Here is a 72,089-nt window from a genome sequence, read left to right on the forward strand (position 1 = left end):
TTATCGGTCCATTGTCGCTTGATCTTTTGGGTACGCATTCGGCGAGGGAGCCATTTTCAGTGCTACTGTGCTGGGGATCCCCGAATGACTCTGCAACTGAGCGATAGCCAACTATTGTGCCTGCAATATTTCAAAAATGTCATGAAGACTAACTTCCTGTGTTTCCGAGCCGAGGTTTGTTGGGCTTCCTGTTGGTCGATATGCTGAATGCTCCTGTCGGTGCAAGAAGTTTTATCGACATGCTACGCGTCCTATGAGTCCGGGTCCGCTAGAATCAGTCCAGGGGCGTTATCGAGATTTTGTAGTGGTGCTCCGGCGACCGGGACAGCCATTCCATTTTCCCCGTGGTTTTGAGGTTGTCGTTCTCGAGTCTATTTACCGAGCCAGACATTTTGATCTGAAATCAAAGGATTTTAGACAAGAAAAAGGGTGAAAGATAATGTACGTTTGTGCAATGAAACTAGCAAGGAAATAATCACTATTATTTTTAGCCCCACGGTGGGCGCCAAAATGTTTACGTGAAAATGGTAACAACAATTAAATTAGTAAATGGGATTCTAAAAATATGTAATTTATTCCCGAGATAGTTGTTAGAGCAGTTGATGCTAATAATATGGAGTTTAACGATGAAATACAAGCTAAAATGAGATGATAATCAAATCGGGGGGCGTGCTACCCAAATATAGGTCTGGTCTATGGGGGACCTCGGGGTCAAAGTCAGGGTCGAATTCGAGCTATCGACGATAGTCGGGAATGGGATAACAGTTGAATATATAATTAAACAAGGCTCTTTATGGCCGATACTGAGCTTATGTGATGAAGAACAAGTAAGAAAGCGATGGATATTAAGGTAACCTCGGGCCAGTGAGAACGAATAAGTTAGAAAGAAAAGAGAGAGGGAGAGAGAGAGGCATATTATTGCACTTGTGGAGAAATGGAGCAACATCAGTCATTTACAAGGTAGGGTGAGTCCCCTTTATATAGGAGGGTAACTCGGCTACAAGTACGTGGGGATTAATTACAAAGTATGGAGATGGGATGGCTTGACGCAATGCCTCAGCATAGGCTCTGGATAGGCCGGCCCTGTCAGACTTAGTCGTGTGCCTTGGGAGCTTCCCTTCTGTCCTGGCTTCGATCTCCGTCTTCTCTAAGTCGGGCCTTGATGAGCCCCGAGGTCGGGAACTCGGCTGTGGCTTCCCATCCTCGGGGTCTCGAGGCGTTCCTCTGAAATGACTTGACAGCGAGAAATCAAGTCCTCTGATTTTGCCACGTACACTTATAACAATAGTTATCAATCCAGCACAGAGATGGCTCCATTTGAGGCCTAGTATGGTCGATGATGTCATTCCCCCATCGGTTGGCTTGAGCCTGGCAAGTCCATGTTATATGGTACTGATTTGGTAAAGGATACCTTGGATAAGGTAAAGTCAACTCAAGAGAGACTTCGCACCACTCAGTCCAGACAGAAGAGTTACGCAGATTAGAAAGCACATAATTTATCATTTATGGTTGGAGAGAAGGTTCTCTTGAAAGTCTCGCCGATGAAGGATATCATGAGGTTCGGAAAGAAGGGAAAGCTGAATCTAAGGCTCATCGATCTATTTGAGGTGTTGGAGCGTATTAGAGAGGTTTCTTACAAGCTTTCTTTGCCTCCTAGTCTATCAGGAGTTCATCTGATTTTTCATGTGTCTATGCTCCAGATGTACCACGCTGATAGACCACATATGTTAGATTATAGCACAGTTCCGCTAGATGAGAGCTTGGGTTATGAGGAGGAGTCAGTTGCCATTGCGGCCAAGAAGGTCCGCCAGTTGAGGTCTAAGAAGATTTCAGCGGTAAAGGTCCAGTGGAGGAGGTGACTTGGGAGGCCAAGAAGGACATGCAGAGCAGATATCCACACTTATTTACCACTCCAGGTATGATTCTAGACCTGTTCAAGGATGAACATTTATTTAAAAGGTAGATAATGTAACAACCCGACCGATCATTTTGCTTTCTAGATCCCATTTCCCCTATTTAAGATTCCTTGTATATCCTTTTACTATTTTATGGGGATGGGTGGTTTGGTTTCAGAAGGGTTCGGGTTGAAATCAGAACATTTAGTTCCTTAATAGTGGCCTAAGATGGCCAAGTTTGATTTGAGTCAATATTTTGAGTAAACGGCCTCGGAATTAGGATTTGATAGTTCCAATAGATTCTTATGATGAGTTTGGACTTGGGTGTGTCTTCGGATTGAGTTTCTAGTTATCCGAAAGCGTTTTGGCGCTTAATATTGAAAGTTGGCCCCTTGAAGGTTTTAGAGTTTCTTAAATTTGATTTGAAGTAGTCTTTGGTGTTATTGATGTCCGTTTGGAATTCCGAACCTGGGAATAGGCTTGTATGGTGATTTATGACTTGTGCATAAAATTTGGCGTCATTCCGAGTTGTCTAAATATGATTCGCCACGTTCAGAGCTAGTTGAAGAAGTTTGAAGTTCATAAGTTGATTAATTTGATTTTAGGGTGCGATTCTTAGTTTCTATGTTGTTTTATGTGTTTCGAGGCTTCGAGCAAGTCTGCATTGTGTTTATTAACTTGTTGATGCATTTGGACGGGGTCCCAGGTGTCTCAGGTATGTTCTGGACCACCCGGAATTAAGTCAAAATTTCAGAAAAATCTGCTACTGGTTTCCTTCTTCGCAAACGAGGAAGATGTCTCGCGTTCGCGTAGAAGGAATTGAGGACCGTGACATTTTTTGCTTCACGTTCGCGATGGCTTGGGTCCAGTGGCTTTCGCATTCACGAAGACAGTTCCCGTCTGCGTAGAAGAACTGGGTCAGGGAGGTCAGTTGGTCTTCACTCTTCGCATTCGTGAAGGTTAGAACGTGTTCGCAAAGGTAAGTTCAGGTTAGCCTTCGCGATCACGAGTTAGAGGACGCGTTCGCGTAGAGATTTTCTAGCCGTGGGAGACTTTTGCCTTCGCAATCGCGAGGCACCATTCGTGATAGCAAAGAAGGAATATCTGGGCAGTGACTAGTTTTAAAAATGGGGCTTAGGCCATTTTCTTCATTTTCCACTTCTCTTGGCCTATTTTGGAGCTCTTGGAGGGGGGGTTCATCTAGCATTTTAAGGTAAGTGATTCCTACCCAATATGAGTTTAATACATAGATTATGGGTAGATTTCAACATAGAAAATGTGAAAATCATAGATTATGTTGAAAAACTTAGATTTTGGTAAAATAAGATTAGACCACCAATATGATTATGGATATGAGTATAAAATATATATTTGAGTTCGTAAGGTTATGGATAATATTTATCTACAAAAATTTTTTGAATCCGGGCACGTGGGCCCGAGGTAACTTTTAGGAATTATCTAAATTGAGTTGGTAATTACTCTAATAGATGGATTATGAAATTTTGAGCATATATTGATTAGTTTGTACAATTTTTGATTAGTTTCAGGATGCTCGGCTTTATTTTAAGGATATTAGTATGGTTTGAGGATCGGAAAGAGGAGTTGGAAATGAGGTATGTCTCTTGCCTAACCTTGTAGGAAGGAATTTTCCATGTAGGTGTTTAAATGGTTAATTGTGGGTACTATGTACGCACGAAGTGACGTGATAGGACTTTACCATGCCATACTTGTACTATTTAAACCCAACTTTTTTAGTTTAATTACTTGAATTTATAATTAAAATTTAATTTAGAATTATGTGAGATCGAGCTTCATTATCTTGAGTTTTGGTAGAATACTTGATTGTAAGTGGAGATTATTCCTTCTTTGAGTACTATTCTTGTGTTGTAGTCGTTGACCGTAGCTTGCAGAGTTCCTCTATTCATGTGGATCGGGCCGAACTCCTAGGCAATATATATATGAGATGCATCTATGGTTCACGTCAGTCGACCATCGGTAGTGTGCACGATTATTCTGGATCGGGCCATACTACCTCGACATAACTTGTTCGTAATATTGAGGAATCCGGTTACACTTGATATTTCCTTCATGACTTGAGAATTGATAATTACTTGATGGCTCTTATATTTTGAATTTGGCATGTGATAATTTGTTTTAAATTGATATTTCATTAAGGCTCGTTTATTTATTGTTTCCCCATTCCATTGCTACTGTTGTATTTCATGCCTATTTATAATTCTTGCACTTTATTTATTGACCACTAATAAGTGTCGATGTTGACCCCTCGTCAGTACTTTTTTGAGGTAAGACTAGATACTTACTGGGTACACATTGTTTACGTACCCATGCTACACTTCTACATAAATTGTGCAGGTACTGAGGCAGGTACATGTGGTACTCATTCAGGCGTGCATACACATAACCCGGAGGCCTAGTGGTGAGCTGCTCCCTCTTGCTCTGATTTGCCTGGAGTGTCCTTCTTGTTGCATTTATTATTCATGTATATTTTATTCAGACAATAGTTGTAGTGGTTTGTATATTATACTAGATTGCTCGTGCACTTATGACTCCGGATTTTGGGAATTTCTAGCAGATATTTATGGTTTTTGCCCGTTAATATCACCATTTCAATCTTATGTTTATTTTTATGCTTTAAATCACCATGCCTTTTATACCTGTTTTCTTTATTAAATAAAATTCATGACTTAAAAAGTAATAAAAAAAATAATTAGATGGATTTGTTCACTATTTTTCTTATTAAACAGACTTTTCATTTCATCAAAAAACTGTCTTTACAGAACCAGGCAGATGCAGACCTTCCACCTCCAAATTAAGAAAACAAGATTAAACTATACTAATTACACTTCTAACAAATTTTGAGTCGCCATTCTAGCCTATGGATAATGATTCAAGCCTTTTAATGTTGACTGCCATTTATTTTTTGATCTCCCTTGTATGTACATGTGTATTGTAATTTCTCTGCAGATCGTGTCAGCATCATAGTTCCTTTTGTTGCATCTGATTGAATTTCTTTCACGCTAAATACAGTATATTACCATGGCAAATACTGAGGTGGTAATGGATGTTATACCAGTTTTCCTCTTGGCTAATATTCTTACCCATTCTAACTCATTTTGCGAGCTGCCTATTCTTTTGTGATGTCCCAGCAATTTAAGCATTCTTATCCATAGTATGCTAGTGCAGGAGCATTCAAGAAATAGATGACTAAATGTTTCAATGTTCAGTGCGCAGAAAACACAATCCAATGGCACTTGAAACCCAAATTTCTACAGCCTATCCACAGTAGATAACATTTGATGGATAGCTAGCCACAGATGGAATTTGAATCTAGGATGAATCTGTGGATGCATATGAATAGTCTTCCGGGCAACTTTAGGGAGTTGGGGTAGCAGTTGAGTACATGCCTTCTTTATCTGAAATCTGCCCTTAGTCTCTATCATTGTCAGCTTGGCATTAAGGTTGGTCTGCATTGTGTTCATCTGCACCAATGCTTGCTTTGAATCTATGATCTTTCTAACCATCCAAGCAGTTGTCTTAGGTGGAGTCATAATTTCTATGTCTCTCTGCTTTATGTAGTAACAGTGCGCCCATTTGATACAGAGTGCATCCTTTTTCTTTGCCAATGCCCATAAGTGTTTTAAGGTTGTTGCTTTATTCCACAGTCCCATATTGATGATGTTTAAGCCACCAGCAGCCCTTGGTTGGCATGCTTTGTCCCATGCTATTAATGTTTTCCTGGATGTAGCACTTGTACCAGTTCACAAATAGGTTCTACATATAGTTTCAATCAACTTCATAATCCTCTTGGGTAGTAGAAAGATTTGGGCCCAATAAGTCTGCATACCAAAGATCACAGACTTAATTAACTGCGCCTTTCCTAAATAGGATAGCATTTTAGCTGACATCAGTTCACTCTTTCTGTGATTTTCTCCATCAATGGTAGGCACTGTTGTATATTTAACTTCTTGGAAGACAAGGGTACTCCCAGGTATTTGAATGGTAGGGAGCCCTCTGCGTATCCTAGCAAGCTTATCAGTGTATCTTTAAGATTCTTTTGAACCCCAGCAATGTAGATAGAGCTTTTGTCTGCATTTTCCTGTAGACTAGATGCAGCAGAAAATCTTTGAAAGGTTTCTTGAAATATGGTGAGTGAATTAATATCTGCCCTGCTAAACATAAGTAAGTCATTAGCAAAACAGATATGTGTCACTCTTAGCTTCTTGCATCTTGGGTGATACTTGAACTCTTTGATCACGGGCAGCTGGTTCATCTCCCTTTGCAGGTATTCTATTGCAATTACAAAGAGATGGGGTGACATTGGGTCCCCTTTCCTGATCCCTCTCTTAACCTGGAATAGTTTGGTAAGACCACCATTGAATACCAGTGAATAAGAAATTGTGGTTACACATTCCATGCCCCAATTTTTAAACTTTTGAGGAAATCCAAGGTCTGCTAACATGCACCTGAGGAAATGCCAATCCAACGAATCATATGCCTTTCTAATATCCACTTTCAGCACACATCTGAGAGATATACCTTTCCTATTATAGCCTTTAAATAGTTCATGGCTAAATAGGATGTTGTTAATAATACTTCTTCCTTCTATGAATGCTGATTATGATCTCCCAATAATCACCTCTATTACTTTCTTGAGTTTGTTGGTCAGTATCTTAGTAATAATCTTGTACAATATAGTGCAGCATGCTATTGGTCTGTAATCTTTCACCTGAGTTGATGCTGGAACCTTAGGGATCAATGTAATAGCAGTGCAGTTCCATGCTGTCATCATTTTCCCTGTTTGAAAGAAATGCTTCACTGCTCTATAGATGTCCTGCTTCACAATCTCTCATTGCTTAGTGAAAAATTTTATAGGGAACCCATCTACTCCAGGAGCTTTATCATTTGGCATGTCTTTGATGGCTGCATCAACCTCCTCCAGTGCTATGTCCTGTATTAATTCCTGCGTGTGATTTAAGGTGAGGCAATTTCCACTTTTGATGATGCTTAAGTTTGGGTAGGGCATCAATCCATTTGTATCACCCATAAGCTTTGTAAAGAATGTAAGGAATCTTTTTCCACAACCTTTGGATCACTGATCTTTATTCCCACATCATTATATATAGAAGTAATGGCATTCTTATTGGCCCTGATCTTCATCTGTGCATAGAAATATTTTGAGTTGGAGTCCCCGTGTGCAATCAGCATTTGATCAAAGGGAGTAATGGCAAGTGCTTCTTGTATACATTATAGGCTTTGTCTAGCTTGATTTAACTTCTGCGCATAGGCTGCCATGGAATTGTTCAATCCCTTTCATCTTTTAGTCTTTTGAGCTTTTGCCATATATTTTTCATTGGATACCCTCTCCCCTGTATTTGCCATACTCTAGTCATAATGGGTGAAAAATCTTGATGTCTTATTATCACCATGTAAATCTTGAAAGGCTTGGGGTGAGTAACTATTCTTTTCCATAATCGGATCATGACTAGTGAGTGATCAGATACTCCAGGGGCTAGGTAGTCTGCTTCTATATGCCCATACACTTGAGTCCGGCTAAAGTTCCTAAAGGCCCAAACAATTTTACTGTAAACTCTACTACTTTCCTATTGTTTATTACACCAGGTGAAGAAGCATCCCTTTCTTCTGAGTGGTGTTAGCTGCAAAGAGTCAATACATTGCTTGAAATTCTATACTTCACCTAATGTAACTGGTTGTCCTATTCTATCATCAGTGCGCAGTACATTATTGAAGTCTCCACTAATAAGCCATGGTGTTTCCTTTACTCTAGTTTCTAGACATCCAATGATATCTATTTTATTCTTTTTCAGAAAAGGCCCCAGCTCCTTCTGTTTATAGGGCTTGTTCAGCCCTCTAATATTTCAAGTACACACTATCATGGGGGTTTGAATGCAGGATCCTTTCTAGCCTCTTCCAGTCTAGAAGTGCTTGGAAAACATTCTTCTAGGATCATAAATCTATTTGCGTTGATGCCTCCTTCATGTTGAGGTTGTTGTCCTAGTTCAGTATTTTGCCTTTGTTGCATTCTGCATTCACCATTCCTACTGAGTAGTTGCCTTGGAGAATCTGCAACAATTATTTTTTGTTTGCCATTTCCAGCTTCTTCCTGTGGAGCTCCCACCTTTATTGCATCTTCTTCATTTCCATGCTCTACAGGTTCCTTTGGTTTCCATTCCTGCACTATTTTTTTCTTCCTTACCTTTTTCCTTCTTTTTGGTGCCTAGAATTCTGCCTCTTCAGTGTTTTGTTGGTTATTCCTCCAGCCCTCAAACTTATCATGGCCAAAGTGATTGCAATCTATGCAGAACTTTGGTTTCTAGCCATAGGCAATTTGTTGCTGAATAGTTCCTGAAGGTCAATATCTACACTATCCAGTAGTAATTTTTTGATATCAACCTTCACTAGGACTCGAGCATAAGAAATTTTGTTGAGATCAGTTGTATATTTATCATTATACATTGGGGATCCAATAGTCACTTTGCTAAGTGCATCTGCAATCCAGTATCCAACAGGCACCTGGGAAATTTACCCACAGAGGGATGTTGATGCATTTAGGATCAAAATGGAGGTCTATTTCCCAATTTTGTAAGATAAACGGCTTATTGTGGTATGTATATGGGCCTGCTTGCATCACTAGTTCTCTATCCTCAATTGTTAAGAATCGAAACACATAGTAACCATCACTGTGATACAGAATTTGTGGCTTTGAAACAAAATCTCAGACAGACATAATAAAGTTCTCCATAGATTTTTATACGGAATATCTCCTAGTACATACCTAATTAATGCAGTAGCCCAATGATCATTTAGCATTTGGACATCTTCCTCGACAATTTGAACTACAATCTTACCATCTTGATGACTAGGAGGCACATAATCTAGTTGCATTCCCATCTGAGAGTTGTGATTTAGCTTCCTTAGGTATTTTTCATGTTACTTCGTCGAGTTTTCTCTTTGAGCTATTGGTATTTGTTCTTCTAGAGTTGGGGATGGCTGCACGGAAGATCCAACCTCTGAGAACTGTAGTCTCTGAGGTATTGCTGGCACTTGGATTTTACCCTTCTGATTCTCCTCAACCGTAATTTGATATACACTGTTCCATTCGCTTTTACTGTTACATTCCTTTTCAGAGATGCTTTCACTTTCCTATCTAATTGGTTTAAATTGAGTTGGGAGGAAACTTCCAAAAGTTAAAGGAGTGAATGTATGTTGTCCAGTAGCTACCAGAGTAACGGTTGAGCTCGCCGTTGCGGGTTGTTTCCTCCACCTTGCCATCATTGGTGCAAGTTAGCCTTTCTTGGCTAAACGTGTGCCGAGGGAGAAGTCAGCCGGCCAGATTTGATCCTCCTAAGCCGCTCTAATTTATTCACCATTGGCTTGCCTAACGGTGACGTTGGGCACAATCACGGCCTATAGTGGGAAATGGGTCGTGACACAGCATGTTACTAGATCAATCAGAGTCCATCAGTTTCATTGGAGTTTGATATCCCAAAGAGAGTTTGGACCAACAATGAGGTATCCTACTCGCATATGAAGGTAATCGATTGCGGAGCTTTGTACATATACTGAAGGAGCAAAGAACAAAGTTGGATGATAAATTCCTTGCATATTCATTGAATATGGATATGAAGATTTTGGGTATAGATTGTGGGATCTTGTAAAGAAGAAAGTCATCAGAAGTAGAGATGTAGTCTTCTGAGAAAGTGAAGTTGGAACTGCCGATGATATGTCAGAAAAGGCCAAGAATGGTATAATTCCTTACCTTGTTACCATTCCTTATTTTTCTAACTATCCCACAAGTGCAGAAAGTATTATCGACGAAGTTGCCGAGCAGGGGAAACAACTTAATGAGGTTGTTGAGCATGGAGAGCAACTTGATGATGATGTCGAGCAAGTGGAGTACCTTACTCAAGAAGAAGGACAACCTCAACCTCTAAAGAGATCAGAAAGGTCAAGGGTAGTTTCATGCAAATATTCTTCCACAGAATATGTCCCCATCACTGATAAAGGAAAGTCAGAAAGTCTAAAGGAGGTGCTATCTCACCAGAAGTGTATGAAAGCCATACAAGAAGAGATGAAATCGCTATAGAAAAATAGCACGTACAAATACAAATGGGTCTTTAAACTCAAGAAAGATGGAAATAGCAAGTTGGTCAGATAGAAAGATTGATTGGTGGTAAAAGGCTTCGAACAGAAAAAATGTATTGATTTTGATAATCTTTTCTCATTTGTTGTAAAAAGAATTTTTGTTCAAATAATTTTGAGTTTAGCAGCTAGCCTAGATCTTGAAGTGGAGTACTGGAATGTGAAAACTACGTTTCATCACGGAGATTTTGAAGATGAGATATATATATGGAGTAGCTAGAAAGATTTGAAGTAACTGGAAAGAAACAGATAGTGTGCAAATTGAATAAGTTTTTATGGGTTGAAGTAGGCACTAAGGCACTGGTACATGAAGTTTGACTCATTTATGAAAAGTCAAGCATACACAAAGACCTTTTTAGATCTTTGTGTATCTTTAAAGATTTTCTGACAGTAACTTTATTGTTTTGTTATTATACTAATGCCATGTTAATCGTAGGAAAAAATAAGGAGCTGATTGTAAAGTTAAAGGGAGAATTGTCCAAGTCATTTGATATGAAAGACTTGGGCCCAACACAATAAATTCTAGGGATGAATATTGTTCGAGAGTGAACATGCAGAAAGTTGTGGTTATCTCATAAGAAGTACATTGAACGTGCACAGAAACACTTCAACATGAAGAGTGTTAAGCCAGTCAACATACCTCTTGTTGGTCATTTGAAGTTGAACAAGAAGATGTGTCCTACAACAAAGAAGGATAAAGAGAGCATGACCAAAGTTCCTTATTTTTTCTGTCATCGAAGCTTGATATATGTAATAATATGCACCAGATCAAATATTGCTCATGCAGTTGGTGTTGGTAGAAGGTTCCTTGAAAATCTTGGAAAAGAACTCTGGGAAGCAGTCAAGTGGATGCTCAGGTACTTGGAAGGTACCTCCGAAGATTGTTTGTGTTTTGGAGGATCTGATCTAATCTTGAAGGGCTTTTATCCTAGCATAACAGTCTAGAACGTAAAAAAAAAAATATTATTACTGCCTAACATAGGGGGCGGAGGTAAGGTAAACTCGGCCAAAATATGAGACTTGAAGGGCTCATTTACACGGATGCATGATAAGTGATTTTGATAATCAAAAATGTACTACTTGATAACTCTTCATTTTCAGGGGAGCTGTATCATGGCAGTCGAAGCTGCAAAGAATTATCTTGTAAAGAAGTTGATACGGTAATCAATTTTATCTGAGCAGCAAAAAGGGAATAGGATGCTTAAAAATATTATGGATGAACCCTGATCTCTAGGTTACCTACATACCTCTGGTTTTACAAGAATCAGGCCACGTGTAGGTCCGTCCAAGGGCGAATGATATCCTCAAAACAATTTATGAGCGGTTATAACTTCAAAAAAGGTTATATAAATAGAGGCCTTGAATAGAAAGAGTGCTAGGATTGAGAGACGTTACATATATATATATATATATATATATATGAGAACACGAAGCGCTAGGACCACAGATATTTAAATATGGAATGAGGATGGCTAAAGAACAATATTTAAAATGATAAAGGGGTGTAGTGCTAAAGCAAAAACAAAAGCGATGATTGCATCAGTTTGACAGGACGATTGCCTTCATATCTTACCTGCAAAACATAAGCATGTTTGAACACTAATAATAATAAAATAATCAGGTCAGTATCATGATGATAAAAATTGCAAATATTTAAACACGATGCAATTCTCTTTGGACCATGAGAGGTGCCTTCAGACTATGAGGATGATGGGTCATCGGCCATGAGGCGCATAATGGAGAATTCGCATGCCATGAAATGGTGTCTTTAGGCTAAGAAGATGGTGTCTTCAGACGATGACACCTTTGAATAATGATGTGCAAAGTTAGATCCTTAGTCCATGAAATGATGTCTTTAGGCCATGAAAATGGTGCCTTAAGACTGGCACCTTCGGATTATGTAATAATGATGAGTTAGGGAAAGCATATTTGTGTGCTTAGAAGATCATTGTTCGAGTTGTCATCCACTTCAGAAAAGCTAATGCACCCACTTTGATGTTGGTTTCTGAGACTCCCCTCCTTCAGCGACCATTTGCTTTTGGCAGCAGCTTCACCATACGTCGAGTTCACGTCGGGTTTCTGCATCTCCCCAACCATTGTTGGAGCGAGTTCAGGAACTATAACGACTGATCTCCTTTCCCCCTCCTTTCCCCCTGTCCTGCCACTATACTAATGAATCTGCCATAACTATTGTACTTTTGAAAAATAAGTAGTTGTGTAAATGATCTTTAAGTCTCCAGTTGTTATATTTTTTCCTCCATGGCTTCTGATGGCAATAAATGGCATATCCAAAGCAAGGTCTTCTTGCTGATTGTTATCCTGTGAATTAAATTTCTTTTCCCCTCCACCCAGTTATACCACTTTTCTAAGCCGGAAAAATCCTCTGTGATGTCGAAAGATTTATCCTGCGTTGAAATATGTTGTATTAACCATGTTATGTATATAGCGAACCATCTTTTTGATCAATCAAAAAAGATTGAAGAAAAAGTCCCTCAGCCACTGAGCACTTTGCTTAGTAATTTTTGCTATAAAAAATATAGAGAAGTTTGACTGCATAAGCATGAAAATTCATCAACTTGTTCTAATTTACCCCAAATTTGGTAGATTAAAAACTTGGACATCACATCTCATTATATAAGCATCTCAATTATTCCACTTGTTCTTATTTACCCCAAATTTGATAGATTAAAAATTTGTACATCTCATTATATAAGCATCTCAATTATTCCACTTGTGCAAATTTTCCCAAAAATTGATAGATTATTGCGTGAATGCAGAAAGATCATCGTCTTAATGCATTCAAATTGCTTAATCTACTACTCGTCACATCAGGTCAAGCTTGCTACCTTACCACCAGCAGATTTGTGCTCAACTAGCGAGAAAACAAGTCAAGGGCTTTGACTTGGCTCGCCTCATCTTCTGAACCAGCATGATCTAATCATTTAGCATATTTTCATATCAAAATTTGAGAGATGGATTCAGAAAAAATGCCGAAGACCATTCTAGAATCAGCTTGGTAATTCATATCAGACAAAACGGAGTGGTTGCGATGCGAGCTCTTCTGTGGTTGTTATTGTTCTATCAGTATTACTACCTCTGTCTTGGGTATTTCGGGGGCTGGGGGTAGAAGCAATTTGAAGATTTCAACATATCCTTTCAGTCAAAACAAAAACTCCATCCTTATTTACATCGAATAAGGACAAATACTAACACTGTTGCACTATAGCCATTGTATAGCGAGCTTTTCCCTGACTAGCTTTCTGCTTTGTTCGACTTCTTGCTTTTCTTTTGTTTTTGCTTCAGCTGAGTAAGGCCTGCAGATGTGATTTTGACATTACCCTTAACTGCAGCAACAAGCTCAGGATCTGTGCATGCCTTCATCAATTCCTTCTCTCTGCTCGTAGCCTCGGGCATGTGACTGAACAAATTCATGGCTGTCTTCGCCGCTGCCAAAGGAAAAAGATTGTCTAACTAAATTTTTCCTGACATATCAACCCAATAGAATAGAAAAATGGCTCTAGCGAGAGACAGGATACAAATGTGAATATAAGCCAAAATCCATGCACAACTAGGCAAAAATATTTCACTTCTCTGTATAAAACCTTTGACAGCTGCCACAAGTTAAAAAAACAGTGACAGCATGAAATATTACCTTTTCCTTTCTTAACAGTGCCTGGAACCAATTTCACACGATATTTGTAGGATTGTAGAGCATTATAAGGACCACATACGGGCACAGCATATAGTAGAATATCATTTGGCAATGGATTTCCAGTCAAGTAGTCCACATCATTTAATTTTTCTTTCTCTTCTTCACCAATCTCATGAATATCCTCCTCCTCCATGACTATCCTGTCCCTGTCATTAGCAGCATTACCTGCACTGGTTAAAGAATGACCATCCCCTCCATTTGCTGTACTTTGCGGACTCTCATCTGAATTTTCCTGACAATCCCGAGAGAGATGACCCACCTTCTTACACTTGTAACATATTTTTGAAGCATCTTCAGGCCCTAAAACCATGAAAACAAAATGAAGTCACAGATTCAGAGTCAATAAAACACTTTGTACGCATATTGGATTGCTACATTTATATTTCAAACCATCCAAGCATCCCTACTATCACCCTGTTTTCCCTCCCACCAATAACCAAAAGCATACAAATCTATAAGAGGCTTCCAAATAGGGACCCGGAAAAGATTCAGAAATTGAACCATTCCCATTTCTGTAAGTTCTTTTGGCATTTAACTGACCTAATATACAACGAAGCAGTGTTGTCAACGAAGCTTAGAAAAGCTCAGGGACGGTGTTTCCCGTTGCTTAAGCTACGCTTCAGTGTAGGAAATGCGCTAAGGTGTGAGCACTCATTGCCCATGAGTTCTGTCTTGAATGGAGCGGTACTAAACAAATATAATCGACAAAGAAGTGTATTGGAAAATGAATTTGTTACTATTTTTTTAAATTAGATATATATTTTTATTTTGGTCCTTCATTGAGCCTTTTTTACTAAAGCCCACACTTAAATTTCGCTTTCCGCTTGAGGCCCCAATAGACCTGGATGGCTTTTTAGAGCTTTTCGCTTTTGACAACACTGCAACGAATGCCACGACAGATGTGAATAACAACGCAAGTTACATGCATTTAATCTACAACACTGTCACTTTTTTCCTTTTTTATGGAAATCAGATTTCTAATTCTAATGCGTCACTGCATAATTTCCATCAATTGCCAAAAAGTGTCTCACCACAGACAGACATATAATACTTAGGCAAATCAAAAAATTGGCTGCAGTACAACACAAAACATAAGTCAATATTTCACACTGCAGTCAAATGTAGAAAAAGATAGTGTAAGATACCACTTGGCAGAAAAATTATCTATTGCAGAAACCCAATGTAACTCAAAACTGCTTCATTTTTGCTATATAAACAGACATCGAACTTACCAGTAGTAGCTTTTGCTCCCTTATCTGGCTCTGCATCAACCTTTTCACTCTGGATTGTTTGATCAACCTTTTCTACTTTTCCAGCAGACTGCAAATTCAGTGGAATCATAACTAATGCATGCATTGATGGATAATGAACATGAAAAACTAACAGCAATTGAAGATCTTCGAGAAGAAGTTCATACATTCATTTGTCAATTCATACACTTTGCTGGGAACCCAAGTGTGAATAAGCATCAAATCATGAAGAGAAAGATGGTAAATGATAAAAGGAAATCCCATAAAAGAAAAACAATATATCAACTGCATGATCTGCGCATCAAGTACGATAATAGGACATAGCAACTGCTAAGTAGGTTAAATGTGTAATGGGAATGAAAGCTTCCGATCATGGATTGGAAATGCTCATTGGTGAACTTGAATAGATAGTCATGTTCAAGAACTTCTAGCGGAAGGAGATTCTAGTTATGTTGTGTACAGGGAAGATAAAATGGAGAGATTCCACAATCCCCACCCCCCACCCCACCCCACCCAAAAAAAGTGACAAACTTCTTAAAAGAAGATTTCATAGAAACTTTGGACAATGGTAACAGGAAAGACCTTAAAGCTCTTTAGGAGAAGAAGGGCATTGCCAGTGGATTACATCTGTAAGTAATTAGAGAACGGATTGACCACTCTTCAATGAGAGAAAGGCATATTAATCAAACTAGATCAATAAATTTCAACTGGCATCAAAAGTAACCTTTTTAAGGGACTACAACAATTGCACTTGCTTGACTGGGTTTGATCCACATTCACCTCCCTATGGTTGTATAAAAGAAATCTGAGGTAAGAAAGAAAGAAAGGCGTATTGACCAAACCACATCAAATAAACTCCAAAAGCCATGCAAGTACTTTTTGATGCAGGGTGTCCACATCTCCCCCCTGGCCACCCCCACATTGTACAAAAGAAACATTTTTAATTACCTGATTCATATTGTTCAGTTCACAAGACCTAATAGAACTATATGGAGTGGATCCAGAGAGCAGATCAGAATGAGCATCTTTACTTTAGAAGCCTGACCTTTACTTTGGCTATTAGTGCACTCCAAACCCTAGAAGCACCCATCCCACCCAAAAAATGACTGGTTTTAGCAACAGATTTATGACCAATCCAACCTATTATCTGCATCAAATGCATGATATCCACATGGCTTTAGGTTACATAGGTAAAACAAGATACTCTTTATTTTATAAGTACCAAGATAATCTGAGTAAAAGCCTTTTAAGACCCAAAGCAGGAGGCCACATACTAAGATCATTATACCTGCAAAATGTGGAGTAGAAAAAAAAGGAGCAAACCAAACCATTGAAAATGGAACAGTTATAGAAACACAAACTGATCACAATACTCACCGCCAGCAGAGCCATCCGAATACGTCGCTCCTCCTCATCCTGATCTGCATATTTCTCCTTTATCTTCTTAAGCTTACCCTTTTGCCCGCGAGTGACTTTTCCGCCACCAGACTTAGCATTGTTTACATCGTCCTCACACTGCTTCTGAGTCTTCTGGTATTTCTCTGACTGCTTCTCTTGCCTAGTGGGTGCACCCTCAGTGCTATCACTGCCTTTCTTAAGCTTTCTTCTTTCAGCTTTTGTAATATAAGGCTTTTCTCTCTGTGTTAATTTTTTTTCTTCATTATCATGCTGCCCTGCAGATCCTAATAGAGGAGGGACCCCATGGTTTTTAGTAGATGCAGTAGAAGATCCAATTTCGAGAGCTCTATCCATAAGATCCTCCAGCTGCGACGTCCCAGAAGTAGCCATTATCCCCAAAGAATCAGATATACCATCATTGTTTAGGCTATTAACTTTAAAAGAAGAGTTGTGTGAATTAGTAGCTTTATCATCAGAGATGCTCAATATGCTATTAGATTGAACTTCATTAGAAATGCCCGCAACACTTGACATATCATTTGGCACATCTGTGATATCTTTATCTACAGCGGGTGTTTCCATTGACAACTCCTCCTCTGAGTTGGAATCAGGAATTGCTAAGGACGGGTCACTTTGTTCAGCATCATTTAATCCTTCATCTTCACCTCTAAGCCTCCTTTCATTCAAGTGAAACCCCAAAGAACTTTCATCCAGGCGAAATAATATTCCAAAGCCCATAATAAGAGGGTGTGGCGGAAGAAAATTCTTTTTACCACGGATCATGAAACTTCCAACTGTAAGATATTCACCTGTAGGAGCAGTTTTACTGACCTGGTGAGGGTAAACCCACCAAGCACTAGTCAATATCTTTGAGTCCCATGCCTGGCTTTGGCAAACCTAAATCACAATTTAGTAAATATTGTGAGGTTGTTGCATCTACAGCAGATACGATTAATATGAAATCTGCACAACTTACAGTGCAGCACCCAGCTTGGTTCAATGTGAGAGGAGGTATTGGCATCTCAGGTTTGTGATTCTTGATCACAGTGCTGGAAGCTCCATGGAGCTCTGCATGTACATACCTATTTCAAGGAGATTTTTGCTCATTCCATCACAGAAACAAGGGAGAAACCCCCAACAAAACTTAACCAAATACACAAGAGTTTAGATACCCGATTTCATAAAAGAACTAGACATATATTAAACAGGAAGTCATCAATTAGGAAACAATGTAAAGTTATTATTATATTAAAAAAATACTCAGAATAAACGAATAGGCATGGACTAAAGGTAATGTAGCACAAAAAGTTCAGATCAGATAAGAGCAGAAATTCCACCTTTCCTCTCTTTCTTCTGTCAAACAAGCTATATTCTTACAAGGAGTGCAAAGTTGTCACGTTCTATTCCTCTGACTTGCTTATGATTGATAAAGTGCTAATTCGGTTGCTTCATTCTAGCGAGTGTAAACATTTCCTTTTTTGGGTGGTCATCATAAACTAATGTCTCTTTTCCTATAACTGAAAGTTTGAGAATAATGCAACACTGGGAGTTAACATTTCTAAACTCCATATGCTCAATCTATAATATGTCACTGATTGATGGGGCATAGAGTTCAAATATTGATCTGCAAATATTGATTTGACTTGTTTAGTATAAGTGGAAGAAGATATAACAAAGAAATGATTAAAAAGATACTCCCTCCGTTTCAATTTAGATGACACACTTACCTTATTAGTCTGTTTCTAAAAAAATGACACATTTCTATATTTAGAAACAATTAAACTTTAAGCTTTCCATTCTACCCACTTTATTACCCTTAATGAGAAGCTTCTATAGCCACACAAGTATCACAGTCCCACAAAGTTTTTACCCCTTAAGCTTTTAGGATCACATGTTTCAAAAGTCTTCTTTTCTTTCTTAAACTTTGTGTCAAGTCAAACTACCTCATCTAATTTGAAACGGAGTAGTTTGATAGAGAATACATCACATCATAGGTTAAGAATTGATTAGTATACTCCCTCCGGTCCACAATAAGCGACCAATTTGCTTTGGGCGCACCCATTAAGGAAATATAAATTCTAGACGAAAATAGTTAGTGTGACTAAACTACCCTTCATTAAATATTGCACCATAGTTATAGTAGTACTTACTTCTCTTCTCAAATGTGAGGAGTAAATGACATTTTAAGGATACGTACATAAGGGTAATTTTGGAAAAACAAATTGAATTTTTTCTTGATTATATAAATGGACACTTATTTTGGACCAAAACAAAAGAGCAAATTGGTCACTTATTGTGGACCGGAGGGAGTAATAAATTTGAATTCTTAAAAATTGTGAAAGTTATATAAAATAAAATTATCAGAAAATGGTGCTAAACATTTTGGAATGGGTTAAAATGAAAGAGTATCATGTAAACTGAAATGGAAGGAGTACAACTTTTCATGGGATTTAATATCTAAAAGAAAAAAGTGCTAGTTGCCCAACACGTTTTCCCAATAAATGTTCATTAAAAACACATTGTTGATTGCCTTCTCAATAACAAAATCAAGTATTTTTCTTTTATGTGGACCTTAGGTGGGCACCCCGCCAAAGTGCAATGGAGGTCACTAACCTAGGCCACGGGCCTTCTTGATTGCCCATTGACCCCAATTAATGTTGATTAAAACACATTCTTTATTGCCTTCTCAACCACTAAATCAAGCATCTTTTTTTTCCTTTATTATAGACCTTAGGCGGGCGCCCCTCCAACTTGCAATGAAGGTCACCAACCAAGGGCATTGGGCCTTCTCAATAACCAAGTCCAGCATCTTAAGTGGTGTTAATCTGGAAACAAAATCTTGACAACCAAACAGGCTTAATTTACTTACAGATCTCCTTTGGACATGTATCGTTTGACTATCATCTCATTCTGTTGTGCATCACGTCCACTTATGACTAGATAATTCTCACTGCTGATGAACCAATTAAATTTCTCAAACCAGTGAACTTTGCGCATATGCGAAATCACAGCAACCGTCTTTTCCTGCGTATTTATAGTACAGAAGGAAGTGTTGTGTCAGTCAACAGTACAAAGATAAACAGCCTCTCAGATGGGTATATTTAATCACCAAAGAAACTTCAAGTGTAACAATAGGCGTCTCTTGCCTTAGTTTAACATTTTATCCTCCTTAGTTGCCTGTAACATATTCATCAACAGACTATAAAGAAACTAAATATATATAAAAAAAAATGAAGATATTCACCTACAGCATACGTAACCAAAAGATGCATTTAGATAATTGTGGGGCCAATCACTAAGCTAACAGATCAATTGTGCTGATTCTCATAATCAACTTAAATGGACGATACCCAGGGAACATACTATGAAACAATGACATCCAAACGTCGTTTTCACACAAGATATAAAAGCTAACAGTTCTATGGAGAAGATTTTTAGGAAATCACATCAATAAAAACTTCTATAGATTCCAATGGGAACTCAAACATCAATGCCCAAAAAGGCCCCAGTAGATGGATTATCAAAAAGTTCCTCAGGGTTACAACCACTAAGAAGACAAAGATTTACTGAAAGTCTAATCTATGTTGCTCGGACTCTCCGAAAATGTCGCCGGGTGCGTGTCGGATACTCCAAAAGTAGTGTATTTTTGGAGTATCCAACACGGGTGCAGCAACATTTTGGAGAGTCCGCGCAACATAGTCTAATAATTTTACAACACAAAATGTGAGAGGCCACTGATCAAACTTTTAGCTACCTGAGATAGCTGAAGACGTGTCTTTCTCTCAGCAGCCTTGAAAGCTTTTTCATGTGCAGTTACAGTCTTCTCTTGCTTGTTTTCTTGTCTTTTCTTCATTTCATACCACCGTCGCGCATTTGCATGGGCTGATAGTGCCAGATCAACTTCAACCTATGAAAAGAGAGCATGAAAACTCACGCACAATTACTACCATTCATGCTCAAACCGCTGCATTTCTTTCAAATCAATCACAAGCATAAGTAAAGGACTTGAACCAACATTAATACTACACAGGCAGTATATATTAGGTGGGTACAAAAAGTTTTGCCACATGTGGGTTCTTAACAGAAAAATTAAAGAGAAAATCCAATCAGCAAAAGATTTTCAGGTCACCATACCTTGTCGACTGGTTGTGTTTTTTCATCATCATCCATTTCATCAAGATTGTTGCTTAAGAGCAAAGTCATGCAGTTTCTTTCAAGACGGAGCTTGTCAATAAGTCCCGCTACAGGATTTCCAGATCTCTTCTCCTCTTTCACCATTCGAGCCAAATCTTCCCAACTCATTCCATTGGCAAGAGCTACACGTACAGCTAAGATAGCAGCGTCAACATCTTCCAAATTGTATTCTATCAATTCTGCCATCTTAATACAATGTTCAACTTCTTGCTTTAATGTCACTACACGGTTTTCCTGCATCATCTCGGAAAAGCTTTTGAACTCAGAAAACATAGTAGTACAAGGTCCACTGAGATGGTGATGGGACAACAAATGAAGAGCCAATCAAACAAAGCTACAGCAATGTATCACTTCGGAAATATTTTCTATTAGATATTTGCAGATTTGAAGTAACGGAACATTTTTTTAGATGAAGTAATTGGTTTCACTGATGGCATCAAGAAGATGCAGAATAGTTACAAAAGTAGTGAAAATTGCTAGCTCCAATACAAAAAGGCTCCAACTGAAGCAACCGAACATTGCTTAAGTAAGTTTTCCCATATCGATGGCTGACCTAGTTTTTCTCTATCATTACGCAAGGAGCTAGCCTCATTAGAAAAAGAGATCATCCAGACAGAAGTCATTTGACAAACTTAAACAGGAAATAACTAGGGTGCAGATTTCTTTTCACCAAAAATAAATGACAGTATCTTTTTATAGGTGAAAGTAAGTGTAGGAGTCATTACGCTGATTTTAGAAGCAGCAGGATGAGAAAAATCTGTTTTCAGTCTTTTTAGTTCTTTATTATGTGTTGAGTAGAAGGACAAAGAGTACAACTGATAAGCATCCCTCCAGTTACTGCAAGCACATAATGGGAGAAAGAGGACAGAGAGAGAGAATATGGAGGATTGTTCAACCCAGGTACAATTCCATGCATCAGTAGCATATGAGTATAATGTTCCTCTTCATGCAATCGAAGAAAGTCTTTTTTTTTTAAATCAAGTAGAATCGAAGAAAGTCTGTTTGGGACGTACATTCTTTCTCATCAAATTCAACATCCTGCCCCCGCAGCCTCAAATCCCAGAAAATTATCAAAAAACACAAAAGAAAATTTTATTCCCACTATTTTCTCATCAAATCTGCCCAGTATCCACAGGCTGAAATGAGTAAAAATCGCACATTGCTCACACTATAGAAGCTTTAGAAACCTCCAAGAAGCCAGTGAGCTAATCTACTTTGTCTTCACAACATTGATTCCCACGTATATCTCTTTCCAGAAATGACAATGCTGCTGCTTCTTTTTTTGATAAGTAAATTACATGTTCTGACATATTGCAACATATCTGTACCGTGGAGTCCTGAAACTTTCATTTATCATCAAGATTATTTATTAAAAGCTATGTTGCGCGGACTCTCCAAAATGTAGCCGCACCCGTGTCGGATCCTTCAAAAATGCACTACTTTTGGAGGATCTGACACGTATCCATCCACATTTTTGGAGAGTCCGAGCAACATAGATTAAAAGTATCTCCTGCCCCAGTGGAGATTCTTTTTTTCTTCCATTGGGACATACTTTAAATGGAAGTAGGTTTCTTTCAAAAAGTAGTATATCATGTCCTACTTATGTCTTCCATTTAAAAAACGTACCACTTATCCACTAGTTAAAAATCATGACCTGCATGCTTCCTCCCAAAACCTTTTTGCCCCTTTGAGATCAACTATGGCCCATGAACTCTTCCAAGATTAGCCAGCATTTTCACACAGGAATTCAAGTATTCACAGGCTTAAAGGCATACTTCCTAGAGTAATTGAGAGCAACCAACTGAAATGCTTCATTATCATTAAACAGTACATGCGACACGGACCTGGTCAGTGCGGATCTTATTAAGTTTCTGCATTGCAGTGCTTTCTTTGGCTTTTTGCTGTTGTTCGGAACGTTGACTTTCAATCTTACTATAGAACTCATCCAATGCTGCATCAAATGTCTCAAACTTCATAAAATCCCGAGACTTAAACTGATTCAATAACAGTGGGCAGAATTCATCATACATCTGCAGAAAAGGAAAGTCTCAAATAAATCACTCTTCTGAAAGTATATAGGTCCAGAAAAGAAAAATAAATGGCCTCAGGGGCGAAAAAATCTCAAAAAGCAGGATACAAGTACAACCTTCTCAGAAGCTCCATTATTACACATGCTAGAGTCCTTTTTAGACAAAGCATTTTGCTGCATTAAAATGTAGCCTTCCGGAACTTTCTCACCCAGTATAACGCCCTCCAGCCAGTCTTCAAACTGCTTAACCGCCTCTATCAGAGAATGAAGCATCTCACCTTCTAATTCAAAACCTTTGCCAATCTTTGTATTTGGAACTAAACCAGCATCCAAAATAATGTGCTCAGAAAGTGCTGGACCATAACCTAATGCCTCCCCAAGAACCACCTTCAATGTCAGTGACTTTGCACGAACACCATCATTCATTTTTTTAGTAGATTCAGTAGCTTTTATGTTTTTCCGGTTACCCTGCTTTTGTTGAAGTACATCAGATCCATCATTCCCCTGTTCATTATCTTCCACGCCTTCATTTTTATCGGTCTCGGCTGAAGACATCAAGGCCGCCTGCAACTTTTCAGTAGTCGTGCGCTTAAAGACACGGCATATTTCAACTGGATATCGATGGCGAGACATGATAGCAAGACCTTTATCATCATCCCTGCACAATTATGAGTTACATGTAAAAGCAAGCCTTGCAAAATTCATGTCCACAGGAATAATCCTAGATGATGCTCCAAGAGTTGTAAAAAAAAAAAAAAAAAAAAAAAAAAAAAAAACTGCAATAACTTTTTCATTAAAAAAAAATCGGAATTACCCTTCTGCGCGATGGCTCGCTTCTCTAAGGTTGCATGTTAGCAAGCAAGCGCCTGCCATGGCGGGAAAGATGGCTCGCATACCATCACAGAAGGCATTAATGGTCCAGGCAGCTTCCTCGCAATCACAGCGAGGGCAAAAGATGACTCTAGGTGTTACAGAAGGTGAAGCAGATGATGCCCAAATTGGATCTAGGTCCAATGAGGTTGAAGAAGAGAAGGCTCAGAGGTTGCAAGCTCAGAAGCAGTGGAATGAAGTGGTTCAGGAGTCAGCTAGTAGTGGGAAAAGTGATCCAGCAAGCGGTGGGAAGAAATCATGGGCAGATGAGGTGGAAGAGGAAGAGATGTCAGGGAAGAAGGCTTAAATTTGGGACAATGTTGATATCTCTAAGATATCGAATGTAGGCTTCAAATTGGGGTATGTTTCTCCATCCATGCATGGTGAGTCCCCTATCGTTGAGATTGAACTGGAGGATATTACTTCTGAGATAGAATATTGGAGGAATGCAGTTGTATGCTATGTGTTGGGTGCTCAGTGCTCAACCCCCCCCCCCCTCCCCCACTGCTGTGATTAAGGGATACATACAAAGTCTTTGGGCCAAGCATGGGCTGAACAAAATTGTTATGCTTAAGAATGGGATCATCCTAGTTAGGTTTGATTGTGTTGTGGGGAAGAATGATGTTGAGGAATCTCTCACTTTGACAACAAACCCTTCATTGTGAAGGCTTGGAGCTCTGATATGGAGTTTATCATAGAGGAGCAGTACACAGTTCCAATTTGGATTAGATTTCCCGGGCTGGACTGTAAGTAAAATAGGAAGTCTAGTGGGGAAGCCATTGATGGTGAACCACATCACTGAGAAGAAGATAGGTCTAGGTCTAAACTTTACAAGAACGTTAGTGGAAGTGGATATGGATGCATATTTACCTGATGTATGGGTACTTTGAGGGAATGTGATTGAACAAAAGGTCTTATACGACTGGAAGCCAACTCTTTGTAAATTTTGGAAAAAGTATGGGCACTCTGAGGACATATGCAAGAAGAAGAATGTTCCTAAACCAACCCAGAAGGAGCAGGAGGTCCAGCCTGTGCAAAAGCAAGTGGACCATCAGAAGAATAAAGATGGGGATGAGAGGCAGGTTATTGTACAATCACAAGGTGCTCAGAAGGAGTCAAGTGCTAATACAAGATGGGTCACACCTATGAAAACAGGGAGGACCCATCACAAACAAGATCAGCAGATTGTTAAAGTTAATTCATTTCAGGTATTAAATAGACCTGGAACTAGCAAGCAAGTAATGAAGGAAACAGTTGGAAATGAGCGAGGTTCAGCCCATTCCTCATTCAGGGGATGGTTCATTTTCTTTCCTGGAATGTTAGGGAGCTGAATGCCCCTAATAAGCAGAAGGAAGTGAAGCTCCTTTGCAATGAAGAAAAGGTTGGTTTGATAGGCTTGTTAGAAACCAAAATAAAAAAGGATAAGATGGATCAATTAGCTGATAAAATTTTAGTGGTTGGCACCACACTAAAAACCTGGACTCTTACTATAATGGGAGGATTTGGATCCCTTGGAGGCCTTATTACTATAGAATAATTCCACTTAGTATCATTGCTCAGATAGTAACTTGTAAGGCGTATTACAGCCCTCTTCAACTGACTTTTGGTATTTTCTTTGTCTATACAGTTAATACAGAGGAAGAGAGGAAGGGATTATGGGAATGTTTAATAAGCCAGAATACTGGTTGTAATTTGCCTTGGACGGTAATAGGTAACTTTAGTTCAGTACTTACAATCTAAGTTGCGCGGACTCTTCGGTTTGCCGTCCATTGCATCCCACTTTTAACATCCTCTCAAGTCTCATATTTACAAACCTGTACTCCATAATTATACCCCAATGGGCAATTATTCTCTCTGGGACCTTAGGTGTCTCTTGCGCGTCGCTTGGGCATCCAATACGTTTGGAATTCGATAGGAAGAGAATGCTACCTATTGCTCTAAGTATCATAGCACGATCTAGATTAGAAAGAAATGAGACAATCCCCGATACGAGACTAGGACGGGTGCGGGAGCAGGATACGTCCCGGATACGGTCAACCGACTTCGGACACTTTGACCGGAGTCCATCGACAAATTTGGGAGAAAAATTGAGATTTTGATTTCTCAAAATCAAAAATTAAACAGATTTAAGTTATGGAAAATGGCATACCTTCAATTTTGTAGTATTTTTGTCTAATATTTGCTGCTTTGCGTGTCTGAGAAATCAAAAATTCAAGGGGTCATGTTCTTATTTTGGACTTCTTGTAGACCCAGCAGCGATGTAGATGGAACTTTGCGTTGAATGGATTTCTTTTTCTCTTACGAGGGAAGAACGAAGGGACGTGAACGAAGCGTGAATGGCGATCTGTACGAGCTTGAAAGAAGTTGGGGAATTTGAGCATTTGTAAGAGCTTGAAAGAAGTTGGGGAATTTGAGCATTTGTAAGAGCTTGAAAGAAGTTGGGGAATTTTGAGGAAGATGAGCTAGAAGAGATGATCGGCAGTTCCTTCCTAAAGACTCTTAATTGTAATAATATAATAATAAGATAACCCCTTTATTCTCCATTATATGCCATTTGTCCCCTTTATTCTCCATATGTGACACGTAATTGAAAGGTTGTTATTTGCAAATGTTTCTTTCTGATACAATATATAGGAATAATTTCTAAATTAATTATTAGCATGTTGATTTTTTGCTAAATAATTTATATATTTTAATCGAGCAAAATTAATTTATACGAAATTATTTACTAGTTGTACAAATTTATCGTAACTTAGTAGTATTGTATAATTTTCAAATATATAAATTTTATTTCGAAAAACTAAAAGATTCTATGTCCAAATGTACAATCAAAATTAGGAAGTTTGAATCTCGAAAAATAAAAAATATTATATAGGATAGAAGAAGTAATAGATATTGACATAATTGATAAGTTATATCGTCTAACTTTGATGTCGAAGTTCAAAATTCTCAAATTAAATTAAACTTGTGACCAACGTGTAACCACCAATTGAGGGAAACTGTGAATAATTAAATTGTAGAAAAAGCTGACTATTATATTAGCGATCCTATCTTCTTAATAATAGGTTGAGAACAACTCTTTTGGCTCAAGAAAAGACTAACATTGCTAGAAAGTTGCAACCAATTAAAGATACATGGAGAAAGAAAGGGTTGTCGATTTGTTCGGATGGATGGTCCGACATTAAGAGACGACCTTTGATAAATATAATGGCATCATCTAGTGGGGGCCCAATATTTTTAAATTCAATCAATTCTAGCGGGGTTATAAAGGATGGAGAATATATTGCTAAACTGTTTATTGAAGAAATAGAAAATGTAGGTTCGGATAATGTTGTTCAAGTTATTACAGATAACGCAAGTAACATGAAATTAGTCGGTTCTAGCGTAGAGCAAACATTTCTTCATATATTTTGGACTCCTTGTGTTGTTCATTGTTTAAATCTAGCATTGAAAAGCATGTGCCAACCTTCGGAAAGATCACCTCACTTTTCAAATTGCGAATAGATATCAAAGTTACTTGGTCAAGTGAGTAGTTTGAAGAACTTTATTGTGAATCATGACATGGCACTTGCAATTTTTCAAAAGCATTCAAAGTTGTGCTTATTGAAAGTTGCCGAAACAAGATTTGCCTCGCACATTATTATGACCACTTGTGTTCAAAAAGTGAAATAGACATTAGAGAAAATGGTGATGGATGATGAATGGAAGCATTATAAGGGGGATAAGGGACTTGAAGCTAAAGCACGTGAAATGAAATCCCTTATAATGGATGATGAATAGTGGGATAACATTGATTATTTTTTGAAGTTTACGGAACCTATGGTAGATATGCTTAGAAGTGCCGATCTTGATAATCCAAAATTGCATCTCATTTATGATATGTGGGATACAATGATTGAGAAAGTTAATAAAATTATCTATGAGCATGAGGGGAAGGATCTTATTTCCGGCCAATCAAACTTTTTGATACAATTCATGAGATTCTTGTAGCTAGGTGGAACAAAAGTAATACCCCTTTGCATTGCTTGGCACACTCTTTGGTTCCAAAATACTATCATGAATCATGGCTTCAAGGTGAAAATGGAATTCGAAGGCAAGCTCCGAATGAAGATCAAGAAATCTCAACAAATAGGGTCAAATGCTTTCGAAGATACTTTAAAGATGATGAAATGAAGCAAGTCTCACTGGAGTATGGATCATTTTGTAGTGGGGTGGTTATTTAGTAAGCCTTTTGAGGCTATGATGTATGAGGATCCTCTTTCTTGGTGGGCAAATCATGGTGTCTCGGCTCCACTCTTGCAAAGATTAGCTTACAAGTTGCTTACTCAACCGGCTTCTTCCTCTTGTTGTAAAAGAAATTGGAGCACATATTCTTTGATTCACAACATCAAGAGAAACAAATTAGCAACTTCAAGAGCTGAAGATTTAGTTTTTGTACACTATAATCTACGGTTGCTCTCTCGCAAGAAGGAAAAGTATACATGCGGACCAAACAAGTATTGGGATTTGGGTATGTCTACATTTTTTTATTTGATATTTTCCTCAATTATTTATTTTGTAAAACTCTTTTCCCTTTTCATGAAAACTTTCTAATATATCAATTCTTTTTAATCTATTGTTACTTTAGGTGGAGATCAATTTGATATTGATGAGACAATTGATAGTTTAACCGAGCTATCAATAGATGAACCTCAATTGGAAGGAGTGATCTTTTGTAACACTCCTCAAATTTATAAAAGTTTCGAGACACGCTAATTATAAAATTAAATTATTATTATTTATTTCTTCTTGCCCACAGTGAAAACAAATATATATATATACAATTAAGTAGTTGGATGTACAATTAGGAGAATATTAATAATTTTGTTATTATTAAATATTAAAAGTATGTTATGTATAAGTAATACTAGTTAAGCTAAAACCAAAAAAAAAAGGAAAATAAATTTTAAAAAAAAAAGAAGGGAAAACGTGAACCTAAAAGCCCATAAAGGGCCGTTGGGACCAAAAAGGGGTTTCTTTGCACATAAAAGTCTTCTGTTCACTCTAGAACAGAGAATAACGAAAGCAGAAAAAAAATCCTATAGACTAGAACAGAGAGTAACGCAACAGAGGCAGCAAACCCAGGAAAGATTCTAGGGTTCTTTACAAATCACTAATTCTTGAATTCAGGTATATAAAATTCTCTATTTTCAATTATCCTAAAGTAGTAATATGTAAGAATTGAATAGCTAATTCCCTTCTTCCTCTATATCAACAATAAATTTCATATTTAGGTGTAGTACTTTAAAATTGATTAAAATATATTGGTTGTTGTAGAATCGATTGGTTGACTGGTGTCAATTTGACTGGGGCTACGTATTGGCTCGAGAAGTTTTGAGGTGAGTTGATATAACCCTTTACTAAAGTGGTTTAACTCACAAAAGCACGCATACAAGGTGTTTAACGAATTACTTAAAAGAGTTTATCTTTATTTAATTAGAGCGAGTGAGTACCCATTAATTTAGAATTGTTCTAGCAAAAGTTTAGATGATCTATTATGCTATATGTGCTTAAATTTTCAGATTTTTGTGTTATTCTTATATGTTATTTTAATGTTGAAAATTATGAAGAAGAAAGAATCTTTAGAAATATTTTTATATGTTTATTTCATTCTTATGTCATGTTTTACATTAAAGGACACCAATATGAGCATGTACATAATGTTCTATAAAGAAAAGATTTAGATTTGAAAAGTCACAAGAAGAAGTTTTAGAAAGAAAAGATTTTTGGGGAGTATCCTTTATTCTGAGAAGGGGTCATCGTCCAGGCCGAGGGTCCTGACCAAGGCGTTGACTTCCTGAAACTACTTGTGCCAAAGTAGGGAGCATACGAGCCGAGGGTCTCGTTGCTGAGAATTTACTTAGCCATGCTAAGGTATGATACATGAGCGCTGAGAACCATGAAGCGAGTGGCACCTCGTGGATTGGGCCTATTCGATCAGGTTGGGATCGAACCCGTGCCGATCACACGGTGACTGAGACAGAATTAAGTCAGGATAGTTGGAACTCCCAAAGTATAAAGTGAAGTATTTTTTTTAAAGAAAGAAAAAGAAAAGAATTTCTTTTAGAATATTCATAAATTGCTATTATGCAATTATTTTAGAATTATTCTTATAAGCTTTATGTTTTACATGCATTTAGAACCTCTGCTCGTAATGTATATGTTATTAAAGTTTCTCCCCCTGTTGTTGAGACTCACTGAGTACAGTGGATGGTACTGACGTTCTCTTTTGGGAACCTACGTTGGTCTGCGGTACAACGTATGAACCGGATTTGCAGGCGAGCATGCTACGAGTTAGGACTTCCTTCCCTTCCAGTGATATTGGTGAGCTCCGCTTTTGTTCGTGGAGTATTCTTAGAGTCATTTTCATTTAGCTATTTCTTTGTTTATTTAGAGAACTGGCCAGGAAATCTCATGTCCTGAGCAGTGCGTCAGTTTATCAGTAAAGGCTTCATAGACATAGTCATTGGGTTGAGATTCAGATGTTATTTTATAATAACTTAGCAGTAATTCAGTAGTTACTACAAATAAAGCTTTGGAGTTGATTTATTTAAATATTTGAATTAATCCAAAAGTATTTGTTTGGAGTATTGCTTTGTTGCATATAAAGTTTGGAGTTATAATAGGGTTGATAAGCAGAGATGGTTCGCTCGGTCATGTTTAGTGATCGAGTGTCGGACTAGGCTTGTTCAGAAAATGGGTCGTGACAAACTTGGTATCAGAGCCTCAGGTTTATGGAGTCCTAGGGGTCTATGAAGCCGTATTAGTAGAGTCTTGTTTATGTGTATGAAGCGCGTCATACTTATAAACATGAGGCTACAAGCATTTAGGAAAAGTCTCTTTTTTTTTCATACTTTAGATCGTGCAATAGAGTCTACCTCTAAGAAATTATCTAATTTATTCGTTTCTCCAAAACTCGCAGGAATGGCTCGTACTCGCAACTCTGACACCGACACTCAGGATGCTTCTCAAGAAACCATCGCTACTATTGTGGCTCAAGGTAGAATTAAGAAGGCTTCGACTCAGAAAAGGAGGGGAAATCCTCAAAGGGAGTCCAAGTACCCCGGGTTGAACAAGAAGAAGGGGTGGAGCATGATGATCCAGTACCTCAGGATCCAGTACTGCCCCCAACAGCAGCCCCGGCTCAGGCAACTATATCTCCCGAGGTGGGTCAGATGTTTAATGCTGTCAACAGTGCTATGGAGATGTTTAAAGCCTTTATGGCCAACCAGAACGAGAGAAGAGATGAGATTCCACCTCAATCAAATAGACAGAGCAATTCTGAGTCCTCAAGAGTGAATGAATTTTTGAAGTTGAGTCCTCCAGTGTTCCATGGTTCTATAGTTGATGAAGATCCGATGTTGTGGCTGGAGGGTGTCAAGAAAGCCCTCCGAGTGATGAAAGCATTTGATGATGAAGTTGTAGAGCTAGCTGCTTAACAGCTTAGAGATGTGGTCGGCGCTTGGTTTGAGATGTGGGAAAAGAAAAGAGATGAAGATGATGGTCCGCCTACTTGGGAAGAATTTGAAGAGGCCTTCATGGCTAACTTTATCCCAGAAGATGATAAGGAAGCTAAGGCTACAGAGTTCGAACAGCTCAAGCAAGGGAATAAAAGTGTGCAAGAGTACTACATGGAATTCATAAGGTTAGCTAAGCATGCTCCTCACATGGTTAAGACTGAAAAAGCAAAGATTCGCAGGTTTGTGGGCGGTTTAGCTTACCACATTAAGGATACGACATCAGCTGCAGCAGTAGGGATGGAAGCCTTCTCCTCTGTTGTGGGATTTGCCAAGCACTTAGAGAAAGACAGACAACTAAGGAGAGAAGAAAAAAAGCTTAACAAGAAAGCTCGTACAACGGGCAGGTTTAATGGTACATCCAGCGGAGGTGGAAGGGATTCCTCTAATAAGGAGTCATTAGCACCAGCTCAGTTCAGTCATCAGTCAGGTGGTGGGTCTTCCTTCAGACGTACTCAGAGTAATGGAAATCAGTCTCGCCAGAATCAAAATTTTAGGACATCATCCTCACATAGCCAGAATCATGCTGAGCAACATTCACACCAGCAAAGTCTTTGTGGAACATGTAAGCGGCAACATTCAGGTCAGTGCAAGCTCGGGTTTCAAAGTTGCTACCATTGTGGAGACATTGGTCATATAAAGGCCAATTGCCCAAAGTTGCGACGTAATCTCAGTGGTGGACCAACTCGTCCTTCTAGTTCCTCAGCTACTTGCAGTTGCACCACCTTAGGCTCGTGGTTTTCATAATCAGATCGGGCATGGAGCAGGCAGAGGTGCAGACCGAGTTACTCAGGGAGGGGGACAACCCCGTTTGTTTGCTACACTTGATCGTCAGAGTGCAGAGGCATCTGCAGAAGTTATTACAGGTATACTTTTAGTCTGCTCACATAATGCTTATGCCATAATGGATCCAGGTTCAACATTTTCATATGTGACTCCATACTTTGCAATTAACCTCGGACTAGAACCTGAACAACTTAGTGAGCCATTCCTGGTATCTACTCCAATTGGCGAGTCAGTGAAAGTCACCAGAGTCTATAGAGGTTGTATAGTTTCAGCCCAAGGTCGCAACACCAAAGCCGATCTCATAGAGTTAGAAATGGTGGATTTTGATGTGATCATGGGTATGGATTAGTTGTCTTCCTGCTATGCCATGTTAGATTGTCATGCTAAGATAGTCAGGTTCCAATTTCCAAATGAAGAAGTCTTACAGTGGAAGGGTAGTTCAGCATCGTTTGTAGCTAAGTTTATTTCTTACTTTAAGGCACAACGAATGATCGGTAAGGGGTGTCTTGCCTATTTGGCTCACATTATTAATCCAGAATCAGAACCACCAACTCTTCAGTCAGTGCCAATTGTTAGAGAATTTCTAGAAGTTTTCCCAGATGACCTTCCCGAACTTCCTCCTGAAAGAATCATAGACAAAGCATTGATCTCATGCCAGGCACTCAGCCCATATCTATACCTCCTTATAGGATGGCTCCAGCAGAACTTAATGAGTTGAGAGAACAGTTGAAAGACCTTCTTGACAAGGGTTTCATCAGACCGAGTGTTTCACCGTGGGGTGCCCCGGTCCTGTTTGTAAAGAAGAAAGATGGGTCTCTCAGAATGTGTGTCGACTATCGGCAGTTGAATAAAGTTAACATTAAAAACAAGTACCCACTGCCAAGAATTGATGATTTATTTGATCAACTTCAGGGTGCAAAGTACTTTTCAAAAATAGACTTGAGGTCGGGGTACCATCAGTTGAGAATCAAAAAAGAGGATATATCTAAAACAGCCTTTAGAACTCGCTACGGGCATTATGAATTTCTAGTGATGTCCTTCGGGTTGACAAATGCTCCAGCTGCATTCATGGACCTCATGAATAGAGTTTTCAAGCCATTCCTGGATACCTTTATTATTGTGTTTATAGATGATATTTTGGTGTACTCTAAGAGCAAGGAAGATCATGCAGAACACCTCAGAATAGCCTTGCAGACATTGAAGGAGAATGAGTTTTATGCCAAGTTTTCAAAATGTGAGTTCTGGTTGCAGTCAGTGGCATTCTTAGGCCACGTGGTATCTAGTGAAGGAATAAAAGTAGACCCTCAGAAAACAGAAGCAGTCAAGAACTGGCCTAGGCCGACAACGCCAACCGAAATCAGGAGTTTCTTGGGGTTAGCTGGCTACTATAGAAGGTTTGTGGAGGGGTTTTCCTCACTTGCAGCTCCATTAACTAAGTTGACTCAGAAAGCAGTTAAGTTCCAATGGTTGGACGCTTGTGAGCAGAGTTTTCAAGAGTTAAAGAAGAGGTTGACCACTGCACCTGTGTTAACCTTGCCGACAGGTTCGGGTGGGTTCACAGTGTATTGTGATGCCTCCAGAGTGGGCCTTGGTTGTGTTCTTATGCAAAATGGAAAAGTTATTGCGTATGCTTCCATGCAGTTAAAGAATCATGAAAAGAACTACTCCACACACGACTTGGAGCTTGCAGCAATGGTGTTTGCATTACAAATATGGCGACACTACCTTTATGGTGAGCATTCTGAAGTGTTTACAGATCACAAAAGCCTCCAGTACATTTTCAAGCAAAAAGAACTAAATTTGAGGCAGAGAAGGTGGCTTGAGCTATTGAAAGATTATGACATCAATATCCTTTATCACCCGGGCAAAGCTAATGTGGTAGCAGATGCACTTAGTAGGAAGTCAATGGGTGTCTTGGCCCATCTTGCAGTACAAAGGCGATCTTTGGGTCGAGAAATTCAAAAACTAGCAAATGATAGAATTAGATTGGATGAGACCGAAGAAGGAGATATAACTGCTTATGCCTTAGCGCAATCCTCCCTTGTTGCGCATGTTAAGGCTAAGCAAGACGAAGATCCGTACTTAGTGAAATTAAAAGGAGTCAGAAGCAAAGAAATCACTGCTTTCACTTTAGGAAGTGACGGAGTTTTGAAGTTGAATGATCGGTTATGTGTGCCTGGTGTAGATGGTCTTAGGAAGGCCATAATGGAGGAAGCTCACAGTTCGAGGTACTCTATCCACCCAGGTGCTACCAAAATGTATCTAGATTTGAAAGAGTTGTATTGGTGGAAAGGCATGAAGAAACAAGTAGCAGATCACGTGGCTAAATGTTTAAATTGCCAGCAAGTCAAAGCCGAGCATCAGAGGCCTGGTGGCCTGGCTCAAGTCATAGAGATACCATAGTGGAAGTGGGAGATGATTAATATGGATTTCGTAGTAGGTCTACCTCGCACATACCGTAAACATGATTCAATTTGGGTTATTGTAGATCGACTGACAAAGTCCGCGCATTTTCTACCAGTAAAGACGACAGACTCCGCAGAGCAGTATGCGCAATTGTACATCAAAGAAATAGTCCGACTGCATGGTACTCCTTTTTCAATCATATCTGACAGAGGCCCTCAGTTCACGGCGCATTTTTGGCAGGCATTTCAGAAAAGATTAGGTACCATGGTCAATTTAAGCACCGCTTTTCATCCATAGACCAATGGCCAGGCAAAAAGGACCATTCAGACTCTCGAAGATATGTTGCGTGCGTGTGTCATAGATTTTGGAGGTAATTGGGATGATCACTTGCCACTTATAGAATTTGCTTACAATAACAGCTATCAGGCCAACATTGGTATGGCTCCCTATGAGGCGTTGTATGGGCGGAGATGTAGGTCTCCAGTGGGTTGGTTTGAACCAGCAGAGGTGCCGTTGATTGGTCCAGAGTTTGTTTGTGAGGCCTTGGAAAAAGTTCAGCTAATTAGAGAAAGACTTAAAGCGGCTCAGAGTCGTCAAAAGTCTTATTCTGACAAGAGGCATCATGAGTTAGAGTTCATGGTTGGTGATAAGGTGTTTTTGAAAGTTTCACCGATGAAAGGAGTTATGAGGTTTGGTAAGAAAGGGAAACTTAGCCCTAGATTTATCGGACCTTATGAAATTCTAGAAAAGAAAGGAAATGTGGCTTATAAGCTAGCGCTACCCGTTGAGTTGTCCTCTGTTCATCATGTCTTTCATGTGTCTATGCTTAGAAAGTACATTCATGATGAGTCGCATATAATACCTGCTGATACTATAGAAATTAAAGAAGGCTTGACTTATGAAGAGGTACCTATAGAAATTCTCGATAGGCAAGTAAGAAAGTTGAGAACAAAAGATTTAGCATCGGTAAAAGTTTTGTGGAGTAATCATGATTCAAAAGAGGCTACATGGGAGGTCGAGAAAGAAATATCCATATTTATTTGAGGAAAAAGGTATGTGAACCTAAGTTCGGTTTTACATTTATATTCCATTTATTAAATACAAGTTAGCAAGTGTTTATGTCCTTCCTAGATTATATTTAGTTGTCTTAGTGATTTAGTTTATGTCAGAATATATTTAATTCATTAAAGTGATTTACTTTTGCTAAAGTGTTGTGCTTTAGATTCTTGTTAGTTATTGTGGTACCTCCTTGCCGGAGTGTGAGTAATTAATTTATGAGCTGCGTATGGTGCCTATGAATGGCCTGTTATGGTATATTTGGTTGTTGGTGTATTTGTGGTATTTGTGACAGGGATATTTTTGGATAGTCCAATTTACAAGGAAAACTCTGGCGAAATTTTTGAAAACTTAGGGAGTTAGCCAAAATTTTGAGTCCCTTACAAGAGTGAGTAGTGCTAAGAAAATTTAAGAGGTTCAAGGACCTAAGGAATGATTGTTAGCTTAAGAATAAAGCCCTAATAACATTCGAGGACGAATGTTTTTAAGGAGGGAAGATTGTAACACTCCTCAAATTTATAAAAATTTCGAGACACGCTAATTATAAAATTAAATTATTATTATTTATTTCTTCTTGCCCACAGTGAAAACAAATATATATATACAATTAAGTAGTTGGATGTACAATTAGGAGAATATTAATAATTTTGTTATTATTAAATATTAAAAGTATGTTATGTATAAGTAATACTAGTTAAGTTAAAACCAAAAAAAAAAGGAAAATAAATTTTAAAAAAAAAAAAGAAGGGAAAACGTGAACCTAAAAGCCCATAAAGGGCCGTTGGGACCAAAAAGGGGTTTCTTTGCACATAAAAGTCTTCTGTTCACTCTAGAACAGAGAATAACGAAAGCAGGAAAAAAATCCTATAGACTAGAACAGAGAGTAACGCAACAGAGGCAGCAAACCCAAGAAATATTTCACGCAGATAACACGGAAAGATTCTAGGGTTCTTTACAAATCACTAATTCTTGAATTCAGGTATATAAAATTCTCTATTTTCAATTATCCTAAAGTAGTAATATGTAAGAATTGAATAGCTAATTCCCTTCTTCCTCTATATCAACAATAAATTTCATATTTAGGTGTAGTACTTTAAAATTGATTAAAATATATTGGTTGTTGTAGAATCGATTGGTTGACTGGTGTCAATTTGACTGGGGCTACGTATTGGCTCGAGAAGTTTTGAGGTGAGTTGATATAACCCTTTACTAAAGTGGTTTAACTCACAAAAGCACGCATACAAGGTGTTTAACGAATTACTTAAAAGAGTTTATCTTTATTTAATTAGAGCGAGTGAGTACCCATTAATTTAGAATTGTTCTAGCAAAAGTTTAGATGATCTATTATGCTATATGTGCTTAAATTTTCAGATTTTTGTGTTATTCTTATATGTTATTTTCATGTTGAAAATTATGAAGAAGAAAGAATCTTTAGAAATATTTTTATATGTTTATTTCATTCTTATGTCATGCTTTACATTAAAGGACACCAATATGAGCATGTACATAATGTTCTATAAAGAAAAGATTTAGATTTGAAAAGTCACAAGAAGAAGTTTTAGAAAGAAAAGATTTTTGGGGAGTATCCTTTATTCTGAGAAGGGGTCATCGTCCAGGCCGAGGGTCCTGACCAAGGCGTTGACTTCCTGAAACTACTTGTGCCAAAGTAGGGAGCATACGAGCCGAGGGTCTCGTTGCTGAGAATTTACTTAGCCATGCTAAGGTATGATACATGAGCGCTGAGAACCATGAAGCGAGTGGCACCTCGTGGATTGGGCCTATTCGATCAGGTTGGGATCGAACCCGTGCCGATCACACGGTGACTGAGACAGAATTAAGTCAGGATAGTTGGAACTCCCAAAGTATAAAGTGAAGTATTTTTTTTAAAGAAAGAAAAAGAAAAGAATTTCTTTTAGAATATTCATAAATTGCTATTATGCAATTATTTTAGAATTATTCTTATAAGCTTTATGTTTTACATGCATTTAGAACCTCTGCTCGTAATGTATATGTTATTAAAGTTTCTCCCCCTGTTGTTGAGACTCACTGAGTACAGTGGATGGTACTGACGTTCTCTTTTGGGAACCTACGTTGGTCTGCGGTACAACGTAGGAACCGGATTTGCAGGCGAGCAGGCTACGAGTTAGGACTTCCTTCCCTTCCAGTGATATTGGTGAGCTCCGCTTTTGTTCGTGGAGTATTCTTAGAGTCATTTTCATTTAGCTATTTCTTTGTTTATTTAGAGAACTGGCCAGGAAATCTCATGTCCTGAGCAGTGCGTCAGTTTATCAGTAGAGGCTTCATAGACATAGTCATTGGGTTGAGATTCAGATGTTATTTTATAATAACTTAGCAGTAATTCAGTAGTTACTACGAATAAAGCTTTGGAGTTGATTTATTTAAATATTTGAATTAATCCAAAAGTATTTGTTTAGAGTATTGCTTTGTTGCATATAAAGTTTGGAGTTATAATAGGGTTGATAAGCAGAGATGGTTCGCTCGGTCATGTTTAGTGATCGAGTGCCGGTCTAGGCTTGTTCAGAAAATGGGTCGTGACAGAGTACTGTTTGTTTCCATCCAAATGGTCCACCATATACATCCCGAGATGGTCTTCCACCACTTTTTTTGTTTGATCAGGTCTCCAGAGAAATTCCAGCAAGCAAGTAGCTCCCATGTACTCCTAGGCATGGCCATGACAGTCCTTTCATACTCAAAAATAGGTGCCATAAAGCTCTAGCAAACTGACAGTGTAAAAATAAATGGCTACTACTTCAGCCTCATTTCCACACAGATAACACCTTGAACACAATGGCATGCCTCTTCTCATTAGATTGTCTTGTGTTAGACAAGCATCCCTGGCTGCTAACCATACAAGGCAGGCTACTTTAGTTGGTATTTTGGCTTGCCATATTGTTTTCCAACTCCATAACTGAGTTTGCTGGCCTTGATGGTTGAGCAGTTTGTATGCTGAGTTCACTGCAAAAGAGCCACTACTATGCCTTGTCCATTTAACCCTATCCTTCTCCACTGTGGTCCCCTTGAACGGATCAAGAGCATTCAAAAATTCAGTGAATCTAGGCAATTCCCAGTCATTTAGTTCTCTTCTAAAGTTGAAAGTCCATCCATGTTGGTCCCAACTGTCTTCCACCGTGGCTTCATTATTCAAACTCAAAACTTTCATGTCACTGTAAAGGTCTTTCAAAGGTCCATGTCCTAGCCAATTATCATTCCAAAAGGATGTTTTCCTCCTATTCCCTACTACAATAGAAACATTCTCAGCAAAAAGAGGCCAATAAGCCCTGATGGACCTCCAGACACTAACCCCATATGTTGTTGTCACTGCTCTAGGTATCCATTGTCCCTCTAGTCCATATTTTTCAGTGATGACCTGTCGCCATAGAGTTTGATCTTCCCTGCCAAACCTCCAAAGCCATTTCATGAGTAGGCTTTTATTATGTAGTCTTAAGTTTCTTATACTTAAGCCCCCAGATTTCTTGCTTTGTGTCAAAACCTTCCAGTTGACCAAGTGATAACCTCCTTTCTCCTTATTTCCTTGCCAGATGAGATTCCTTCTCATAACATTAATCCTTTTATCTATTTTTGTCGGAATAGGAAAAAGGAACATTATGTATGTGGGAAGTGCATCTAAGACACTGTTAACCAATGTTACTCTGCCCCCAGGGATTTGTACTGGCTTTTCCACTTAGCCAATCTTTTCTCACATCTTTATAATACCCCATTCCAAATGTGTAACGTCTTGTTTTTAGAACTCAATGGCATACCTAAGTAGATTGTAGGAAGAGTTCCAACTGTGCATCCAAGAACGCCTGTCAGCCTTTGTATATCAGTTACCTCATTTACCGAAAAAATGAGGCTTTTCCTCCAATTGACATGTAGATCAGAGGCTGCCTCAAAAATTGTTATAATTATCCTGAGATGTCTTAGCTCTTCTTCTTTTGCATCACAAAATACCAAAGTATCATCTGCATATAGTAGATGAGTTACCTCCATTCCACCTACACTACTTGCCACCTTAAAACCAGTCATCCACCTATTGTTATTTGCTACTTTTATCATGTTATTTAGACCTTCCATTGCTATTAGGAACAAAAAGGGGGAAAGAGGGTCACCCTGTCTCAAGCCTCTATGTGAAGGGAAGAAACCTTCTGGGGAACCATTGATGAGAACAGAGAACCTAACTGAGCTTATGCAGAAGATCATCCATTTAATCCACTTTCTTCCAAAACCCATAGATTTCAGCATTTTAAGAAGAAAAACCAGCTCACATGATCATATGCTTTCTCAATATCAAGTTTGCAAAGAATTCCAGGTGTCTTCATCTTTATCCTTGAATCAACACATTCATTAGCCACTAGTGTTGCATCCATTATCTGTCTCCCCTTTATGAAAGCCATCTGATGTCTATCTACTAGCTTAGAGATCACTGTTTTCAATCTCTCGGTCAAAACCTTAGAAATAATTTTGTACACAGACCCAATTAAGCTAACAGGCCTAAAATCTCTTAACTCTCGAGCTCCGGTCTTCTTTGGTATAAGGGCTATATATGATGCATTAAAGCTCTTCTCAAAAAACTCATGTGTATGAAAATTTCTCAAGGTTTGCATAACATCTTCCTTTACAATATCCCAGCAAGAATGAAAAAATCCCATAGTATATCCGTCTGGCCTAGGTGCTTTGTCTGAAGTACATAATTTTACCCCTGCGCAAACTTCATCCTCTTCAAATGATCTTTGTAACCACTGCTTCTCACTCTCACTTATACAAGGACAATCAGCCAAAACAAACTCCGGTCTCCATTCCTTTGTTTCAGTGTAAAGTTTTTGGTAGAAGGATAGAATTTCCCCTTTTATAGTCTCTGGATTCTCCATCGTCACACCATTAACTTCTAGCTTATCAATTGTGTTATTTCTCCTGTGTGCATTTGCCATTCTATGAAAGAATTTTGTGTTCCTATCCCCTTGCTTGAGCCAAAGAACTCTAGATCTCTGTCTCCAAGCTATCTCCTCATTGTTTGCTATATCTTCCCGCTCCATGAACATGCTGGCCTTCTGCAAAAGCTCATCTTCAAATAGATTTCTAGTTTCCTGTACAACATCCATTTCTGCCATGGAACTTAGAAGTTGAGTTTTCCTTACTTCAAAGTTACCATGATTTGTACCATTCCACTCTTTTAGTTTTCCTTTCAGCATCCTCAATTTGCAGGCCAAAATATAATCAGGTCTACCTTGTACCTCAAAAGAAAGCCACCACGTTTTCACCATGTCACTGAAACCTGCCAATCTGAGCCACCAATTCTCGAACTTGAAATAGCATGGTCAGAAGAGACTCTAGGTAACAGTGTTTGGGAAATATTCCTGAAATCATCATTCCATTCCGTAGAGAATAGAAATGTGTCTATCCTTGAAAAAGCTTGCTGATTGTCACCCTTTGCCCTAGTAAAACTTCCTCCGATAAGAGGAGGATCCACCATTTCCATGTCATTAATGAAATCAGAGAACTCTATCATGGATCTTGTCATTCTCCTACAATTTTTCCTCTCATTTACAAATCTAGTTGTGTTAAAATCCCCGCATATTACCCAGGGACCATCAAAAAGTCCCCTAGTATCTGCAATTTCCATCCACATAAGATGTCTTTCCACCCTGTTGCAAGGTGAATCTGTGAGATGCCATGAGAACTCCTTTGTCATCGAGCTGAATCTACAAATAATTGGGATATTCCAGTGGTGATCACCTCTCCTCTCCATGCCCTATTATCTCATAAAATAAGAATCCCCCACTTCTCCCATTTGATTGCAAGCAACCAAACTCTACCCTTCTATTGGTCCATATTTGCTTGACTAATGGTTCAATATTTCCCTCTAACTTAGTTTCTTGAAAGCAATAAATGTCTGCTTTCCACCTTTGTATCAAACTGTTCACTAACCTTCTCTTTTCCCTTCTATTCAATCCCCAAACATTCCACGAGATAATTTTTATCTTCATGGTTCACTTCTGGAAATTGACCTCCCCCTTGCTCTTTTCCCCTCATCTTTATACGTCACATTGAAAACCAGTTTTTCCACTTCCTTTGCCCCCTTTTGTTTTGGAGTACCACAGTTGGCAGTAGGAGTTTCTGTCATCTCCTCCTTCCTTTTGGCATCTAGTTTCATAAAAAGAGATAGAGCCTCCCCTTCACAGCCTTTGAACACTGCCCCATATTCCTTGCTCAGTCTCAATATATTCCTATGTACCCATAAAGTTCCTCCATTTCAGCTTCTTGGAATTGAACTTGAATTGGGTTAACATCTTCTATCTCTCATGCATCTGCACCTCTATATTCAATTAACTGTTGTTGATTCAGATTTTCGAGTATCTAAACCTCCCCCTCAATTTCCCCCTCTTGCATGTCATGATCTGTGTGACTTCCATCATCTTCCACTTGAGCTAATAACGGTTGAGCAGATGTTGATTTTTCAATTTGCTCTATCAGATACACCTCTGTATGTTTACACGCTTCTATCTCTAGGAATAGAAAGTCGGTCGCTCCATTTGTTGGGGTAAATTAGAATCCCTATTCAGATCCTTACTTATAACATCGGGCCCAAAATTTTGAGATATATAAGCTTTAGGTCTTGCTAGATTGGCCCCACAGCTATCCATAATAGAACTTGGGCTTTTTTCATCAGCCAATTTTCTGGAATCTGGATCTTTTATTTTTTGTAAAGTCTTGGGCTTCTCTTGAGTTCGGCCCACTTTAGTATTTATCCTAATCTCATTAGAACAATTCCCCTGCTCAAGGGCGCGTGAGATACAACTGTCAACTTTTGAATTAAAGGGCCATGTCACTGAGTCCACGTGCCTAGATCTCCCTTCTATGAAAATAGGGCCCGTAACTATATCATCACAGAACTTGGGCCATATTTCCACTACTGCATCTTCTTGGAAACTTTCACGGTCGTCGGAATTTCACTCTACAATGGCAAGGAAAAAAGCATTCCTCCTTCTACTTCTACGACTCTAGGAATCTTTTCAGTCGGTCCCTTAACTTTGATACAAGCCCACCTCATGTGATTTTGCAGCTGCGTCTCTTCCTACGTATCAATCCAGCCACCACATTTTCTCCGATAGCTTTCATGATTTCTGATGACCATAGATGTAATGGGAGTCCGAGAATCCTCACCCAGATCCAGTCGAATTTTGTTTCAGAAGGATAACAAGCTGCTGTCGGGGACCACTAGCTCAGCAATAGAGTAGCATTCTTCCATCTCCAGGTTTCCTCCCTAGTCTGCTCCGTCATCCTTCTGGTTGTGAATTCGAAAAGAAATTGTTGTCCATTCAGTTCATACTCCAACAGCATTACTCCACTTGTTGTTTACCCATCTTCGAACCTCTGTGCGTGAGGGAATTAAATCTAGTTCTTTCGAGAACTTGCCGACGATGCACCTATTCAAAAGACTTTTGTCTGATGGCATTGAAGCAGCGATTTTGATAGGGCTGCTTTCTAGTTGAATAACTCTGATGTTGGCATTTGATTCTGACCATTTGTTTGAGCGTAGAGTATGAGCAAAATCATTATGTAATTTTGGAGCCTCTGTTACTCTTGTAAAGCGAAAGTTTCTGTGAATGGACCTTTCTATTTTAGAGGTTATCTCTCCCCACCCCGCATTTAATTCAACTTCAGGTAGAATAATAACTGCTCTGCTTTCCCCACGTATTCTACTTAGTGTATTGAACTATTAATTAGTCATGTACTTTACTAATTATTAATAGCTAAATTGTGGATGAAATGAATGTCTTTGTTTATGTCTTAAATTTTAGATTTCTAATTTCACACTTCCACTTTGTTTAAGATCTTATTTTCAAATTTACAATACAAGTTACATTCTTTACATCAAGAATGTGCCATTCTTGTTGGATAAAAGGTTGGATCTTTTGTTTCACTTTATATGTGATTCTTTTAATTAAATTTGTTCTATTGTAATATTCTTTTAATATTTAGTTTCTATTTTGTTGAGTTTGTAGGAGAATGAAAGAATAATGTCCATCTTGGAGAATGAAAGATTGAATTCTACAATATTCATGTAAATTTTTCACATAATCTCTCAAAATTTACAATATTTTTATAACTCTATTTTTTATTATTTTGAATTTTCTTAGTCGTATCCCCTCATCCGTATCCATATCCGAACCCCCGAATCTTAAAATTTAGATTTTGCCGAATCCGATACTCGGATCCGTCCCCGTATCGGATAGCGGCACCCAAGTCCAAGCAACTTAGCTTACGATGGAGGATCGGATTGGAGGTAATCCCGTTACATAGGCTGAGGCGGTGGATTTCCACAACTGCATTGAAGTATGTGGTTTAACTGAACTACCTCGTCAAGGGAATAGATACACGTGGAATTACAGACATTATGGTTAAAGGATTTATTCTAAAATTGACTGGGCTTTCATCAATGGTGAATGGCTTGATTCTATGCTTTCATGTAAAGCTAAGTTTCTACCTGAAGGTATTAGTGACCACTGCTCTCTGAAGATAGCATTAAAAGAGGAGGAGCCTAGAGTTTCAACAGAATGAGCATGAGAATTATCAAAAGTTCAAACAATCATCGTATTAAGGAGAGATGTTTTTGCAGCAGAAAAGCAAAGCCACTTGTTAGCGGAAACGTAAAAGAAAGAACACAAGATTTAACGTGGTTCGGATCAAAATAATCCTACGTCCACCAGAGAACAGTTGCATTTTTAATATTAACAAAGGAAGGGGAGAGTTCCCAATTACACTTAAGAGAATTTCTCTCTTAACTCTCTACTCACTACAATGTGTTGTATTATTTTTGGGATGGTTTCTACAAATGAAGGAGTGCATCTATTTATAGAGGTAAAGACCTCCTCTTGATGTCATTGGTGGCATCAAACTACCTCCTCTTGATGTCATGGGTGACATGCTAGGAGGAAGCTTCCTCCTAGCATCCACACCAACTCTTTCCACCAACTCTTCCAATTGGCATGTCATTGTTGACTAAACATAAACCAACACCTTCAATCTCCACCTTGGTTTGCGTTTCGAGCGTGCGTGTGAACAACTCTGGCCAAAACTTCTAAGCTTACTGGGCAACCCCGTTGTAAGAAACAAGAAGAATCAAACCATTGTTGAACATATCACCTCTACCTAGCAACTGTTCTCTTCGGAGTTGCATCAGTTGATGCACACCCCCGCCAAGTCTTTGCAGTGTGAAAACTTAGCGAGTGGGACTATCTTGGTCAACATATCTGCAGCATTATCGTCTGTGATAACCTTCACGACCTTGATAGTTCCTTCTTCAACAACATCTCGAATAAATGAAATCTGACATCAATGTGTTTAGTGCGCTCATGAAATCTCTGATTTTTCATTAGATGAATAGCACTCTGACTATCACATCCAAAAGTTGATTCCAGCTGAACCAAACTCAATTCTGCTACTAAACATTTCAACCAGATAGCTTCCTTCACCGCCTCCGCTGCTGCCATGTATTCTCCTTCTGTCGTAGACAAAGCGGCAATCGACTGCAGAGTCGACTTCCAACTAACGGCACTACCAACGAGGGTAAAGATGTATCCAGTTGTGGACCTTCTTCTGTCAAGATCTCCTGCATAGTCAGAATCTACATAACCGAGAATTGAAATACCTCCGCCACTTTTTTGAAAGGTCAGACCAACACCAGAAACTCCTTTGAGATATCTCAATATCCACTTGACAGCTTCCCAATGCCTCTTTCCTGGGCTGGACATGTATCTACTTACCACACTTACAGATTGAGCAATATCTGGACGTGTGCATACCATAGCATACATAATGCTACCAACTGCATTGGCATAAGGAATCTTTGGCATATGCTCCACCTCATCCTCGGACTGAGGCATTTGTAACTCTGAAAGTTTAAAATGAGGAGCTAATGGTGTACTTACAGGCTTGCACGTATGCATACTGAATCTCTTGAGAACCCTTTCAATATACCTCTTCTGAGAAAGATGTACAGCACCGTCTTCTCTTGAAATCTCCATACCAAGGATTTCCTTTGCAGCTCCTAAATCCTTCATGTCAAATTCCTTACTCAACAGTTTCTTCAAAGCATTTATCTCTGTAATGTCGTTAGCAGCAATAAGCATATCATCATCATACAACAGTAAATAAATCATTGAGTTACCAGACATCTTCTTGTGATACACACAGCTATCAAATGCACTCCTTGAGAATTCATGTGTAGTCATGAATGCATCAAACCTCTTGTACCACTGTCTAGGGGATTGCTTCAAACCATACAAAGACTTCTTTAGTTGGCATATGTGATCTTCTTTTCCCTCAGCTAGGAAACATTCAGGATGATCCATATAGATTGTCTCTTCTAGATCACCGTGTAACAAAGCAGTTTTGACATCAAGCTGTTGAAGCTCCAAGTCAAATTGGGCAACCAATGCTAGTAGCACGCGAATTGAGCTATGCTTCACGACTGGAGAGAAAATCTCATTGTAGTCAATTCCCTCCTTCTGACTGAATCCTTTTGCAACCAATCTCGCCTTGAACCTAGCATCTTCCACTTCAGGAATTCCCTCTTTCTTTCGGTAGACCCACTTGCATCCAACTATCCTCTTCCCCTTTTGTCTTTTCACTAAGACCCATGTCTGATTCTTGTGAAGAGACTCCATCTCTTCAATCATGGCTAACCGCCATTGTACAGCATCCTTGCAAGAAGTTGCTTCAATATACAAGGAGGGCTCCAGATCCTTAATCTCTTCTTGTGCAGCTACGAATGCATATGCAATCAAGTTTGCTTGATCTATAAGGCGTTCCGGTTCTCGTGTTTGCCTCTTCTCCCTCCCCTTTGCAATTGTGTATGGTTCATTGACAGCAAGTTCTTCAAGGTCTACATCTTCTGACTCATCTTTAACCTGAGTCTTTTGATCCTTTTCCTTGGCAAGCTCCACCGGAAGCTCCACCTGCTCGTCGTTCTTGTTTCCTGAAAACTCCACGGAAACTTTACGGGGATCAAGTATAGAGGATTCATCAAAGGTGACATCTCTACTAACTATAAATTTGAGTAAAGACAAACACCAAAGTTTGTACCCTTTTACTCCATCCACATACCCTACGAATATGGCCTTCTTAGCCCTTGGTTCAAGCTTTCCTTCATTAACGTGATAATAAGCTGGACACCCAAATACTCGTAAGTATGAATAGTTAGAGGGTTCACCTGACCATACCTCATTCGGAGTCTTAAAGTCAATTGCCGATGCTGGAGATCGATTGACAATATGAGCAGCAGTGTGAACTGCTTCAGCCCAAAATACTTTGGACATTTTGGCTTGTAGGAGCATACAAAGCCTTTTCAAGAAGAGTTCTGTTCTTTCTCTCGGCAACTCCATTCTATTGTGGGGTATGCCTGACAGTCCTATGTCTTGAGATCCCATTAACCTTGCAGAATTCATTAAACTCTTCATTGCAAAACTCCAAGCCATTGTCTGTGCGAAGATACTTGATTTTCCGCTCCATTTGATTTTCAACCAAAATCTTCCACTCTTTAAATGCTTCAAAAGCATCACTTTTTGCCTTCAAAAAATGCACCCAAACCTTTCGTGAGAAATCATCAATAAAAGTGAGAAGATACCTCTTTTTGCCCTTCGATAGAAGTTTAGAGGGACCCCATAAATCTGAATGGATGTAGTCTAGCACTCCTCTTGTCTTGTGTTTGCCAGTGCTGAAGCTGACCTTCTTTTGCTTCCCTAGAACGCAGTGCTCACAGAAGTCAAGTGTGCTGATCTTCTCACCTTCCAAAAGGTTACGATTGCTCAACATCTCCAGTCCACGTGCGCTCATATGACCCAGTCTCATGTGCCATAGTCTTGCCTTGTCATCATTAGATAACTGCACTGTAGATGCATTTGCAGAGCCAACAATGGTGCTTCCGGCCAATGTGTAAAGGCCGTTCTCCAGCTTGTCTTTCAGCATGACTAAAGAACCTTTAGTCACCTTTATAGTTTCTGCTTCGCTCATGTACTTGTAGCCTTGTTCATCCAGAGTACTCAGGGAGATCAAATTCTTCTTCAGATCAGGAACATGACGGACTTGTGTAATAGTCCTCACGACTCCATCATGGCAGCGAACCCGAACTGAGCCAATGCCAACTATTGCACAAGTTGCATTATTGCCCATTACTATGGTTTCTCCACTTTTCTCATAGCTGCTAAACCAGTCTTTTCGGAACGTCATATGCAGAGTGCAAGCAGAGTCTAACACCCATTTGTTTCCATAACTACTATTATTATTACACGATGTTGTTAGTACATAATCATTATCAAAATCATGTACCTGTTCAACTGTGGATGCACTCGCCTTTTCCTTGGACTTTGACATTGGGCAGTCTCGTTCAAAGTGCCCCTTCTTGCCACAACCCCAACACTCTGTATTCTTCTTGTTCACACGAGACTTTGATCTGTGCTTTGATTTGCTCTTTCCCTGTTGGCTAGTCCGGCCTCTCACAAAGAGCCCACTTGCCTGGTCATCTCTATCTCCTTCAATGTGCCTCCGCACATCACTAGAGTTAAGTGCCTGCCGCACTTGCTCGAGCTTGATAGGCTCCTTGTTATACATCATTGAATTTTCAATATCACGATATCCTGAAGTCAATGAAAATAGCAAAGCACATGCAAGCGTCTCCTCCTCCTTTTTAATTCCTGCAATCTGTAAGTTCATGACAAGTTTATTGAACGCATCTAAATGATCTTGTAACGAAGTACCTGACCCCATATTAAATGTGTGAAGACGCCGTTGTAACAACATCCTTGTTGTCACTGATCGGTCTTGGTATAGCCCTTCTTGCTTTTCCCATAACTGTTTGGTCGTCTCTTCGGTACCCGTACTCACTTCACAAAGCACGTTAGGTGCAAGGGATAGTTGGATTGCACTCAATGCATCCCCTTCAATCTTCTCCTTGTCGGGACTTGATATATCCTTAGGATACTTTCCGTCAATAGCATGGATTGAACCTTTCCTCCGCAGTAACGCCATCATCTGGATCTTCCAGATATTGAAGTTGTTGCGTCCACTGAATCTATCAATTTCAAACTTTATGGAACTCATCTTTGCTTGTTCTTCCTCCTTGGATCGTTAAAGAATCTCGTTGCTCTGATACCAATTGTTAGCGGAAACGTAAAAGAAAGAACACAAAATTTAACGTGGTTCGGATCAAAATAATCCTACGTCCACCAGAGAACAGTTGCATTTTTAATATTAACAAAGGAAGGGGAGAGTTCTCAATTACACTTAAGAGAATTTCTCTCTTAACTCTCTACTCACTACAATGTGTTGTATTATTTTTGGGATGGTTTCTACAAATGAAGGAGGGCATCTATTTATAGAGGTAAAGACCTCCTCTTGATGTCATTGGTGACATCAAACTACCTCCTCTTGATGTCATGGGTGACATCAAAGGAGGAAGCTTCCTCCTAGCATCCACACCAACTCTTTCCACCAACTCTTCCAATTGGCATGTCATTGTTGACTAAACATAAACCAACACTTTCAGCCACTTTTATTCAGTAATCAAGCATGGGAGACTTAAGAGGCTACTAAAAAACTTAAGGATGAAGAAGGTGAATGCCAATCTGATCCAGATGTAATTCCTAAACTGTTTGTGGACTACTATAAAGAGTTACTTGGGAAGAAAGCTGATTCAAGAGTGAAAGCCTTTAGGGGTTTCTTGAGTAATGGTTCACTTTTAGGAAAGGAGCAGCATGTAGACTTGTTGAAGCCATTGCAGGGAAAGATGTAAAAATTGCAGTGTTTCATATTGAGAGTAGTAAGAGCCCTAGGTCCAGATGGATATGGTAGTGGATTTTTTTAAGCTACTTGGAACATCATAGGGAGGACATCATTGCAGTTCTGATTTTTTTCAGAATGATAAACTACTAAAGCAACTGACTCGACAAGCATTGCCTTGATTCCAAAGATAAGTGTTCCTGAGTATGCCAGTCAATTTAGACCAGTCTCTTGTTGTAATATGTTGTATATATGTATTTCCAAGAAGATCTGTAGCAAGCTAAAGAAAGCTATCACTCATATTGTAGCTGACAACCAAGCAGCTTTTGTGAAAGATCCATGATGCATAATGTCCTCGTCGGCCATGACATACTGAGGCATTATAATAGGAAAACTTCTCCAAGATGTCGGATGAAAATTGATCTTAGGAAAGCTTATGACATGGTAAGTTGGGAATTCTTAGAAGAGATTTTGATTGGTATTGGTTTGCTAGAAAGATTCACTATTATGACATGTGTGTCTTTTCCAAAGTTCTCTATCAATGTTAATGGTGAGAGTCATGGATATTTTGAAGGAAAAAGAGAGCTCATGCAAGGAGACCTTGTCTCTCCTTTACTATTTGTCCTAGTCATGGAGTATCTTTCAAGAATACTAAGGAGTATGATTGAATTGCCTGGTTTCAAGTATCACCCTATGTGTAAGCAGTTAAAATTTATTCATCTTATTTTTTCTGATGACTTAATGATATTTTGCAAAGGTAATTTAGGTTCTGTGACCACTGACAAGGGTCATTGAAGCCCTGACACACTTTAGCAAAGCTTCAGGGTTGGTTGCTAATATGGAGAAGTTTAGCATATTCATGGCTGGGGTGGATGATCATACAAAAGAATTATTGTTGGCTAAGACAGGCTTCTCCCAAGGTTCTTCTCCTATTAGATACCTTGGTTTGCCAGGAAATGGAGCAAGTAGGAATGTCACCAGTTGATTGAGAAGATTACTAGCAGGATTAATTTCACATACTCCAAACAATTATCATATGCAGGGAGGCTTCAAGTGATCAATGTTGTCTTGTTTTCAATCCATAGCTTTTGGGGGGCTGTATTTATTCTGCCACTAAGTGTTTTAAAGAAAGCTGATAGAAAATGTAGAGATTATCTTTGGGGCTGTTCAGAAGAGAAGAGGAATGTTTCCTTGGTAGCTTGGGAGAAAGTCTGTTTTCCCAAGAAGTGTGGGGGTTTGAATATTAAAGGGTGCGTGAACCGGAATATGGCATCTGCTGGAAAATTATTATGGCAGCTAACTGAGAACAAGGCCTCTCTTTGGGTCAAAGAGGTCCACCATGGCATTTATATGAAGACTGACTCAAACATATTTTTTTTGAAAAAGGTAACATAGTTGTATATTGATATAAGACTTCACTAAAATTGTGAAGTCCCCCATAATTACAAAAAAGGATGCCCTAGCAAGAAGACTGACTCAAACATATGGATACATAAAGCTCCACAAGACTGCAGTTGGTACTGGAAGAAACTAAACTTCCTGAAAGAGGACATGCAGGTTTGGTATAAGCAAGGGAGGTACATCCTAACTCCTGGAGGAACTATTCTATAACAGAAGTTACATTTCCATTATTGGGACCCATGGAAGGCTGGAGATTGCTGAACTCATTTGGAGTGGAGTAGCTCAATCAAAACATAGATTTATAGTATGGATGGCTGTTCAAGGAAGGCTGCTCACACAGGAAAGATTACTCAAATTACATATTCCTGTGGAAGATATGAGATGCTGCTTATGTGATACTCTAAGCAGCACTTGTTTGTGGATTGCAATTGGACAAAAACTGTTAGGAAACCATTTATGCAATGGGCTGGTATTAAAATACAAGTTGGATAGCTACAACAAATCCTAGGCAGCATCAAAAGGAAGCATTGGAAGCAATTCAAGGAGGAGGTGATAGCAGCAATCCGGGGAGATATGATCTATCATATATGAGAGCTAGGAATTGGAAATTATTTAAAGGAGTAAATGCCATACTGAGGTAGTAGTCACACAGATTAAGAAGGAAATTGTAGAGAGGATAGATTTACTTAAACTTTCTAAGAGAGTGAATAGATGTAGAGGTTTTTTTCCAAAGTTTACTGTGTAACTAGTGACTTGTCTTGAGGCCTAAGTTTCACTTCACCCTTCCTACAAGGTGGTTGTGGGATTATGTGTTCTTTAAGTATTCTGTTTATTTGTTGTTATCAATGGTAATATTCGCAGTAGTTAGCAAAAAGGTTTAGTTACGAAATCTTGAGGATGCCAGAGACAGCAAAGATCTCTAGGTTTATGGCTTGTTAATTTTGTACTCAACATTTAAGTTGATGCAGCTCACTGGAAAAAGAAAATTTTATCAAGATATCTCTCTCGTCTTAGCCTAAAGGGATTAAATCCGCTCTTTTTAAATTCCAGAAGAAGATCACCAAATGAGTCATCCATTTAACCATAGGCAGCAGTATCAAACAGTTTTTGCTTGTTAAAGAGAATCCCAACTGAACTAAATAGCTGATCCATCCAAAAGGCTTCATCTTCAGCAATCTTCTGGGAGAGTTTCATAAGGAAAGGGGAACTGAATGAAAAGTGGCAACAGAAAACGTATATTGTCTGCTTACATGTTCACGAGGATTCATTATATAGACATGTTCAGCTGAAGGAGAAAAAGTTAGCAAAATAAAGGAAGTAATCTACCTGTGTGACCGTAGGAGAGTCATAACCATGAAGTCAGAATCCGTAAGGAGTATATTTCCTTGGGCATATAGTTCTAATAGAACATAATGAGCATTGGCACCTAGTCCAAACTGAAAGAGAACTATCTGAACCCAAAAAAAAATGAAGAATGGATAATATAACAGATTATGAAATTAACCACTAATTGTAGGAGAAAGAATTAATGAAAATTCCCAAACAATGAAATAAACCCAATGCAATGATAGAGCTATAGCATATGCAATATACCCTGTCATAACCAAGTTGCCGCACATCCTCCAGCCTTCTTGTCCTTATATGCTTCCTCAATTTGAGCGTAAATCCAGATGGTGTGTTACTTTTGTCCCTAAAAAGAGAAATCGAAACATAAAACTTCAGATAAACCGGGAAAGAACCCAGCATGGAGAATCCACAGCATATGTCATTGATCAACAAAGAAGTAATGCACTTGCTATGGACAATCAAACTATGGTTGACAGCAAAAGACATCCATCCAAAAATATCCAAGCTTACGTTTCTAAATTATTAAATCCTAACTTGGATGTCCTACTTATATATTAAAAAACAACCACCACGCTTCAATCCCAACTAGTTGCCATGATGGCATCTAAATCCTCTATATCAGTTCTTTTTTATTTGGATCTATTTCATTCCAATATGCAGAAATAATAGGATATAGGTCCTCCGAATCTCACAAACATCCATATCCCACCCTAATGTAAATGTGATTCTACTTATGTCCTTTTTAGTGCATATAGTATTTCTTTTCACCTATCAAAAAATAAGATACCAAATTCACTGAAAATTATCAATATCATATTTTCTGTTTCTACTTAAGTACTTTTTAGTGCATTTAGTATTTTGTTATGTATCAAAGACAACAATTAAACTGAAAATTGTCAACTAATTGTAGATTGAGGCAAAATTGATTGATTCATGGACTTATACCATAACTTGAACTTTCTAGTATTATGCCAAATGCACCAAAAACTACCAAAATCAAGGGTGTGTTTAGTAAGAAGAAAAGAAAATATTTTTTTATTTTCCCAAATTTGGTTGGCTTAAATGTTTTGAAAATATTTCACTTATGAACACATTCCTCCAAATGACTTACCTACCAAAAGGAGGGAAAACATTTTCCAAAACTCTATATCAACCTTTCACACCCTCAACCCACCCCCGCCTCCACCCCTACCCCTACCCCTACCCCCTCACCCTCCACCCCCACCCCCCATCCTTGCCCTCATCCATGCTACCGCCACCCCGGGCCTCTAGACCCCCATATACCAACCTCTCCCATTCTTACCCATTTCGTCTCCCATAGTGTTAGATTATATTTTTGTCAAAAAAATATTTTCCGCTAACCAACCAATCACTAGAAAATAAGTAAGAAAATCACTTATTTTCAAAAAAATATTTTCTAGGAAAACATTTTTCCTTCATACCAAGACACACCCCAAATTTCATAGTTCCCTAATCCCTCCGTTTCAATTTATTAATCCTATTTCCTTTTTAATAATTTAAAAAAGAAGGACCCCTTTCAATATTTAGAGACAATTAAATTTTAACTTCTAATTTTTCCTTTAATGAGAAACTTTACAAAAATTATCGCATGTTTAAGATCACAAGTATCAAAAATTGCAACACCACAAGTTCTAAAAGTCTTCCTCTCTTTCTTAAACTTTGTTCCCAGTCAAATTGATTCACATAAACTGAAAAGGGGAGTAGTTTTATAATGAAGTCGAAATGAAAGAGAAGCATATTTGGCTACAGCAGATAAGCAAGAAAACTATAGAAAAGGAAACCAGATGCACGGTAAGTTATACAAGTAGAGTTACATTTATATTAACTCAGGTCCAGGAACGGAGCTATGTAGAGCCAAACTTCGTCGGAAAATTATATTGTGCACATAAGGCAACAAAATTTTTAATTATATGCATATTGTTAAATCCCTTTATTAGCATAAGGGAAGATTCTAGTGTACCAGCAAAAGGATTCAAAAATTGCTTTAGGTTGCTGGTTCATACCTCAGGGTGACATTCTAGTATTGTTTTAAATCCCCTTGTACATATTACTAGCTCCGCCATTGATTAGGTCCATATAAAAAATTATACTAAAGGCACTGAAATTTATCAAAATCAAATTTCATGTTTTCCTGTTTTCAGTTTAAAAGTAAAAGAGTAAAAAAAATATAGGTACCGAAGATAATCAGTGGTATGCAAACGAACGCCACTTTCCACGAGCAATAAAACCTTCTCACTCTCCCCTGACTCAGTAACTCCACTGCTGTTCATTAGCTTAAACACATAAGTCTGCAATCCAACACACATAACAAACATCAGCCAATCGCGGTTTTACACAAATAAATTTTAAAAAAAAACTAATCAGAAAGAAACAAAAGAAAGGAAATGGGAAAACCTTTGGGGAAAGATCATAAACGTTGGAACAACGCATTCCGATTAACCGGCGCAAGCATTTGACTTCTGCGGCCACATCCGCGGTGTTCATTCGCACCTTCACCATCTTCGATTACAGTTTCTCTGCAAACACAAAGGGTTAAATGAAGCTTCCCTTTCTCTGGTTGGTTAGGGATTTTGATTTTTGGAGCTAACTCAAAATACCATTGACGTATCCATTATATATTAGATTAGTTCAATGCTTTTAAATTTTTTAATGATTAATCAGTCAAATTAAAATTGTAAATCCGCCACCTGTAGTTGGGGCTTGTTGTCTAGTCTAAGTGCTGTTTCTTTTTTTTATTTTTCTTGTTTTGTCTTTGAGCAGTAAATATTTCATAATTTTGGTAAATAAAATTATTTAATTAATAAAAATAAATTAAGCATATATAACCTTCAATTAATTAAAACTTTTACCATTGATCCCTTTGCTTGTAAACTTTTCACAAATTTACCATTATTATCTATTATTCCACCACTTAATTATCCATGTATTATGTTAAGCTAAAAGTGATATAGTTATAAAAATCCAAATATAACATATTTCCTAAACAAATAGACCAAAAACATATATTCTACTTAATTGTAAGTTAAATGTATTCAGGTAATACCGGAAAAACTAAAATCACACTTTACTAATAACAGGGGCCAAAAATGCATATCCCACGTTTAGTGCAATTTTGTCTCGTGCCGGTCCTCCTCCATCTCTTGCTTTTGTGACCTTTTCTTTTGTTTTTAACTTGAACATTTTGACCAATCACTGCTATTGGACAAAACATTCGAATTTTTTGGTGAAAATTAGCCCCTCGGCATTCACTATATAAACGTGTGGATTTATTATAATATTCAATAATATTGTAACTATTTTATCATTAATAAACTTTAACTGAATATAGTTTGAAACTGAAATTGGTGGGTTATGTCAGGCCAAGGCAGTAGTGCAACACTAAAGCTACACTTGAAGGCATTGATAGCACGCTATTGGATAGACCTTCCCCTAAAAAAATTGTGTGAGTCATCTATATTAAACTGATACGAACATATACTATATTTGATCTTAGCCAAAAAGTCGAGAGGTGTATGCTTTTTCATATGTGTCACTTAGACTCTTTTATATCTAACTTTGTACATAGGAGCTCTGCTATTCATTCGATGTGAGACTAGAAGAGCTTCTATACATCCCCTAAGAGATAAGATTATGTTGATGTGCGAACAAAGTACTACATTGGTAGCTGAAAAGATAAGAACGTATATATAAGGTGTTAGAACTGTCAATATGAGCTTGGCCCGCTGGGCCGGTCCAGCGCAGCCCGTGATTTAATAGGGTTGGGCTAAGATTTTTGGAGCCTATTTAAAAATGAGGCTTTTAAGCGCGGCCCAGGTAAGCCTGTGGCCCATAAGGCTTGACCGAGGATGAGTTAGACTGGCCCGTGGGCTTAATTATTTAAATAAAAATATAAAAATATAAAAAGCAAAAAATAACAAAAAAGAATAGTCCAATCTCAAACTAGTAGCATTTTTATGTGAATTCAAATGTTTTTTGTTCTTAAAATTTTAGTTATTTCTTAATGTTTAACTAATTAATATCGCATATAATTATAGATATAGATGAAAATGAAGATGTTAAGACATCTTTGTTTCACGAAACGATCCAAATGTTTTTGATGATGATAATTTGTTAGTGTTGGATATGCCATGAGCACCTTAAATATATTTTTTAGTTTGTTTTGAGTATTAACTTTTAATAAATGAAATATTGTCCTCCTTTTTGTGTTTTGTAGTAATCTATTAAAATAATATCAAAGATTGTTAAGTTTACAGAAGCTTTCTATCCAACAAGTATGTTTTTAGTCTAATCTCGAAGAAGTAGAGACGAGAGGTCGACTTCGACACTTACTAGTGGTCCAATAATGATATATTATTAATGCGAATAATCATGGATTTATTAAGAATGACAGTAATTTCAAATAAGTCACGAACAGGTAAAAGTTCCTTTTTATATTAAAGGTCTCCGGATTCATAATCCATTAGTTTTCAATTATCTCAAGTCGGGGAGAGCAAATATCAATAAATCTCAAGGCAAGCAATACAAGCATGCGCAAATCATGCCGAGGTCGTACGGCCCGATCCAACAATTTTTAAACTGTGCACTGCCGCGGGTCGAACGACACGAACCATAGATGCATCTATTATACCGCTCGCGAATCATACATGCGACACAGTCAAATATAAATAAACACAACAATCAGTCAATCAAGAATTCATCAAGGAACAATTATCCAAGGAAGAGCCAATTCTCTTTTAACAATTCAAGAAAATGAAGTTTAATCTTTTTTAGAAATTCATTTACTAATTCGATGTGATTTAAGCAAATCAAACTGTCAATAAAATTACAGATATTCCAAATATAGCATGCTTTTGGGTCCTAAACTACCCGGACTTAAACATAATAGTAGCTACGCACGGACTCTCGTCACCTCGTGCGTGCGTAGCCCTCATAAATAGGAGCACACAACCAATTAACTTACCTATGGGGACAATTCCCTCTTACAAGTTTAGAAAGGAGACTCAGCTCGCCCCGAAGATCCATAACTGGCATTCCACGCTCTTCCGAAGACTCGCATCAATGCACAATACTCCAAAACTATCCAATTATTATGCAAATCCATTTATATATGTTCAATTACTCATTACAATCCAATTTATAATAATTCCTAACCCCGATCGAAAAGTTGACAAAAACACCCTCGGGCCCACGTGCCCGAATTCCGAAATTTTCGAAGATGAGGTTTACCCATGAACTCACGAACTCAAATATATGATTTTCTCTTAATTTCATACTCAAAATCGTGGTCAAATTCCAAGAATATCAATTTTCTAAGTTTTCCCTCAAACCCCAAGTTTTCTACAAATTTCCTTGTCCAAATCCGTATATAATTATGTATTTAGCATAAATTACTTACCTCATGCTTGGTGGTGAAAATGGCACCTCAAAGTTGCTCCAAAATCGGCTCCAATGGAAGAAAATGGGATTGAAATGAACCCAGCCCCCGATTTAAAGGAACCTCACTACCTCCAGCATTTCCGCACCTGCGGTCCCTTGACCGCTTTTGCGGTTCCGCAAGTGCGAGCCACTCTACCGCTTCTACGGTTTCCTCCAGACTCCCCTTTTTCGCTTCTGCGCCTCGTCCACCGCATGTGCGATCCCGCTTCTGCGGCTCCATGACCGCATCTGCGGTCTCTTCACTTCTGGCCAAAACTGCATCTGCGGCTCTTCTGACTACTTCTGCGGCCCAAATTTCGCAGGTGCGGTTATATCAGCAACCAGCAACTTCAGCCCTTTCAAAAATCCTATTTTCAATCTGTTAACCACCCAGAATCCACCTGAGGCCCTAGGGACCCCAACCAATCATACCAATCAGTCCCAAAATACATTACGGACTTGCTCAAGGCCTCAAAGCATAGCAAATAACGCTAAAACCATGAATCGACCTCCTATCCAAGCTTTATGAACTTTAAAACTTCAAACTTCTACTCTCGATGTTTAAACCTATCAAATCACGTCCGATTGACTTCAAATATTGCACACAAGTCATATTCGATATTACGGACCTACTCCAACTTTCGGAATCGAATTTCGACCCCGATATTAGAAAGTCCACTTCCGGTCAAACTTCTCAAAAACCTTTAAATTTCTATATTTAGCCAAATGACTTCAAAATGACCTACGGACCTCCGAATTCACTTCCGATCGCGCTCCCAACTCCAAAATCACCATACGGAGCTACTCCCAAACTCGGAATCCCAACGGACATCGATAACACTGAAATGCACTTCAAGCCAAACTTATGAAATTTCTTCCAAAATGCTAACTTCCACAATAGGCGCCAAAACGTTCCTTGGTCTTCCAAAACCCGGTCTAGGCATACGCCCAAGTCCGAAATCATCATACGAACCTGTTGGAATCTTTGAATCCAAATTCTGAGGTCATTTACTCCAAATTCCGATCCTAGTTAATTCTTTCAACTTAAAGCTTTCGAAATGAGAATTCTCTTTCCAAATTAACTCCGAACTTCCCGAAATTCAATTCCAACCACGCGTACAAGTTATAATACCTGAAATGAAGTTGCTCATGGCCTCATACTGCTAAATGACGCGCTATAGCTCAAAATGACTGGTCGGATCGTTACAGCGCCGCCAAAAATCGCCTACGACAGCGGCCCGTCTCCAAACATCACCCTATAATCCCAGCCTCCTCTCATCTCCGATCTACCTCCAAATTTCCTCAATCCCCACTAGAACTCCCTGAATTTCAAATCTCAGAAACCCTAGAAACCTAACTTTGCCTTTTTCTAATTTCTTTGATAAATTCAACCCGTTTTGACCTAAAACTTGGTTTTGCTCACTTCGAAGTTACCGGAATCCGCCGGCCAGAGTTTCATCGTCACCAGTGCTCGTTGGTTTGCCTCAGTCACTGTCTCCTTTAAGCTCTAAATCAGTATATCTCTCTTCTTATCTTTTCCTATCCTTTTGTTATTTTCTTTTCTTTTTTGGATTGTTAACTAAGTTTTAATTTTTAAATTGCATGATCAATTAGAATGGTTAATGAATTGATTTAGTTTATTTGAAAGTATGATTAATTAATTAATTGCATAATTAGTAGTCCAATTACATACTAATAAGTTTTAATTACCTAAGTTTAATGAATTGTTGAAAGTTTGATTTTGTGCACTGGTTTTCGGTTCAGAATCGTATATGCCTTTTGGTTGTGGCTATTTGTGATAATTAGAAAACTTTAGGAGGGTAAATGAGATAGAAAATTAGGGAATCTTTCTTTTAGCTACTGGAAAGTTCTAGAAGGGTCTTGAAGGGGTTTAAAATGCAGTATTTCAAAAGCAAAAGGAGAGGGAAAACAAAAAAAACTTAGAAAATAGGCTAAGGGACAACTGTCCTTTTATTGTTAGAAAATATGCTATTTTCCTAAATTTTAGGGAAGGCTGACAGATTCTTCTTAGATTCTCTCATTCTCTATCCTCTTGCACATCATTTTCTATATAAGACCTCACCTTCTTTCACTTACATACAAGAAAAAATCCTCTGAAAAAGCCAAATCCTCTCTTCATTTTTACTGATTCACTGATGTTCCTAAAAGAAGAACACTCTGAAAATTCAGTAAAATACATAGGAAAACAAAAACAAAATGAAGAGTTTCAAACTTTTATCTGCCTTGTGCTTTTCCACTTCACTTCTTTTACTTTATGTCACGACCCAAAATTCCTACCGTCGGGACCGTGATGGTGCCTAATATTTTACTTACTAGGCAAGCTAACGTTAGAATATTTTATCCATTTTTAACAGTTTAAAATTACTTAATGAGAAAAAACTAAAACTATTGCAATAATCCAAAGTAATAATGCGGAAGCTAAAATAGCCAAACGTCTCATACATCCCTGAACCCGGTGTCACAAGTGTACGAGCTACTAGAATAGTACAAACAAGGGGCTGAAATAATATAAAGTTGTCTGAAAAGAAAATATACGACCAAATAAAAAGGGAAAGGGACTACAGGAGCTGCGGGTGCTGAGCAGCTGTACCTCAAGTCTCCATGAGCTATCCAATCCGAGCACGCTAATAACCGTCGCTGATACCGACTCCAAAATCTGCACAAGAAGTGTAGAGTGTGTAGTATGAGTACAACCGACCACATGTACTTTGTAATTGTCGAGCCTAACCTCGACGAAGTAGTGACGATGTTAAGGCATGCCACTTACACTACAACATGTATGCAGTATAATAAAGACAGAAAAGGAAATATGGAACAAAATAGGGCAGTCAACTGAAGATAATAGCTAAAGCCGCAAGAACTAAGCCAGTGACGATCAGAATTACCAATCCTTAGAGTTTCAAGTGAAATTACCGAAAACCAACATAGCTCAAGAAAAAAAATACATAGGTCATTGCGGCGTGCAACTCGATCCCACCGTACAACACAATCCTCCTTTATTCCACCGTAACAATATCAACAATCAAAATCAATAAATAAATATTGCGATGCGCAACCTGATCCTACCCTATAACAATACCAGTATCACATTTCACCCTTATTTCACCGTATCAATCCAGCCTTATTTCACATATTGCGGCGTGCAACCCGATCCCACCATATTAGTACAAATTCACTTTTATTCCACCATATCAATTCACCCTTATTTTACATGTTGCGACGCGTAACCTAATTCCACCATATCAGTATCAAATACACAAAGAGCATAGTCACATCAATAATTCAAATCACAAGAACCTTTATGATCAATGAATATAACGCTGAACCAGAAAGGAAACCTTGTACAATATACATAAGTAATACCACACAGCAAGACAAGTCCACTTAATGACAATTAGAAGGTGCAAGTGAGTCAATTAAAGCAAATATCAGGGAATCATAAAAATATGAAAAGATCTAACGTTATTAACAGGAGGAAACACTGGTTAACAGGTAGAAACTAAGCATGGAAGGCATTTAGAGCATATAGCGGTTAAGACAAGGAAGGAGATAATTAAGGAAAAGCGGAAAATCAGGGAAAACAAGTAATTCGGCGACTGATCGAGGCCAACCCTACACCATTACAAAGTGGAAAGAGTGGTCGAAGCAGCTTTTACCTGAGATGGTCGGGATCGAATCCACATGGAGCTAGAATTGGTTGGGATTTGGATTCCTATCTAAATTAGCAACGCGTAGTGCTTTTAACTGCCCTTCCAATCATAGTTGGTTTTTTGATTACTTCTATTTTTATGCTAACGAGATGCTAAATTTAACTAAGAATAAAATGCTTGAAAGGTTTTCTAAATGGCTAAAGAGGCACTAGAGAAGTGACTCTCTCCTAGGTGAATACTTGACGGGATCTAAAGTCTAAGGCAAGGTTGTTATGTTAGGGATTATGATGTAGCCAATGCACGGAACTACTCACTCCATACCTCAGTAGCTCAAGTGACTTTGCCCTAATTGACTTTCTCAAGATCAATTGGGTGTCAAAATTGTGCATGCAATATAGGCTCAATTTGGGTATTACTATCTCTAGGTTTAACCATGTAATTTGGGCTATTAATCTCTTGATTACACCCCAATTCCTTATTGGACTGATTTTCCTAGACTCAAACTCTCTTTCTCAAGAAGAGCCCAAGCAAAATAGGCACAAATTAGTGTTTGCAACTACTAATTCAACATGGAAAACTCAAATCGGTCCAAATATCAAACACCCATAAACACCCAAGCCTTAAAACAAAAGACTCATCAAATACCCACACTAGGGTTGAGCCACAACCCTAGCTAATGGGTCTAGCTACTCATAATAATGGAAGAAATCAAGAAAATAGATGAAGAATAACCCATAAGATTTAATTACAAACTAAGATAATGAAGATTAAGTGTAAAAGTAACTACAAATTACTCAAAATAGAACAAAATCGCCGTTCACGTGCTCTGGAGTCTAACAGATTACAAAAGATACCCTAAAAATGTGAAAAGAATGTATTTATACTTGGCAAAATTTTCTGGATAAAAATACCCCTGACGAGGTATTGCGGTCCGCATAAAATGCACCACGGACCGCGATGAGGCTTCTTGGCTTGATTATACATTCTCTGAATCTGGCCACCGCGGGCCGCATAAAATGCACCACGGCCGCGGTGGCTTCAACTGTGATTCGCACAAAAAGGATCGTGGACCGCATTGGCTTCTATCGTCAAACTCCCAACTCTCTAAACCCCCCTCTCTGCGGACCACACAAAATGAATTGCGGTTGCAAGAAATCCTTCGCGGACCGCATTGCCTTAGGCTCCAAAAGTGCACCTCTCTGAATCTCATCACTACGGACCGTACTAAATGGATTGCGGCCGCAGTAGGTCTGTTGCAGCTATGCTTTGACTTGTTCTTGGTACTTGTGCATGTTTCACTCCTTTTTGAGCTGGTTTTGACTAATTGTCACCTTTTTGACCAAACCCTGCAAACAAGTACAACATGTAAGCTTTAAGGACTATTTTGTATACATTTTTAATCAAAATTCAAGTAAAAAGGAGTGTAAAATGAACTAGAATCCCTAGTTATCAGCGACATATAAGCACTCGTAACCTCGCATATACGCCGCAACACATGAAATTCACATAGCACATAATCCGAGGGTCCCTAATTCCCTCAAGTCAAGGTTAAACTCTAATACTTACCCCACTCCGCAGTCAATTCAGAGCTCTACCGGGGCCTTTCCCCTAGAATCCGCCTCCAAACCACTCGTATCTAACCACAATTGACTCAATAATACCAAATATTGCTAAAGGAATCAATTACAATGCATAAATTTAGAATTTTCAAACTTTCCCCTAAAAAGTCAAAAATCGACCCCGGGCCCGCTTTGTCAAAACCTGAAATTCGGACCAAAATTCGATTACCCATTCTCCCCCGAGCCTGGTTATGTAATTTATTTCAAAATCCGACCTCAATTTGAGGTCTAAATTTTAATTTTGCAAAAATCCCTAATTCTACCCAAACTCTCAATTTCTACCATGAAAAATCCTAGATTTTAGTTGAAATCTTATGAAATGTAATGGGTAATTGAAAGGAAGTAGGTTAGATTCACTTACCAACAAATTGGGGAAGAAAAACTATTGGGAACATTGCCTCTAAGATTTTCTAGTTTTGAATTTTGAAAAAATGGGCAAAATCCCATTTCTAGTCTGTTTTAATCACTGGGCGTCAGGTATTCATGGAGTTCGTGTGAAACCTAACGTGTTCGCAAAGAGCAGAGCCTTAATGGCTTACGCGATCGCGAGAGGCTACACGCATTTGCGAAGGTTTATCCCTCCTAACCTCCGCGTTCGCGAGACTGGACTCGCGTTCGCTTAGTGTAACCTCAAGTCCCCAGCTCCGACCTCACTAAACTACGTGTTCGTGTGTGACTGGCCGCATTCACGTAGAGCAGTCCCCCTAGTGCTCCGCGTTCAGGGCCGTGGTCTCGCGTTCGTGTAGAAGAAAGTACTCCCCCAACCTAGTTCACTCTTTACAATCGCGGGAGTATCTTCGCGATCGCGAAGAAGGAAACCAGATGACAGCTGAAGCTAAGAGAAAAACCAGATTTTCTAGGATTAAAACATCCGTAGCCTATCCGAAATTCACCCGAGCCCTCGGGGCTCCAAACCAATTATCCATACAAGTCCAAAAAGCTCATACACACTCGCTCGCATGATCAAAATGCAAAAATAATTCCTAGAACTACGAATCAGACACCAAATCAAATAAAATTTTCAAGAAAACTTTAAAACTTCTATTTTAACAACCGAACATCCGAATCACGTCAAACCAACTTCGTTTCTCACCAAATTTAATAGACAAGTCATAAATATATTAATGGACTTATACAAAGTTCCGAAATCAAAATACGGACCCCGTATCAATAAAATCAAACATCAGTCAATTCTTAAAAACCATTACAACTTTAAACTTTCAATATTTGACAAAAATCAATAACTCGAGCTAGGGACCTCCGAATTCGATTTCAGGCATACGTTCAAGTCACAAATCATAATATGGACCCACCGAGACCGTCAAAACATGGATATGGGTCCATTTTTTCAAAACATTGACCGAAGTCAACTCAAATAAATTTTTGAAATAAAATTTCATATTTTACCAGTTTTTAACATAAAACCTCCCGGGAAAATACCCGGACTGCGCATGCAAATTGAGGAAGGCTTAAAGAAGATATTGGAGGCTTCAGAACAAAGAATTAGGTTCTAAAACTCTAGATGACCTATCGGGTCATCACATTCTCCACCTCTAAAACAACCATTCATCCTCGAATAGACATAGAACAGTACATGGGGTGGTGAAAAGGTGTGGATATTTACTCCGCATGTCTGACTTGGACTCCCAAGTAGCTGCCTCAACCGGTTAGCCTCTCCACTGCACTCGAACTGAATGATAACTCTTAGACCTCTACTGTCGAACTTGCCGGGCTAAAATAGCCACAGGCTCCTCCTCATAAGTCAAATCCTTGTCCAACTGGACTGAGATGAAATCTAGCACATGAGACGGATCACCGTAGTACTTCCGGAGCATGGACACATGGAATACCGGATGGAATGCCGATAAACTAGGTGGCAATGCAAGCCTGTAAGCCACCTCTCCCACTCTTTCAAGAATCTCGAAAGATCTAATGTACCTAGGGCTCAACTTTCCCTTCTTTCTGAACCTCATCACACCCTTGATGGGTGAAACGTGGAGCAATACCCTCTCTCCAACCATGAATACAACATCATGAACCTTACGGTCGATATAACTCTTTTACCTAGACTGAGCTGTGCAAAGTCGATCCTGAATAATCTTGACCTTATCCAAGGTATCTTGTACCAAATTTGTACCCAACAACTGAGCCTCCCCCGACTCGAACCACCCAACTGGAGAACGGTACTGCCTCCCATATAATGCCTCATAGGGAGCTATCTGAATGCTCGACTGGTAGCTGTTGTTATAGGCAAACTCTGCAAGTGGCAAGAACTAATCCCAAGAACCTCCAAAGTCTATAAATCAAGCGCGGAGCATATCCTCCAATATCTGAATAGTGCACTCGGACTATCCATCCGTATGAAGATGAAATGATGTGCTTAACTCAACCTGCGTTCCCAACTCACGGTGTACTGCCCTCTAGAAGTGCAAGGTGAAATTCATACCTCGATCAGAAATGATAGGCACGGGCACACCGTGAAGACGGACGATCTAGCGGATGTAAGTCTCAGCCAATTGCTCTGAAGAATAGGTAACTGCCATAGGAATGAAATGCGCTGACTTGGTCAGCCTATCCACAATGACCCATAACGCGTCGAACTTCCTCTGAGTCCGTGGGAGTCCAACAATAAAATCCATAGTGGTATGCTCCCACTTCCACTTAGGAATCTCTATCTTTTGAAGCAAACCACCAGTTCTCTGATGCTTATACTTTACTTCCTAACAATTTAGACACCGGGCTACATATGCCACTATATCCTTCTTCATCCTTATCCACCAATAATGGTGCCGAAAGTCCTGATACATCTTGGCGGCGCCTGGTGAATAGAATACCAGGAACTGTGGGCCTCCTCTAGAATCAACTCACGAAGTCCATCTATATTGGGCACACAAACACGACCCTGCATCCTCAGAACGCCATCATCTCCAACAATAACCTGCTTGGCACTACTGTGCCGTACTGTGTCTCTAAGGACAAGAAAATGAGGGTCATCATATTGCCGCTCCCTGATGCGCTTAAATAAGGAAGAACGAGCGACTATTCAAGCTATAACATGACTGGGCTCTGAAACATCCAACCTCACGAACTGATTGGCCAAAGCTTGAAAATCTAATGCAAGCGATCTCTCACCAAATAGAATGTACGCAAGGCTGCCTATACTTACTGCCTTCCTACTCATGTCATCAACCACCACATTGTCCTTCCTGGGGTAATACAAAATGGTGATATCATAGTCTTTCAATAGCTCCAACCACCTCTTCTGCCTAAAATTGAGATTCTTTTGTTTGAACAAATATTGCAAGCTCCGATGATCCCTGAAAACCTCATATGACATGCCGTAAAGATAGTTCCTCCAAATCTTCAGTGCATGAACAATGGATACCAACTCTAAGTCATAAACAGGGTAATTCTTCTCATGAACCTTCAGCTGTCGCGACATATATGTAATCACCCTGCCTTCTTGCATCAATATCGCACCAAGTCCAATACGAGATACATCACAATATACCGTGTAGGATCCTGAAACTGTGGGCAACACCAACACTGGCGCCATAGTCAAAGTAGTCTTGAGCTTCTGAAAGCTCGCCTCACACTCGTCTGACCATCTGAACGGGGCACACTTCTGGGTCAACCTAGTCAATAGGGATGCTATAGATGAAAACCCCTCCACAAACTAACAGTAATATCCCGCCAAACCCAAGAAACTCGTGATCTCCGTGGCTGAAGTGGGTCTAGGCTAGTTCTGAACTGCCTCAATTTTCTTAGGATCCACCTAAATGCCCTATGTCGATACTACATGCCCCAAGAAAGTGACCGAGTCCACCCAAAACTCACATTTTGAAAACTTAGCATATAATTAGTTGTCTCTTAGAGTCTGAAGTACGATCCAAAGATGTTGCTCAAGCTCCTCTACTCTACGAAAGTAAATCAAGATATAATCAATAAACACAATTACAAAGGAATCCAAATAGGGCTTGAATACTCGGTTCATCAAATCGATAAATGTTTCTGGGGCATTTGTTGGCCCAAATGACATCACTAGAAACTCATAATGCCCATACCAAGTCCAAAAAGTTGTTTTAGGGACATCAAATGCCCTAATCCTCAATTGATGGTAGCCAGACCTCAAATCAATCTTTGAAAACACCTTGGCACCCTGAAGCTGATCAAATAAGTCATCAGCGCTAGGCAGTAGATACTTGTTCTTGGTGGTGACTTTGTTCAACTGTCGATAATCTATGCACATCCTCATCGATCCATCCTTCTTCTTCACGAATAACACAGGCACACCACAGGGCGAGACACTAGGTCTAATAAAGCCCTTATCAAGCAAATCTTGCAGCTACTTCTTCAATTCTTTTAACTCTGGCGGGGCCATACGGTATAGCAGAATAGAAATGGGGTGAGTTCCCAGAGCCAAATCAATAAAGAAGTCAATATCTCTTTCGGGTGGCATCTCCGGCAGATCTACAGGAAATACCTCTGAAAACTCACGAACAACTAGTACTGAATCCATGGAAGGAACCTCCACACTAGAATCACAGACATAAGCCAAATAAGCTAGACACCCCTTCTCGACCATATACTGAGCCTTCATATAAGAGATAACCCCACTGGTAGAATGGCCAGGAGTCTCTCCCCACTTTAATCGAGGCAACCCCGGCAAGGCTAAGGTCACCGTCTTGGCATGACAATCCAATATAACATGATAAGGTAGCCGCCAATCCATACCCAAAATGACATAAAAATCAACCATATCGAGAAGTAGGAGATCTACGTTAGTCTCAAGACTCCCAATAGTAACCACACACGAATGATAGACACGATCTACAATAATAAAATCTCTTAAAGGTGCGGACACATACACATAAGCACTCAAAGAATCACAGGGAACAACTAGATATGAAGCAAAATAGGATGACACATAGAAATAAGTAGAGCCCAGATCAAATAGAATTGAAGCACCTCTATGGCAAACTGGAACAATACATGTGATAACAAAGTCAGATGACTCAGCCTCAGGCCTGGTTGGGAAAGCATAACATCTGGGTTGGGCCCCATCACTCTAAACTATATCCCTAGGATGGCCTCTGGCTGGCTGGCCTCCACCTCTAGCAGCCTGACCTCCACCTCTAGTGTCCTGACCTCTACCTCTAATGGCCTGACCTCCACCTCTGGCTGCCTGACCCCTGCCTCTAGCTGGCTAAACGGGCGGTGGTGCAACCGGTGCCGAAATCATGGCACGAGAACTCTGTTGTGGCGTGCCGCCCGATAATCCCGGACAGGTCCTCCTGATATGCCCAAAACCACCATACTCAAAATATCCATCTTGGTGTTATGGCTATTAAAATTGAGACTGACCCCAACGGGCCGAATAACCACGGTGATAACTCTTAATAGGAGGTGCACTAATAGGAGTTGGCGGTGCACTGTAGGCTGGCTGCCCAGAATGAGGCACAAAAGGACCACGACTCCCTGAAGCACTATGGGATGCTTGAAGCACTGACTAAAATGGCATGGGAGGATGGCCCGTACCAAAAGTACCCCTGCCTCCAGATAAGGCACCACTAAAACCACCAGAATGATGCGACCTCTTATTAGACCCCTGCCCTCTCTCCTGTAAAAGAGCATTCTCGATCCGCCTGGCGACATTAGCAGTGGTCTGAAAAGAAATCTCACCCTCAGTCTCCTTGGCCACCTGAAGCTTGATAGGGTGAGCGAGTCCCTACATAAACCTCCTTACCCTCTCTCTCTCTCTCAGTAGGAAGCAGAAGAATAACATGACAGGCTAGGTCCACAAAAGTGGTGTCATACTGAGTGACTAACATACTACCATGCTGGAGACGCTCAAACTGCGTGCAGTAACTCTCTCTCAGCATGATAGGAAGGAACTTCTCAAGAAATGGCTGAGAAAACTTGTCCCAAGTAAGAGCAGGCGACCTAGCTAGTCTGGTAGATACATAATCTTTCCACCATCTCTTGGAGGAAATCGTCATTTGAAACACAGCAAAATCGACCCCATTGGTCTCAACTATACCCATGTTCCACAGCACCTCATGGCAGCGGTCAAGATAATCATGTGGGTCCTCAGAAGGTGCTCAACTAAAGTGATCTGGGAAGATCTTTGTAAACTTGTCCAATCTCAATAAGCCATCAAAAGACATGGCATGTCCATTACCGGCCTGTGCCGCGACAACTGGCTGAACTATCCCAACTGGCGGGGCTGTCGGAGTCTGATACTGGGGAGCCATCTACTCCAGAGTGTGAGCAGCGGGAGTCTGTGCTCCTCCCCTAGCCCGAGAGACGGTTGGTGTCATAGTAAATGTACCGGCCTGGGGGCCACACTCTCCATAAGGCCCACCAAACGGACCAGAGGGTCTTGAAGCATTGGGGTGGCGATGAACCCCTCCAGGACCTGAGTTGGTCTAACAAGTGCAGTCTGAGCTGGAACCTTCTCATCAAAATCTACTTGAGGCTCCACTGCTGGTGCTACTGCTCGAGCTCTAGGCTGAGCTCTGCCCCTGCCTCGACCTCTGCCCCTCGTAGGAGCTACTGCTGGGGGCTTCGGCTACTGTCTAGCTAAAGATGCGATGCATGTTCTCTTCATCTGCGAGAGATCAAGAATAGAAGAGTCCAATCATTAATGGTAGAATAAACTCGCACGATAGAGAAGAATAGAAGTAAAATTGTTCCGAACTCCATAGCCTCTGGAAGATAAGTACAGACATCTCCGTAACAATCCTCTAGACAATTCTAAGTTTGCTCGTGACTTGTGAGACCTATGCAACCTAGTGCTCTGATACCAATTTGTCACGATCCAAAATTCTCACCGCCGGGACCGTGATGGCGCCTAACATTTCACTTACTAAGCAAGCCAATGTTAGAACATTTTATCCATTTTTAACATTTTAAAATTACTTAATGAGAAAGAACTAAAACTACTGCAATAATCCAAAGTAATAATGCGGAAGCTAAAACAGCCAAACGTCTAATACATCCATGGACCCAGTGTCACAAGTGCACGAGCTACTTGAATAGTACAAACAAGGGGCTGAAATAACATAAAACTGTCTGAAAAGAAAGTACACAGCCAAATAAAAAGGGAAGGGGACTCCATGAGCTGCGGGCGCTGAGCAGCTGTACCTCAAGTATCCACGAGCAGTCGAATCCGAGCATGCCAATAATCGTCGCTGGGACCAACTCCAAAATCTGCACAAGAAGTGTAGAGTGTAGTATGAGCACAACCTACCCCATGTACTCTGTAAGTGTCGAGCCTAACCTCGACGAAGTAGTGACGAGGCTAAGGCAAGTCACTTACACTACAACTTGTACGCAATATATAATAAAGACAAAAAAGAAAATACAGAACAAAATAGGGCAGTCAACTGAAGATAATAGCTACAGCCTCAAGAAATAAGCCAGTGACGATCGGAATTACCAATCCTTAGAGTTTCAAGTGAAATTACCGAAAACCAACACAACTCAAGAAATAGAAACACATAGGTTGTTGCGGCGTGCAGCCCGATCCCACCGTACAACACAATCCTCCCTTATTCATCGTAACAATATCAACAATCAAAACCAATAAATAATTATTGCGGCGTGCAACCCGATCCCATCATATGACAATATCAGTATCACATTTCACCATTATTTTACCGTATCACTCCACCCTTATTTCACCTTTTGCGGAGTACAACCCGATCCTACTATATCAGTACAAATTCACCCTTATTCTACCATATCAATCCATCATTATTTCACCTGTTGCAGCGGGCAACTCGATCCCAGTATATCAGTGCCAAATACACAACAAGCACAGTCACATCAATAATTCATATCACAAAATCCTCTATGATCAATGAATATAACACTAAACCAGTAAGGAAACCTTGTACAACATGAGAATTCACATAAGTAATACAATATAGCAATACAAGTCCACTAAATGACAATTAGATGGTGGAAGTAAGTCAATGAAAGCAAATAGTAGGGAATCATGAAAATATGGAAAAATCTAACGTTATTAACAGGAGGAAACACTGAATAACAGGTAGCAACTAAGCATGGAAGGCATTTAGAGCATATAACAGTTAAGATAAGGAAGGAGATAATTAAGAAAAAGCGGAAAATTAGGGAACACAAGTAATTTAGCAACGTATAAGCACTCGTCATCTCGCATATACGTTGCGACACATGAAATTCACATAGCACATAATCCGAGGGTCCCTAATTCCCTCAAGTCAAGGTTAAACTCAACACTTACCTCACTCCGCAGTCAATTCAGAGCTCTACCAGGGCCTTTCCCCTAGAATCTGCCTCCACACCACTCGTTCTAACCACAATTGACTCAATAATATCATATATTGCTAAAGGAATCAATTACAATGCATAAATTTAGAATTTCTAAACTTTTCCCAAAAAAGTCAAAAATTGACCTAGGACCGCTTGGTCAAAACCCGAAATTCGGACAAAAACCCGATTATCCATTCACCCCTGAGCCCGGTTATGTAATTTATTTCGAAAACGTCAATTTGAGGTCTAAATTTTAATTTTACAAAAATACCTAATTCTATCCAAACCCTCAATTTCTACCATGAAAAATCCAAGATTTTAGGTGAAAATCTTATGAAATGTAATAGGTAATTGAAAGGAAGTAGGTTAGAATCACTTAACAACAAATTGGGGAAGAAAACTCTTGGAAAAATCACTTCTAGGGTTTTCTAGTTTTGAAATTTTGAAAGAATGGGCAAATCCCATTTATGGTCTGTTTTAATCACTGGTTGTCCGGTATTCATCGCGTTCGCGAAGAGCAGAGCCTTAATGGCTTACATGATCACGAGAGGCTAGACGCGTTCGCGAAGGTTTAGCCCTCCTAACCTCGGCGTTCGCGAGACTGGACTCGCGTTCGCGTAGTGTAACCTCAAGTCCCCAGCCCACACCTCACTAAACTACGCGTTCGCGTGTGACTGGCCGCGTTCGTGTAGAACATCCCCCCAGTGCTCCGCATTCGTGGTTGTGGTCTCGCGTTTGTGTAGAAGAAAGTCCTCCTCCTGCCCAGTTCACTCTTCGCGATCGCGGGAGTATCTTCGCGATCGCGAAGAAGGAAACCAGATGATAGCTGAAGCTAAGAGAAAAATCAGATTTTCTAAGTTTAAACCATTCGTAACCTATCCAAAATTCACCGAGCCCTCGGGGATCCAAATCAATTATGCACACAAGTCCAAAACTCCATACGAACTCGCTTGCACAATCAAAACGCCAAAATAACGCCTAGAACTACGAATCGGACAGTAAATCAAATGAATCTTTTAAGAAAACTTTAAAACTTCTATTTTAACAACCAAATCTCTGAATCACGTCAAACCAACTCCGTATCTCACCAAATTTGACAAACAGGTCATAAATATAGTAATAGACCTATACCAGATTCAGAAACCGAAATACGGACCCGATATCAATAAAATCAAACATCGGTCAAT

At 39.2% G+C, this 72,089-nt stretch overlaps 1 protein-coding gene, 1 long non-coding RNA gene and 1 pseudogene across 3 annotated transcripts; 1 reads left to right on the forward strand and 2 right to left on the reverse strand.

The window, feature by feature from the left end:
* Positions 1–13,053: 13,053 nt before the first annotated feature.
* Positions 13,054–54,504, reverse strand: LOC107801564 (uncharacterized). 2 transcript variants are annotated; one of them, XM_075253966.1, is made up of 14 exons: positions 54,294–54,504; positions 54,075–54,187; positions 52,125–52,221; positions 51,858–51,982; positions 22,777–23,317; positions 22,475–22,660; positions 20,571–20,864; positions 20,191–20,343; positions 19,306–19,460; positions 17,413–17,518; positions 16,416–17,333; positions 15,021–15,108; positions 13,729–14,088; positions 13,054–13,522 (listed from the first exon to the last, which is right to left on the reverse strand). In XM_075253966.1, exons 1-14 carry the CDS (start codon positions 54,396–54,398, stop codon positions 13,329–13,331), a joined length of 3,435 nt encoding a protein of 1,144 aa, XP_075110067.1. In that variant the 5' UTR covers positions 54,399–54,504; the 3' UTR covers positions 13,054–13,328. The 2 variants fall into 2 exon arrangements, with proteins under 2 accessions (XP_075110067.1, XP_075110068.1); XM_075253967.1 differs by lacking the exons at positions 51,858–51,982; positions 52,125–52,221; positions 54,075–54,187; positions 54,294–54,504 and adding an exon at positions 23,474–23,694.
* LOC142181212 (uncharacterized) lies at positions 36,172–37,574 on the forward strand. The gene is made up of 3 exons (XR_012709719.1): positions 36,172–36,312; positions 36,460–36,521; positions 37,446–37,574. It is a non-coding gene; the product is annotated as an uncharacterized LOC142181212 (long non-coding RNA).
* Positions 54,505–55,243: 739 nt separating the features above from the next.
* Positions 55,244–55,413, reverse strand: LOC142181400 (U2 spliceosomal RNA; annotated as a pseudogene).
* Positions 55,414–72,089: the final 16,676 nt, after the last annotated feature.

Source organism: Nicotiana tabacum, chromosome 5, assembly GCF_000715075.1.
Source record: "Nicotiana tabacum cultivar K326 chromosome 5, ASM71507v2, whole genome shotgun sequence".
Taxonomy (NCBI): domain Eukaryota; kingdom Viridiplantae; phylum Streptophyta; class Magnoliopsida; order Solanales; family Solanaceae; genus Nicotiana; species Nicotiana tabacum.

Excerpts from the sequence above, each read along its gene's own strand:
- LOC107801564 (XM_075253966.1), bottom strand. The coding sequence starts at position 54,398 with ATGGTGAAGGTGCGAATGAACACCGCGGATGTGGCCGCAGAAGTCAAA. Across the intron at positions 23,318-51,857 it reads ACTCTCCTACGGTCACACAG|GGATGATGATAAAGGTCTTG; the intron begins GTAGATTACTTC and ends ATAATTGTGCAG. Across the intron at positions 13,523-13,728 it reads CACTGTTAAGAAAGGAAAAG|CGGCGAAGACAGCCATGAAT; the intron begins GTAATATTTCAT and ends TTCCTTTGGCAG.